At 38.3% G+C, this 72089-nt stretch overlaps 4 protein-coding genes across 7 annotated transcripts in view; 2 read left to right on the forward strand and 2 right to left on the reverse strand.

Annotated features, from left to right (window-relative positions):
• The first annotated feature begins 11622 nt into the window (after positions 1-11622).
• Positions 11623-12483, forward strand: LOC134846836 (uncharacterized). The gene has a single exon (XM_063864232.1). It carries the CDS (start codon positions 11623-11625, stop codon positions 12481-12483), a length of 861 nt encoding a protein of 286 aa, XP_063720302.1.
• Positions 12484-13539: 1056 nt separating this feature from the next.
• On the forward strand, positions 13540-14652 carry LOC134846837 (uncharacterized). The gene has a single exon (XM_063864233.1). The coding sequence runs from the start codon at positions 13540-13542 to the stop codon at positions 14650-14652; it is 1113 nt and encodes a 370-aa protein (XP_063720303.1).
• Positions 14653-21894: 7242 nt separating this feature from the next.
• On the reverse strand, positions 21895-24348 carry LOC134846484 (uncharacterized). The gene is made up of 3 exons (XM_063863861.1): positions 23461-24348; positions 23182-23373; positions 21895-22947 (listed from the first exon to the last, which is right to left on the reverse strand). Exons 1-2 carry the CDS (start codon positions 23980-23982, stop codon positions 23356-23358), a joined length of 540 nt encoding a protein of 179 aa, XP_063719931.1. The 5' UTR covers positions 23983-24348; the 3' UTR covers positions 21895-22947; positions 23182-23355.
• A 24140-nt stretch (positions 24349-48488) lies between these two features.
• LOC134846528 (jouberin-like) overlaps positions 48489-72089 on the reverse strand; it is a 439624-nt gene continuing 416023 nt past the window's right edge. For 3 of the 4 annotated variants that reach the window (XM_063863907.1, XM_063863905.1, XM_063863906.1), the window contains exons 7-20: positions 71046-71322; positions 70447-70675; positions 64821-65060; positions 62315-62475; positions 61466-61811; positions 59829-60071; positions 58637-58865; positions 56758-56898; positions 55649-55968; positions 54631-54853; positions 50508-50620; positions 49790-49955; positions 49117-49190; positions 48489-48866 (exon numbers count right to left, since the gene is read on the reverse strand). In XM_063863907.1, coding sequence (XP_063719977.1) covers positions 48588-48866; positions 49117-49190; positions 49790-49955; positions 50508-50620; positions 54631-54853; positions 55649-55968; positions 56758-56898; positions 58637-58865; positions 59829-60071; positions 61466-61811; positions 62315-62475; positions 64821-65060; positions 70447-70675; positions 71046-71322 — 3041 coding nt within the window. In that variant the 3' untranslated portion in view covers positions 48489-48587. Of the gene's footprint in view, positions 48867-49116; positions 49191-49229; positions 49445-49789; positions 49956-50507; positions 50621-54630; positions 54854-55648; positions 55969-56757; positions 56899-58636; positions 58866-59828; positions 60072-61465; positions 61812-62314; positions 62476-64820; positions 65061-70446; positions 70676-71045; positions 71323-72089 lie in introns of those variants that run through there. The other variant, XM_063863908.1, reaches the window with a different exon arrangement.

Consider the following 72089-nt stretch of genomic DNA (forward strand, 5'->3'; position numbering starts at 1 on the left):
TATTTTCTTTGTCCCTTTGGTAGGTATAACATTCTGGAAGACCCAGACGTATTTGCCCACTGCATATGGTTTCGCTTCCAGTATTTTTCTCATCGTATTTCTTCCGCTGTCTCATTTGTGCTTGCGCTGTGTTCCTCCTGCAGAGCTCGTTTAGTTCCCGTTGTCTCTTAACCGCTTCTTTCACATAAGCTTGAGGCGATTTTTCTTCCCTTAATCTGGGTAAAAGGATGTTAGAGGCATTGCTCTTTCCCTGTCCGTCAAAATCATGAAGGGACTGATTCCTGTTGTTGAGTGTTGCGTACTGTTGTATGCCCCTACCACTTGCGGCAGATATTTATCCCACTCTGTCATGTATCTTGAGCAGTATACCCTTAGCATGTTCACCAACGTTCTATTTTGTCTCTCCACTAACCCGTTGGTCTGGGGATGGTAGGTCGTTGAGTGCGCTTGAGCAATGTGTGACATCTTCATCAACTCTTTCGTCAGGTCCCCCACGAAGGCTTTTCCGTTGTCCGACTGAAATGTCGTGGGACAACCATACCGTGATATCCACTCTGTTATCAAGTGGTCACACGTCTCCTCTGCCGAGGCTGTCTGAGACGGTACCGCTTCTGCAAACTTTGTGAAATGATCTATTATGACCAGTATCTGGTTATATCCCGACTCTGTCATGCAGATCTTTTGATAGTCTATCTGCACAACCTCGTTAAATTCCAAGCTTTCAATGGAGGACTTAAGAGGGAAATTCATCTTCCTTGGGTCTTTCACCTGTAGACATGCTAGGCATGCATTCACCCATCTTTCGCAAGCTTTCCTTAATCCTGGCCAATCAAACTTATGTAATATTCTTTGTTGCACCTTGTCTATCCCCTGGTGCCCTATTTGATCATGCGATCTGAATAACACTTCCGTTTGGTACAACTGTGACAATATGATGAGGTTATGCTTGCGTAATAACTTCTACTGGTCTTTTCTCTTGCATGCTACCACTGCATCAGCTGTATGATAAAGTAAATATTTTCTCTCTTTGTAGAACTGGCTCAAAATCTTGTAGCTGTCTTCTTCCACGTCCCCCCTCTCTTTGGTCCCCGTCCGGATCCACTTGGAGAGGTTACTTGTCAACTTGTCATTCTTTAGGTCCGTATTAGGTCCGACAGCCTATATCTCGCCTTGACGTGTTCTTTTAGTGCCATTATCTGACCATTCATTTCTCCAGGACTGTGGATGTCATCTTTCAGCTTTACGCAAACTATACTTCTCAAGATTTTTCTGTCATCTTCTGGCACCAGGTTTGTTCTGACATTTGCGTTGCACGATAGCTCATTGAATGGTTTCCTCGATACTGCAATTTTCTCAAGTTCTTCAACCCCTCGCTTTTCCTGCTGATCCAAGTTGTACGTTCCTGAAGAAGGATCCGTCTGTAGTTCTCTGTCGCGGTGTTTCATCTTCTCTTCCGCCAGTATCATGCATAGACTACTTTGGTCATCGCTGCTCTTCTCTGAGTCTTCATCCCATTCTTCACTCGCCCCGGACAATTTTTCTTCTTCAGCATCTTCCTCCGCTGTTGGCCACTCCCCGTACTCTTGACCTAGTCCAAAGTGTTCAGCCTCATCCTTGAAGGCCACCTTTTTCCTCCTAACCCGAGTCCGCTCAAGTATGTCCTCAGGAATTTTATCAACCAATGACTGCACGACTTCTCTCTCACCAGATTTATTTTCTTTCCAGGAGTCCTCGCCACTATCCGCTTCCCTCCTTCTCAGTATCGTGACTTCTGGTTCCTCTTTGCCCTTCTCTTTGATCACGGGCTTATCGTCCGCCAGTTTCTCGAGTTATCTCCTCAAGTCTTCATCTATCACTGCTCTTCCCGTCGCTACTTGGTTCAGGTCATAGCCTCTCGCCTTGAGTATCTCCCTCACAATTTTCGACTTGAGTATTATCTCCATTGGCACCCCTTGGGTTCTTTTCAAGATTGTTTTCTCTGGAGGCTCCTTTGGTAATTCGTGGTGATCTTCTATCAACTTGCCTGACTTGTCGAGCCATCTCGTGAGTGGAAGACTATCATAAGTTTCCTTATCCATGAAGGAAAACCATCTTTGATTTCGGGCCTATCTGCCTCTCTTTGTTCTTGCCTCGCGTAGAACTCCGTCTTCTTACTCAAGCTAACGGCATTTTGATGTTTGTCTCTTGTCCTATGCTCAATTATCATGTTGTATCCGTCCAGGCGAACTATCCACCTTCCAATGTAGCTCTGGTCCATTGAGTAGGTTTTCAGCCAGCTGAGTGCCCTGTTGTTGACTCGCAGCTTGATTGGCTCGCTGCCTAGGTATGCTCTATATTTTTCGACAAAGGTAACCACCGCAAACATCTCTGCTTTTGGCGCCCCGTTTTTCATTTCCGTATCACTCAAGACTTTACTCCCATGCGCTATTGGGCTTAAGACTGTCTTCCCGTTCCATTCCTGTTCATGATGGAGAATGCCAGAAATAGCGACTATCGACGCATCCGTGTCCAGCACGTACATTCCTTTTTCCGTTGGAATCCCTAGCACCGGTGCCTCGTACAACTCCTTCTTTGTCCTCTGGAATGATTCTTCCGCTGCGTTGTTCCGCGTGAACTTCTTGCCTTTGTGCCTCATTAGTTGTTGCATCGGGTATATTTTGTCCGCGTAGCCCTTGATGAACTCCCTGTAACAGTTCGCAATACCCAGGAAGGTCATCAATTGATGTTCCGTCTTTGGCGATTTCCAAGTCAGAACCGCTTCTACTGCATCTGGGTCTGGTCTGATGCCATGCCTGTCCACCATCCTCCCCAAGTATTTGATCGAGTCCTTGAGTATCTCGCACTTCGACGGTTTGCACTTTAGTCCTGACCTCTTCATGCATGCAAACACCTCGTCTAGTCGCTCGATGTGGTCCTCCAGTGTAGGCGTCACAATTACCACGTCATCCACGTAGCACCTTACCAGATTGCCGTATTTCTTTGTCACGCCTATCAATGCGTGTGCCATCAACCGTTGAAATGTAACCGTGGCCTTGCAAAGACCAAACGGCATCCGTTTCCATTGAAAAAGCCCCAGCTCGCTGGCGAACCCCGTTTTGTCCCTGTACTGCTTCCTCAGTGGGACCTGCCAGAAAGCCGATCCTAAATCAAGAGTCATAAAAAATTTTGCATCACCTAACTTCGAGAGGCTCTCATCAATTCTAGGTATGGGATAGGCATCTTTCACCGTGAGTGACGGAGTTCAGATACCGAAAGTCACAACAAAACCTCAATTGGTCGCCTTTCTTTTTGGCCATCACTACTTCACACGCCCACAGTGAATTGGATGGTTCTATCATATCATACTCTAGTAAGGTATCTATTTCTTTTCTACATGCATCCGATTTGTGCGGGGTCATGCGCCTCGCCCCCTCCCTGTGCGGTACCGCAGACTCCTCAAGCTCTATTTCATGTTCAACGAAATTACAACATCCAATGTCTGCCTTATGTTTCGAAAAAATATCCTCATTCCGCTCCAGTACATCCTTGATGGCTTCGAGCTGTTCGTCCGTTATCTTACCCCTTAAATGCTCTATCTCCGGTAGAACCGACTAAATCGAACAGCTCGAAAGTCCATTGTCTCTGACCTAAGTGATTTTACAAGACCTGACGAACTGCAGACTTAGCTGCTTGTAAAGGGGAAGGAAGCTGGGATATGCTTTACGCGTGAAAATTCGGTATGAAATTACTGAAAATCCAAAACAGAATGAAGTTAACGATTTTCCCAATCAAATGGACAAAATTTGTATCTTGAGACGATTGAAGAAAATAAAATTAATTATTTTCTTCAATCGTCTCAAGATACAAATTTTGTCCCTATGATTGGGACAATCAATAATTTTATTCTGTTTTGGATTTTCAGTAATTTCAAACCGATTTTTCACGCGTAAAGCATATCCCAGCTTCCTTCCCCTTTGTATCGTCATAATTATATCAAGAGTATTCAACAAGACACTGACGCAGAGGCCGCTCTTGGTTATCGAGAAGGATCTTCCTAAAACAGCAGCACTTTGACTATTAGGATTTGAGACTATGCATACTTGCTTGTTATCACTTAGTTCATTATGGGTTTTCATTCGCAGGTTACAATTGGCAATTCGTTGGCTTTCAGCCTCACCCTCCTAAACAAATAAACCGGTGCTTTATTTTCATTCGCCATTATTAAATTTACCGGTTTAATTGCGTATTTCCTATCCGGGTTCCGTATCCTGAACAAAGCATTGTTTAAATCAATCGTTACGTCGAAAATCCTGATGAAGTCTCTGCCTAAAATGAATTGTTCAGACTCATCTAGGTTTTCTATTACGAGAAAGCTCATCCGCAGGTTGCGTTCCCCCAGGTTTAGGGCTATAATTGGTGTTCTGCCTAGTACCCGCAGCGCCCCTTTGTTTGCAGCTGACAGCCGTTTTCTCGAGTCTATCAAATCATCCTTGTTGAAACCCATTCGCTCCCAAGTTTCGATTGGTATAACACTCAAGACTGCTCCCGTATCAAGTAACCCACGTAACTGAGTCTTCTTGCCACTTATGTCAAGCACGTGTGCTGATACATCTGCCTCCGTCCCGATGTGCATTGCATCTTCCTCAAGCATGGCGCAGTGTCCAATCGATCTCACTTTCAAATCTTCTTTTCCCACCTAGATCTGTCCGGTTAGGTCTTCGTCGCATGTTATCATGGTTTTCGTGTAGATATTTATCCCTTCTATGTTTAACATCACCTCATGCGGACCATAAGACTCCGTATATCTGTTCGCGGCGCGGACTGACTCGCTGCCACCTCTTTTTAGTAGTACCCTCAGGGCTCTAGAAGTTGTCTGCGGACTTATTGCACTTAAGTAGTCTGCGTATACATCAATGTGCAATATTGTCTGATCGCTGGGTTTGCTTAGATTCCTCGTTACTTCGTGACCGCCCACTGTGATTATTGACATTATCCCGGCTCCAATCTTCGTTATGCCGAATGGATTTCCCGTCACCATTTTCAGAGTGTTGCAATTTCCACTCTTTCTCGCTCCCACTTCGGCTTCTGGCTTTGGCACTAACCCACTTAACTTCTCGTTCAACTTCTGCCTTTCGATCTCCTGTTTCAATCGTTGCTCGATTTCCTTCGTGGCTAGGTCTTGTTTCACTTTGTTGATGGCCTCTTCAGCTGCTCTTTCATAATTTATCTCCAAAAAATTCATGGCCTTGGCCTCCATGGCACTGCTGACTTGCGTTACAGCCTTCACCGTCTCGGTCGGTAAATCCGCACTCCGTGCCTCCGAATTTTTGGTTTCAAACTCAGTTTGTCTGTTTCTCTGGTTCTGCACCGCCGCCAACACCAACTTGAGCTTGGGGTGACTCTGGTTGTTGACTGCTTCTCAAAAAAAACAATGGACAGTCTATCCTGAAGTGCCCCTCTTGGTTGCAGAAAAAGCATCTCGCACCTATTTTGATGATCAAGCCACTATAGAACTCGTGTTCTTCCATCTGGCTCATGTGATCATAATCCGGTGCATATCCTAGACTCTTCATGCTCTGCTTGTACGTCGTGCAATCCGCCACGTGATGATCCGCTGACCCGCAATTTGCACATGATCTACGTTTGTCCATGTCATCTCTAGGCTTGTACTAATGACGACCTTTGTGGTTGACTCCCCCCTTGAATATTCCTGTTCTCTGAGTACGAGTACTTCTTCGGCTTCATCAGCATGTACTCCCTTGACTTTTGTCTCCTCTCTTCTGTAGTCGGTGCATTATCTTTCGACAGTGTATAGTACGTTGCCAACATTATTCTCAAGTCGTCACTTTTTACCCCATCGATGAACTTCGAGGCGATGCTAAAGTTCCTTCTGTTTGTTGACTCTTCAGGATCACTCCTTCGTCTCAAGCTCTCAAGATCATCCAGGAACCGATCAATTGATTCATCGTCTCTTTGCCTTCTCTTTTCAAATCTCATCATTGCTTGGTGACCCTTCATGCCTGACCCGAATCGATTCAACAAAATCTCGAAGATCTTGTCCGCAGTGTGGCGTTCCTCCTCCTCCTTCGCAACTACACATTTTAACGCTGTGCCTTCTAGGTTGCTCAGTATCGCCGTTTAGGCCTGTCTCTCGTCATTCAAGTTGTCTTGTTCCAGCTGTAGTCTCATGACTTCTACCCATGTGTCGAGGCACCCTTCTGAGTCATCTTTAAATTCTTTCGGCTTCGTGATGGTTTTCCTGGGTTTGCCACCTCCTCTTTCACTCGAGTCGGTGTTCCTCGTGGCGAAGGCCTCCAGTGTCCTGTTCATCATTTCCCAGGTGCTCGCCCACGTCATGGCATCCGGTCCCACGTTATTGTTTGTCGTGGAATCCCCTGGACCACTCGTCGTATTTGCGGTTCCACTCTTCATAATTGTCTTGCCCCCGCCGGTGCTAAGCTTGCTGCATCCCGGGTTAACGGTAACGGTGTTGACTCCCGTTTGTTCCGTTGTGGTTCCATGAACTCGACTCTGTTGCCTTGTGTTCGATTTGTTACCAGATTGTCTTGTGTTATAGAGTTTCTCAAGATGGCATCCAGTTTCGACTTATGGCTCACGAACTCTCCGCCTGGTCTCTGCTCAAAGTGTCCATCCTCGTCTCCAGATTCCCTAGCTTACTGTTCACGGTGTCATACCATTGCTTCATTACTTGCATGTCTTTTTTCATGTTCTTCTCTCGGTCTTTGTCAGTGGCCTCTACCTTGTCTGACATCTGCTGAAGATTTTCCTCCGTCGCCATTGCCAGGGTAAAATAGTTGTCCAGGTACTCGTTTTTGTTGTATCTTTTTTCCTTCTTTATCACTTCCCGATCCTCCTCGCTGGACTTAAGTTTTTTGTCGATCTGATCTAACTTCGCCGTTAAATCGCCCAGCTCAAGAGGAGTTGTTGCTTCATGGTCAGCTGTTGCCCCATGACTAGCTGTTGCCCCATGTTTGACCTGATCATCATCTTGGTTGGCCTCTGTTGTTATCGTGGAAACTGTTCCAAACGTTTTGCCTTTCTCGGCCTTCGGTTCTTCCTCCACTATGTCTCTTGATTTCATTACGACCATCATTGCGAACCTCTCTGTGAATGACGTTCTTTTCGTTTGAGAATCGTCCTTTATGGTTTCTGGCGTGTTGCCCATCGTGTCCTCCACAGTGTCTATCGGCGAGAATTCCATCGTCTTTTGCTTTTGTTCTTCTGCATTCGGCATCGGTGTCGACTCCGTTGTCTTCTTCTCCACCTCATCAACACTCTGATCTGGTGTCTCAAGATCAATTTCTATAGCAGGTTCCGTTTGTCCCTCTTCAGCGCTCACTTTCGTCTTGTTCTCTTTTGCGCTTCGTGTGTTGACCATGCTCACTGAAAAAATCTTTCTTGTTAATCTTGGGTCAAACGGTGTTACCTTTCGTTGCGACGAGTTATGATTTGTCTTTGACTCTATAACTCTTCTTTCTGCTATCGGTACTCTACTCCGCCTCATGATTTTTATTTACAATTGCCTCTATTTACAATATGATTATTTACAAAATTCTTTTACAAGGATAAAAATTCTTTAAAAAACATTCTTATTTCGCTTACAGAAAAAAAAACTTTCAATTCTTGATCTTAATAGAACGGATCTTTCGCGATTTAATCGTTCGGACCGGTTGTTTTGCTTTTAATTGAGCGTTGAGCTATTTCGCACTGTCCCAAGACCTTTAAGTACCGTCACACATTTTTTTTGTACCATCCCAAGACTTCTTGTACTGTCCCAAGATTTCTATGTACTGTCCCAAGGCTCTCTCGTGCTGTCGCAAGACTTCTCTGAACTGTCCCAAGACTTTCTCATGCTGTCCCAAGACTGTTAGGTACTGTTCCAAGAATTCTCTTAACTGTCCCAAGACTACTGTCCCCAGACTACACTGTCCCAAGACTCTCCGGTACTGTCCCAGGTCTTCTTGGTACTGTCCCAAGACTACTCGGTACTGTCCCAGGACTTCTTAGTACTGTCCCAAGACTACTGTCCCAAGACCGTACTGTCCCAAGACTACTGTCCTAAGACTGCACCGTCCCAAGACCACCGTCCCAAGACTGCACTGTCCCAAGACTACTACCCTCAAGTCTGTACTGTCCCAAGACTGCAATGTCCCAAGACCACTGTTCCAAGACTTCACTGTCCCAAGACTACTGTCCAAAGACTGTACTGTCCCAAGACCACCGTCCCAAGACTGCACTGACCCAAGACTACTGTCCCAAGACTGCACTGTCGCAAGACCACTGTCCCAAGACTGCACTGTCCCAAGACTGCACTGTCCCAAGACTGCTGTCCCAAGACTACTGTCCCAAGACTGTACTGTCCCAGGACGACTGTCCCAAGACTACTGTCCCAAGACTGTACTGTCCCAAGACTCTGTACTGTCCCAAGGAAGGCTTCCTGGTACTGTCCCAAGACCACTTTCCCAAGACTGTACTGTCCCAAGACTGTACTGTCCCAAGACTCTTCGGTACTGTCCCAGGACTTCTCTACCAAGTGTTGGGATAGTGGGAGCTATTCTTTTTCGTTGTCGGGACTCTTGAACCACTGTACCTGGTACCACCACTTGAGCTCTAGTAAAAAAAATTCCCAAAAAAAAACCCAACCTTAGTGGCCAAAAGTTTGAATTACTAACCCCCCTGTATTTATTTTCCTTTTACTTTTTTGATGCAAGTTGGAACCCAAATTGTTCGGGGGTGTCTTGTGATCACCTGTTTGTTCAAAACCGATTAAAATTTGGGTTTTATTTAAATAAAACGTGAAAATTTAAACAGGGAAAAAATAATCAAAACAGAGAGATAAACCCACCTAAAATTCAAAGGTGACTTGTGTCAACTTTTTATTAGAAAAAACGTCTGGTACCTAATTGCGACGCGTCCCCCCCCCCTTGCTACCAATTTTATGGGGCATCACAAAAACTGTCTACTTCCGTTCCCCCCACCCTATCCGACCAGAGTACTTACCTTAATTCGAAATTAAATTTGGATATCCGCTTCTTATAATCAACGCGTGTAAGATTCTAATGTAACTAAATCGACGATGTCGATCAATTAGTTACTCGAATATGTTCCCCCTTTTTCCAATTTACAACCGCCAACCTCTAACCTAACCAGCCCCCATTCTAACCTCCCCCTCTTGAGCCCTCCTCTTAAGCCGAAAATTACCTTAAGCGCCGGGTGATAATTCTCTTGAGAGAAAACCTTAGAATCTGTTTCCAGCCTCTGCTTGAGTAAAAATGTTCCTCAAAATATTGGGGTTCCTCTTATCCAATTTTTTATTTATCTCCTATAATGTAATGTGGATTTTAACGATACCTGCTTGACCAACTTGAGAACACCCCCGTCCTCTCTTGTTGTTCTGATTCCGTGCTGGTTGTCTCCTTGATGTGTCCTGCACCTGATCATCAGCACCACTTTCCCACTTGGCTGATCACCTGTTCCAGTCAAGTCTCCTAATGGTCCAGCTAAGTCCTTGTGAACAACTTTCCTACCGAATGGTCACCTCTTCCAGTTAAATCTCCTATTGGTCCAGCTAAGTTGCAAGCTATCTGAAAACCCTTAACAACGCCCCACACTCGGGCACCTTATTAAATTGCTGAATTGATCGAAACAATCGGTCTTATAAAAACAGTATGGATATACTATTTAAATAATATAAAGGTTTGATTCAACTAATCTGGTGTCAAAGTCACTGTCATTTTTTTGTTTTATGGTTTTTGTTCCTTTTTCTATTTTTTTCGGTTTTTGTGATGCTTTTTGTCTTTTGCTCGTTTTTTTGTCCCCCTAGTTACCCCCCTTACTGGGTTCGCTAAGCCTCGTTCGGAGAGCGTACCAGGAACTTTTCTCGAATTTTCTTAAAAAGCTATCACGGTACAACCGGAAAGTTTACACGTTCCCGCTGGATACCACCGGTACTCTAGAATGGGCATGTAGCCCGGAGCTGTGTCAAGTGGGTTCGACTCCGTAGTCATGATGTCGTAAGAACACCCAGGAGTGCCATAAAAACACTATGTAACAGTCGCCTACTTGAGTAACATATGAGGTTAAAGAAAAACAGGCCCTATAACCATTGGCTCAAGAGTCAGGGACACTATCTCTTGTGTTTTTCTACCTCGAACGGTCGGAGCCAATTCGGTTCACTTGCGACATGAGACTAAAAACCCGTTATAGCTTAAAGGCCACTACCAAAATACCCCCCACTCTAGAAAATAAGAACGTCCCCATACTTAGCTCTCAAAATACCCAAAATACGCGAACGCCGTTAAAAACAGGGTCGGAACAGTCCGTACAGTTACTTTTTATTAGACAGTGGAACTTTCAGATGGATCAACCTACAGCTCTCATTATCTCAACATAACAATCATAAAACACACTCAAGAAAATAAAATGGAGTACTTACATACCAGCACACTCGAGAATTGAGGTAACTAAATTAATAAGCAACTTGAGAATAAATGGCGAATTAAGTTTGACTCAATAAGTTCTAATCGAACAAGTTTTAGCTTGAGAATTGTGTTTTTTGTCTGGACCATTGGGAGACTTCGGTTGTCTACATTTCCACCGAAGGTTCCTTTTGATCCAACTGAATTGCGATGTTCTTTTACTCTCGATTATTTTCTGTCTCCTGTCACGAATAAGACAGCTCTACTCTCGTTCGATTAATTGTCGAAACTGCTGTCGCGAGAAACTTGAGCATGACATGTCCAATTCGAATTTTTGAAAAATTCCTTTTGACCCCAAAATCATGTTATTCGCATTACTCGAGGTCAAACTTCCAAATATGACCGACTGGCACATACTCCCCGGACTCAAGATCGATGTCCTCATCGCGTGTTGCCGTCTGCCAGTGAATCCGCAGAATTCTGAGTGTAGCTCAAGATACAGTGCCAGTGGTCATTTACAAAGGTTTGCAGTAGAATTAAGTTTAACTACACCCCAAAATTCACAACCATGTAAAATTTTCACACTATCGCTAAACAGCAATCAAAATCTGCGCACACCTGCACCTTTAATTCATGCTTTGCAAGCTAATGATTTAAAACTTCTTTTGTCCCATTCGATCAGGAGATTGACATGCAACATTTTGACTCATATAATAGATATAGCATATTAATAACAATGTCTCGTTCGTTATAATTTCTTTTCGTGAACTCAGATTTCATCCGAGTTCACCCTCGAGCCCCTTTCCTCCCCTCTCAAGACTCAAGACTCTAGAATTTCCCACTGAGCCGCCTCCTCATCTCGCGTTCTTCGCCTTCGAGGTGCTAGGCCCAACACACTTGACACCGCAATCTGTCTTAACAGTGCCTCCTCATCATCGGAGCTAATTACGATCTCTTCCCAAGCCTTCAGTTTTTCATAAGACCGCATCCATTCCCTCTGTTCTTGCAGCCTCTTTGCTTGGTTGGGCAAACCCTTCACCTTCGACTCCCTATTCAAGCAAAAGGAGTTGTGCAGACTCAGACTCACGTTATCCGCCAATTCGGTCGTTGTTACACCTATGCCATCTCCGTTACGGTTATTTTGGAAGATCGTTCCTACAAATTGATATCTGCGTATTGCCCACAGAGCCATTTAGCAGATGATATGAAAGATCAATTCTACGATGCCCTTGAACGTGAGTTGCTGACGACCGATAACTCGCTGGTTGGTGGTGATTTCAACGGACACATTGGCGAGGACAACTCAAGTTGCGAAAGTGTACATGGTGGTTTTGGTTATGGAAGCCAGAACAGTGACGGCGTCCGACTACTAGACTGTGCCATGTCTGCACGACTGTTTTTTGCCATCACTGCGCTCAAGAAACTACACACTCAGTTTGTGACATTTATGTCGGGCCGTATTGCAACCCAGATAGATTATATTTTTTACAGAAAAGGCTCAATCTCATCTTTAAAGAATGCAAAGACTATTCCAGTTGGCATCCAGCATAAACTTGTTGTAGCTCACTTTACCATGAAGAAAGTCCACAAACAAAGAAAAGTCAAGCGACAACCAAGGATAAAGACTTGGAAACTACGTGATCCAGAGACAAAGAAACTTTTCACTACTGAGTTTGCTGCGACACCTGAGACTACTACATGGGAGGAGCTTAAGAACAACCTGTTCGAGGTAGCACAAAATGTTTACGGTGTTTCTCGAGGACATGCAGCTTCACGTGAAACTTGGTGGTGGAACCAAGAAGTAGAAGAAGCTGTGAGAATGAAGAAACAACTGTTCAAACAGTGGCGCAGAAACAAAAACGATGCAAATCGGACAGAGTATGCGAATGTTAAACGTGCTGCAAAGCATACGATTTGTGATGCTATCAACAGTCAAGTAGAGCAAGCTATTGCAGAAGCTGACTCTATGAAGATCTTCAATATAGCAAAGCAAAGGGTCAAGCAAAGACAAGACGTTGTCCGGCACGAATTGCTTGAAGGATGCAGAAGAGAAACTTCAAACTAACATTGCTGCTCGTAAGAAAATATGGAAAGACCATATGTATGATATCATGAATGTTGAACATTCTTACACGAGTAGTGACAAACCGGCTGTAGAAGGACCTTCTGAGGAAGTTACAGTGGCAGAGCTTAAGAGTGCCTTGCGAGCGTTAGCGAACAAGAAGGCTCCAGGGCCCAGTGGTATCACTGCAAAGGTGCTCAAAGCTGCTGGTGACCCCTTCATTGATGTACTGACAACTATTTGCAGCCAGATCTAATTCAGTGGTAAGATGCACGATGACTGGAAACTGAGCTCTCTGATTCCACTGTACAAAGGTAAAGGTGACCCTCTCAGTACCTAATGAAAATGTAAGAAGGCTGTAGCAACGGAGTATGATGCCCTTATTAGCACGTAGTGAGTCAATATGATGGGGAAAAAAATCCCTTTCATGCATTTTGTAAGTTCTGTTGGATGACACTGTACCATCCTGATGAGTTACTCGGAGTTCAAGGAGGACATTTACCGGGCTGTCCTTGGATTATGTGACCAGAATGGTCTGAAGTGCATGTCAGCAACGGATTTTATTGGGAGCAGATTAGCCAGAAAATGGCTGTTTTGAATAAGTATTGGTGTTAATTGTTCAATTGAACGAATTAGGAAGGATCAAAATAGAGACACGGCACGACCTTGAAAAATTGCGAACACTTAAACCAGCGAAAATCTAAAACCGTTACCGAGCAATCCCCGAGAGTTCGGAGCGTTATTGGGAAGATCTGCTACCCTTCCTGGTTGCCAAAAAGAGAGCTCTTTGGCTGAATTCGGAAATCCGTAAAAATCTTGGGAAAGACAGTAGACATTGATTTTAACAGCTTTTAGCTTCCCGGAAGTTCTTGAACTGAACATAAATAACATCAAATTCGTCTCCCTATTCAAGCAAAAGGAGTTGTGCAGACTCAGACTCACGTTATCCGCCAATTCGGTCGTTGTTACACCTATGCCATCTCCGTTACGGTTATTTTGGAAGATCGTTCCTACAAATTGATATCTGCGTATTGCCCACAGAGCCATTTAGCAGATGATATGAAAGATCAATTCTACGATGCCCTTGAACGTGAGTTGCTGACGACCGATAACTCGCTGGTTGGTGGTGATTTCAACGGACACATTGGCGAGGACAACTCAAGTTGCGAAAGTGTACATGGTGGTTTTGGTTATGGAAGCCAGAGCAGTGACGGCGTCCGACTACTAGACTGTGCCATGTCTGCACGACTGTTTTTTGCCATCACTGCGCTCAAGAAACTACACACTCAGTTTGTGACATTTATGTCGGGCCGTATTGCAACCCAGATAGATTATATTTTTTACAGAAAAGGCTCAATCTCATCTTTAAAGAATGCAAAGACTATTCCAGTTGGCATCCAGCATAAACTTGTTGTAGCTCACTTTACCATGAAGAAAGTCCACAAACAAAGAAAAGTCAAGCGACAACCAAGGATAAAGACTTGGAAACTACGTGATCCAGAGACAAAGAAACTTTTCACTACTGAGTTTGCTGCGACACCTGAGACTACTACATGGGAGGAGCTTAAGAACAACCTGTTCGAGGTAGCACAAAATGTTTACGGTGTTTCTCGAGGACATGCAGCTTCACGTGAAACTTGGTGGTGGAACCAAGAAGTAGAAGAAGCTGTGAGAATGAAGAAACAACTGTTCAAACAGTGGCGCAGAAACAAAAACGATGCAAATCGGACAGAGTATGCGAATGTTAAACGTGCTGCAAAGCATACGATTTGTGATGCTATCAACAGTCAAGTAGAGCAAGCTATTGCAGAAGCTGACTCTATGAAGATCTTCAATATATCAAAGCAAAGGGTCAAGCAAAGACAAGACGTTGTCGGCACGAATTGCTTGAAGGATGCAGAAGAGAAACTTCAAACTAACATTGCTGCTCGTAAGAAAATATGGAAAGACCATATGTATGATATCATGAATGTTGAACATTCTTACACGAGTAGTGACAAACCGGCTGTAGAAGGACCTTCTGAGGAAGTTACAGTGGCAGAGCTTAAGAGTGCCTTGCGAGCGTTAGCGAACAAGAAGGCTCCAGGGCCCAGTGGTATCACTGCAAAGGTGCTCAAAGCTGCTGGTGACCCCTTCATTGATGTACTGACAACTATTTGCAGCCAGATCTAATTCAGTGGTAAGATGCACGATGACTGGAAACTGAGCTCTCTGATTCCACTGTACAAAGGTAAAGGTGACCCTCTCAGTACCTAATGAAAATGTAAGAAGGCTGTAGCAACGGAGTATGATGCCCTTATTAGCACGTAGTGAGTCAATATGATGGGGAAAAAAATCCCTTTCATGCATTTTGTAAGTTCTGTTGGATGACACTGTACCATCCTGATGAGTTACTCGGAGTTCAAGGAGGACATTTACCGGGCTGTCCTTGGATTATGTGACCAGAATGGTCTGAAGTGCATGTCAGCAACGGATTTTATTGGGAGCAGATTAGCCAGAAAATGGCTGTTTTGAATAAGTATTGGTGTTAATTGTTCAATTGAACGAATTAGGAAGGATCAAAATAGAGACACGGCACGACCTTGAAAAATTGCGAACACTTAAACCAGCGAAAATCTAAAACCGTTACCGAGCAATCCCCGAGAGTTCGGAGCGTTATTGGGAAGATCTGCTACCCTTCCTGGTTGCCAAAAAGAGAGCTCTTTGGCTGAATTCGGAAATCCGTAAAAATCTTGGGAAAGACAGTAGACATTGATTTTAACAGCTTTTAGCTTCCCGGAAGTTCTTGAACTGAACATAAATAACATCAAATTCGTTTTTCAGAATTTGAAAAGCTAGGAGTTGAGTGAAAAAGGATATCCGTCTCCGATGGATATCTTGATTTTTATCACCTGAACAAAAACAATATAAAATAATAGCTATTTTTTGAAGTGACCGCGTTGTCTGGTGACATACTGAGACCCAGCCATGAGCTCACTATTTCTGCATGTAACTAAGTTAATTTGCGCGGTTTGATCGATAGGCTTAAATTGTTATGACTTTGTCGACCTGATGTTAAGAGACCACACACTGAACTGGGTTTGGTAGAGACGGTTTAAAGCACTTAAAGCATGTGAAGCTGTCTTTAGATGCTAGCCAGTCGTTTTTAAGACCTAGCTTTAATTTTCTGTCGCTTTGTACTTCCGGGGGAATGTTTCATCCATCGGAAATGGATCGAAAGCTTCATTTCAATTTTATCTCTTCATATGCAGAAATTGAAATTCTGATGTTAATAAATTGATTTCAGGACTTTGTCCAAGAGCCAAAAGTGGATTAAAATATCTGGATCCCGTCTCTGGACCCCTCCAAGTTCTCAAAGTTCGCGAAGTTCGATACCAGGACTTTCGCAATTTCCCATGTGTGAAACAGGACCTGTAACGGTTGAAACAGTACAATGGTTACTCACCGGGTAGCTTCATTTCTTCCATAATCAATTGAATGTAACCTACGATTTCCGTCTTCTTATTCCACTTTGTCATCTTGTTCTAAGTTTCTAATTTTCGCGGTTTCAATTGTCGCAAAGACTCAGACTGTTACGTTTCTTACATGTTCAATTGGAAAATTCGACATTAATTTTGTAGATTTTTTATTACCCACCATTTTTGGTTGAAATTGTAAATCACATCCCTAATAGTGGATTTTGAGGTGTCTTACGTCTCTTTTTGTTCTAATAAAAACAGACAGCTTTTTATTCGAAGAAAACATATTCACCGGATAGTCTCTCAATGTCCTCAATGACTCACCATCCAATTATACATCATCAAAGTGGTACAAAACTATAAGACATAATCTAAAATAAGTTCACAAAAGGCCATCTCACTTGCATCAAGTTAACTCACTGTAAGCTATAAAAAGCATCATACGGTATCGCTGTAGCTTTTCCATTAGAATAAAAAAGTTATCTTCTAGTGTCAGTTCCCATCTTTTTTCAATGAGTAAAAGGGCTGGACGCAGGACAACCCTGCCAACTAACAAGCTAATTTTAACCTAGGTTACCTTATTCTCTCTGGAATCAATTTAGTTCTTATTTGTCTTGAATAATAAAAATAAAGAAACTATATGATTAGAAGGAACAATGGGTTAGTCGCCTTCCTCGCGAGAACAATTCAAAACTTCAATGATTAATGTTCCGACTTTCGAAGAAAGTGAGAAATATACTTGCTCGGGGTAGTTTTTTATTCAGACAATTTTACGAAACTCTGGTCTCTCGGCGGAGGGATCTCTTGATCTGCATGGACCCATCAAGGTGTGCACACTACTATAGCAACCTTCCACGAATCTGACTAAACTGCTGTTTTTGTAATTTTACTCGGGGCGAAATATCCTGCACTAATATTATTCAAACTTTATTTGTTTTATTAATTCCATACACGACTCAAATTTAAACGCCTAACTTTTGATATTATCAGATTTTAATTCTTAGTTTTGTCAATATTTAGTTTACCAAAATTTATTTGAGACCAATTAAAGGCAGTCGCAACATTCAATGCTCTGCACTGATACGAGCAGTCGTTTTTTGGAGATTATTGGAACATTTTTTCTTCAATCAGAGAACTTTCAAAATATTTTATTCTGGCATCTTACACGACACGTTATCTTGAGGTTTTATTCGTGTGGTAAAGGTTTTGTCTTATTTGTGCTTTTGTTTTTTTTCTTTTCATGAAAGGTATACCTATGTCGGTCGTTTGAGAGTTCATGCACATAGACAGCACCAAGGCTGGAAGTCATTTGCAAATAAAACATTTAGCAACCATAATAATTGAAATGGGGTTGGGAGGGGGTTTGCTTAACTAAAACACGTTCTTGGTAACAAAAAAATGACTAATTATGGAAGCAGCGAACCCGGGTCGAGGTACTAGATTTATGTTTTGACTTTGGAAGTCGAGCAAGTGCAGTTTTGCTACTAAAATTCCGCGGCCGAAGAGCAATATTAAGTCGAGCACAAAGTCGAAACATACCCAATTTTGGTCGAGAAGTCAAAACATAGGTCGAGAATGTCGAGCACAGTCGAAACATCCCTCAATTTGGTCGAGCACAGTCGAAACATAGGTCGAGCACAACCGATTTTGTTAATCAAATTTTTAATTTCATTAAAGGTTTTAATTAAATTTAAATTGGAATTTAGGCAAAAAAAGACAAGCGTCAGAAAGTTTGAACCCTCAACAATCAATTGAGGAGATTTTCTTACCGCAAAACTAAAAGTCTCAGAGGAAACCCTTTTGGTTTTTGAAATCTATGGATTCCGCAGCAAGAAAAAATTAAATCTACCCAAAATTCCTCAAATATCAATTTTCAAATCAACAGTTTTAGACCAGACTTGTAAACAAATAAAAGCAAAAAGGAGAAATTTAATAGTTTTTGATGGAGGAACTTTGCATTTTACAGGTTTTTATAGTTTATTTTCAAATCAAGCAACATCACAAAAAATTAACTGAAAATCCCACATTAAATTTATTTTTCGTCAATTTACTCAGGTTATTTGATTGTCGAGAAGGTCGAGAAAGTAGCAACACTTGTCCAGCACAGTCGAAGCATACCTATTTTTGGTCGAGAAAGTCGAAACATAAGTCGAGAAAGTCGAAACATAAGTCGAGAAAGTCGAAACACAGGTCGGTCAAAGTCGAAATATAGGTCAAGCACAGTTGAAATATGAGTCAAAAAGAGTCGCAAGATAACAAATTTCGATCGAGAAAGTCGAAACAAATTTTGAGGCAACGACAAAACCGTCGAACACAGTCGAAATGTTTTTTTTTGATCAAAAGTCTTCTCGATCGAAAAAACTCCTCGGTCGAGTTCAGTCGAAACGTTTGTCTTCAGTAGAATTTGGTCGAAATGTCTTTCCTCGGTCGATTATAGTCGAAACATAGACAACTTGGGTCGAGTCGTTCAAAACATACAAAGTATACCAAGTTGAAACATACCAAAAACATACCAAACGTACCAAACATACCAACTTTTTGTACCGGTTGAAACATAATGTACCGGTTGAAACATACCAAATTGTACCGGTTGAAACAAAATACACCAGTTGACACATACCAAGTTTTTTTCGAGTCGATCAATACATAAATTGCAAACGTTGACCCAGATAGCGGGATGTGTTCAAAAACGTAATTTTCTTGTTTTTTTTTTGAAATTATCCACATTTCTCCGAAGCAAAAAATAGTTGGGAGTCTTTAAGGGTCTTTCCTTTGATGGGTTTCCTCGAGCAGAGCTTTCTCCTGATAGTTTCAAGGCTTCCTACTGATACGAAGAACCTTGATGTTCTGGTTTTCGAAAAAATTTGATTTTTTTTTGGTGTCGAACTTTGGTCGAGAAAGTTGAAACCTATCTGAACTGGGTCGAGCACTTTTTTTGCTGGGTCGAGAAAGTTGAAACACACCAAAATTTGGTCGAGAAAGTTGACACATACCAAAATTTGGTCGAGAAAGTTGACACATACCAAAATTTGGTCGAGAAAGTTGAAACATACCAAAATTTGGTCGAGAAAGTCGAAACATATGGAAATTTGGTCGAACGGTCGAAACATAAATCGAGCACCTCGACCCGGGAAGATATAAACGAATTTTTTGCTTGGAAATTACAAATCAAGTAAGTGCATGTATGAGAATGACTACTACTTCGTTGCTTGAAAACTCAAAATTTTTTGGGATTCAAGCAGACCTATAAAAGAGAACTAAATTGCTCGTAATTACACATTGCACTACACTTTACAACCCATTCTTAACTCTAAATTTCCATATTTGCTCCATTGCGATTGGCTCGTAAACTGTCGAGTGACTTTAATGACTCCCTGGCAGGTGACTTTTCAAATATATCCCAGGAATTCAAGGATAGATTTGCTCATCGCATTATCTAGATTAAGTCATGGACTTCGTCTTTATTGATTGAGACTTTCAGGTGCTTTATGCAAATGCAATGGGCTTAAGAGGAGACTGAATGGGAATTATTGAGGAAACAGAAGCTTCCTCTAATGCCCCGCTTCCATTATTAAAATTGGGGTACTGCTATTAGCATTTGGGGAAACAGGAAACGAATTTATTCCATTAGCGAAATTGGAAACCGCGGTTTTTTTCTTTTCTCATTTGAACATTTTTCTCTGTTTCATCAATTACTTTTTTTATCACAAATGCGCTTTAATAGGAAGTTTTAAAGCATCAAATACACCACTTTTTGCGTGGAAAAAATATTTCGTCAGCATTTTAGATTCGGTACTCTTTTTTAAACAGTTTAATTGTGTTTCTTATCTTTGCTAAGCTTGCATGTATTTATCGACTTTAAACCCAAGGGCTTTGCACTAATGGATACAAGCCGTAAATTTTCAGAAAAAAATCCATTGAAATTTCGATGAAAAAAAATCCCCTCGGGCTTTTTACAGGAAATGTCTCTATAATTTAATACCCCCAAACAAGCAAAAAGTGAGATTTTACGGCGTGCGAAGCAAATGTAAATGTATTGAGCAGTCATGCCTTAAATTGCATTTCGTGCAAGAGGGCTCTTGTTATTCGCAATGGATAAAATTTGATTACATTTCTTCTTTTCTGCAGTGGGCCATTATTGCATTTCCCTGTTCTGAAATAAGAAATCAGAGGCACAGTAATCCTGGGGATTGCAGGGGGGAGACGGATCTTTTGATCAAATTTAATTGGAACAGGCAGCTTGCCTCGCTCTTTTGTTGCTACATTTCCCGGCTAATAATCAATTTTGCTTCTTTTCAATACTCTTTTCCCTCTAATTGGGTCGCAGTGCTACGCAAAAGTGGGCTTGGAAATGGAAAAGTATTCAAATTAGCCAAACTTTTCCTGAATTGAGACGTCTGATCTAACATTTTTTGACAAAAAGCAGTCAAGCTGCGTTATTTTTTTAAAAATGCTTTTCTGTGTTAAAAAGCTCATTGTTTTTTTAAAGATATGAAAGTGAAATTGTAATTTGAAAACAGCTGGCTTGTTTTGATTATGGCTTTTTGATGACAATAATTTCCCAAATTTTTTCAGCCTGATTTGTTTTTGTGGCTTTTTCGAGACTCGGCATTGGGGTTTTCTCGCACATAAGTTGCCACATCTGACGATCAATTTCTCCATTTACAACAGTGGCACCACAAGTTAACTAGTTTGCAGAATGTCATTTTTATGATGGAAGAGGAAAACTCCTGCACGGCATATGCTCCCAAGTTGCCACAGACAAAGAGAGATATATTGGGAGAATATTAATGGAAAAGTGGAAAAGATGAGTTGTTAAAGGGGTTCTGATCGGTCTATTTGGAATCGCCATTTTTATAACACGTTTTGTTGAACTTCAGAGGTACGATCAAAAGTTATGATATAAAGCGATCAATCGTATAGCAAACTTTTTTAAGGATTTGACAAATTGTACAAAGCATCCGTCATCTTGTTTTTCCAACCACTGAAAGGTCTTCGGGTGTTTTAGTTTTTTTTACAGCAAATCATCAATGATTTGAGCCATATACCATATTAAAACATTTTCGAGTGAAATTGAAAAGTTTTTGAAATTTTTTTCCGTTTCGAGAAAAACCGGTATGACGTTTTTTCTTTTAGTTTAATTTCGAGAGAAAACTTTTTTTTAATAACAAAAACTTTTTGAACTACACTTTGGCAAACACATTGAAAAAAAAGTATTTTGTTTATTATTCAGTTTAAGAGGGCAACTATAGCTGTTTATGCCTAATTAACTTAATTAGAAGAAAAAGAGTCGTTTTCGTATATTTTGTTTTGTAATTCAATTTTCGAAAACAACTGTAGTTGTTTATGCCTAATTTAGTAACATTATAAGCTTTGTTCTTGTTCCCCTCATCGCACCAGAAACACAAAAAAACGGCTCAAGTTTGAAAAAAAAACCGCCTGAGGCGCAGAACAGCTGGCAAAATAGGTGTTTTGGGGGACTTGAAAAATTTACCATAAAAACTATTTTTGAAGCACTCTTCCCTTGATATAGATTTAAATGTCTCTGTTAAATTGAGTATACTTTTAAGTTTTCTGAAAAAAAAGAAGTTGAAAAAAAAACTAAGATGAATGGATGCCACACGCTGGTATCACTGATTAACTACACCTGTTGTTCTTGAAGGGTTACTTGAAAACCAGTTACATGCAAACCAGTTACATTTTGGTCAGTTTGATACCAGCTTGAGAGATATTAATTGAGAAATGGAACTAGGCACAGTTCTAAGAAAAAAATCATCGCCAATAACGGTGATTTTCCGAAGTCGTTTCTCGTGGTTTCCCGAGCTGTCTTGATTTCCAAACAGGTTATAACTACTGCAGATGGGGGTTCCAGGACATTAGGGAGTCCAGAATCTAGTCGTCTTTTTCCAAAATGTCGTGTTCCGTTTTTATTTCGAGGCTTTGAAAAGGAAACCAATTCATAGTAACATTTGAATTCAAATTATGAATGTGAACTATGAAGATAATCACTTGAGCTAGATTTTGCCAGAAAACAGGCTTCTGATATCAAAGAGTTTCACTCAACTTGTTATGGAAACAGTAATTATAAACAAAATCAGTGACCTGAGTCAAAAATTTGTTAACATTATTTCAAGTTTACATAATTTATAACACTGGCAAAGTAAGTTGAATGGTTAACAAAAATAAATGAAGGTTGACAGGAAAAACATGAGGCAGCTATTAATTCATGATGAAAAAGAAGCCGAGTAAGTGTGGTTTTAATGATGACATTTATGTGTGAGAGAAGAAGTAGTGTATGTAGACCCAACACCATAGGTAATGCCAGAAGAAACAGGTCAGTCTTATGTCAAGGTCAACCGGAGAGAGTGAAGTGAGAGTTGACCCTGAACTTGACCCGGGTTAGTTGTTGGCAGTATAGTAATTAGTTAGCTTAGCTCTGTTTTGACAGCCGGTCAAGGCGAACAGTGATGCTTGGCGGGGCAGCTAATAATGAATGGTTATAACATCACACCACAGATGTCGATAACTCATCATACGTTATAGCATCCACCTCTTGGACCAAGGTACGACATCACTTTTACAATTATATTAATAATCATCTAACCTAATCTAAACTGCATGTAATTTACATGTTATTTATCCAAAACGCATCATAACTGAAAATCCGTAGGAAAGTTTTTCAACTCCGCTAATTTTGCAAATGAGAATAAGAAATGAAATCTGGTATGAAATGAGAGAAAGAAAATGTCACTAATTAGAAAGTAGCACCAAGTGTGAAATCATTTCACTAGGGAACAGCATCACAGGTGAACATAATTTGATCAGTTGTTGTTATTGTTTTTTGGGCCAAATTACTCATGTGGGGAAGAGGCTCAGCCTCCCAGCATGTTTCCAGCTCTAATCAATATTTCGAATCAACTGCTATTGTTGTGGTTTGTATGTTTGTTTGCTTTTTTAATCCATGATTTTCCTCTTTCCACAACTGGGACTTCATATCTCGGCGTGAAAACTAAAACAAAAGGGAACCGATAATATATGATTATCAACATGAACAGCAGAGTAATAATTCAAAGTAATCTCAAAAACCATCGGAAAAACTTTCAGCACAGCCATCGGCTGCAATTTATTAAATTTCTCAATCCCAAATTTTAAGGCAAAATTTGAAAACAGTTCTTTGAAATACATGTTTACAGGATGTATTTATTAAGGTACAATAAATAATAAATAATATAGATGTACTTACAATCATGGCTCGGAGATCTGAGCCAGTTGTCTCAAGAGAAAAATCTAGACAACGAGGGGGAGAGTATGTACGTGGCCTGTCCTCATAGCAAACAGATAGAGTTAAAAAGAGATAATGGCATGTTCGAAACTCTCCCGGTCCCGAGATCCTCCGTTTTCTTTCTTGGAGGAAATGTCATAGGCTGAAGGGATTCTGAAACAGACAGCAATTAATCTAGTTAAAATTTCTCACAGATTTTGATTTAAATTAAAGCTTCAAAACTTGGAATTTAACAATTACCTGTTCTGATTTGTCGACAAAAACTGCCAAATTATCATCTAGGTTCTTCAATGGTGTTCGGGCAGCGCCGATTAAATCTGATGAAATTGTTGTTGCCGTGGTCGGAATTAGCATTGAAGTTTCGTCCCGCTGAACACTTTCAACCATTGATCCCGAGCCGCATACGACTTCGTCTTCTTCGTCCGAGCTCGTATCCGAGTCATCCTCCAATCGCAGATCAGTTCCGAAGTCCATTCGGCGAAGAAGTTCGTCCTCAAGTTCCGATATGTAGTCAATCACACATCCGATTAAGTCGTCCTGCCCCATTTTGCTCTCAGCTTTGGGTACTATTTGGACTAACTTTTCGTAGCAGTCTTCGATGGTCTTCAATGAGTCCAAATCTACTGCTGGAATCAAGTTCGGCTTTCTGGACGGGGACTTTTTCTTCATTATATTCGGATGGATTTGTTGAGAGTTCAGACGGTGCAAAATAATGTCAGATCGTTTTTGTGTCGGTGGAAAATTTGTTTCACAAGTTTTCATTTTTTAACTTAATTCAAATCTTTAACTTAACTCTAGTAAAATCTTTAAGTTTTTCAAAATGTAAGATTTTGTGGGCTTCTTGGATAGTTTGATGGAAATGGCTCGACTTGTTTTCAAGGGAGCCGAGAGATGATCTTCTATATGTATTGCATGCAGGTAGCAATTGGTAACAAAACGAAGATATGTTTCTCTCCTTCGTGTTTGAGAGAATGTACCTTTGGAACAAGACAATACAGTTCCCAAAAGGCAGAACAACGATCGGGTAAATTTATATATACTAAGGGAAAAGAATCGCCTGACTAGGCCGTGTAGTGTAAGAGCAAGCAACTGAGGGGAATATTCAGCACGTAGGGGACTATCGAAGGGTAAAAATCTCAACCAATGAGAATTGAGCAGGAAATGCGTGTTTAGATTTGACAAGAAAAAGGTTGTCACATATGTGCTAATCTGACAAATAAAAAGATAATGAGTTGGCGCTTATGAGGATTCGCGTCGGCGCTTGTTCAAGATAAGCCACAACATGATTACTTAAACAAACTCGGAGCATAAATCCGGATTCTTAAGTGACCAGAATTGCAAATATGCGCCGGATTCAAGTGAATTTTGTTAATTTAATTAGGATTTGATAGTTTTAATTTAGCACTAAATAGACACAATTATACCAAAACTTATTTTTATGGCAATCAACATGGAATGAAACTAGGTGGTAAGAGCTTTCAGGCTCTGAGTCATCCAATCAGCTTCGGTTCTTAAAAACAATTTTGGCGTACATGATGTTATGTAATTTTGGCGTAGTGAACAAATTACTATTGTGAACATATTTTTTCTTCATATTTTACATGGTAGCATCACCAGACATCTAGCCCTAATATCATATAAAACAAGAAAAAAGAAATTTTAAAATGTGATGGAAAGTAGAAAAGAGCCTCGAACTAATCAAGGAGGTTTGGATGCGCGTGACTTAAATCTCAGCACGTGCTGCGATAGAAAGTATCCGAATATTCAGATACCAAAGAATATAATCAAGACAAAGCAACCAAGAGATTAATCTTAGAAAAATCTTAATAAATCCAGTAAAAAATAAAGATCATCAATCTCTAGAGCCAAAAACAAGGGCATCTTATACGTATTTATACAGATCACAAAAACTAGTTTTGGCCAGCAATAAATAAATGAATAAGGAATAGTAAGTAAAACAGTTATAACTAAGGTAGAGTAAAAGTATGGACATGGTGGAGGACGTGTTCTTTCCCCTGTACATAGCGAGGATGGGGGCCACGAATGAGGAGGAGATAGAGGCCGACCAGCAGAGTCAGGAGAGACAGCAGGAGCTGCAGGAGCAGGAGCAGCAGAGGTTCATCATGGAGATAGAGAACGAGGAAATGTCCAGCATACTACTCGGTATAGATTTGTAGCCACACGCACACTTCGGCTGTTTCATGAAAACCATGGCAGCTTTTGTAGAAATAAATTGTGAAAAAATAGGAGCTTCGAGGACTGTTCAAATATCGCATGCTTATGCGTTTTAGAAAATTAGAGACATTTAGAGACAAAAACAATACATTTTTTGAGAGCCATGATGCGACCCTGATTATTAGACAAGCATTAATAATTATTGGCTCTTTTCCAGTTCCCCGCCTTTTGATTTTTTCTGAAATTCATTAAAGGAAAGTCTATTTTAAATTACTTTTCATGTTAAAAACTGCTTTGAAACGTGTCAGCGTGAACAGGTGAACAAATTTTTACATTTTTTACATGCAAACTGCCGCGTGAACAATTTTGGAGCAGCTTTATTTAACTTTTTTACGAGGGGGTGGGAAACTGGAAAAGAGCCCAATTAATTTTGCTCTACCAAATAATTGTACTAATGGTGAGGTGACGAAAAGCCCATTTAATAATTTCTTCAGTTTCAGTTGAAAGCTCGAATTGCAACTTAAAAAACGAGAACTTTTTTGTACAGTTAGTTGCATGTGAAAAACAATACTTTCAAAACCTTCTACGATTTTAAAAGTATAAAAAACTGTATGTGAGAATTTAAGGTTACATTCTGACTACACTATCGCAAAGGATGTTCTTCCACATGCTACTCGCTTCTATTGACCCGAACAATGAAAAGTACAGACATTCATCTGACAAGTTAACTATCTATGTAGCAGTTATCATCCTAATAGTGGCAGTGTACCCTTCCTTTATGGCACACTTCTCACGAAGAGCGAGGAGGAATACAAGGAGCCACAGTTCGAATCCTGTGAGTGATGCTGTGGTTTTGCACTCGGAGGGTTCTCATAGTGGTATCATTCAGTCTAGTACACAACAGGAAGCGAACGAACACAGGACGTTAACACCAGTAACAAACAGTTAATTAAGTTGAAAAAATTGTATATTTTCACAGTATTTCCACCTATAGGCTCTTTGCTCTTCCCCCACCTGCGAGTTTAATAAACGATTTGGCTCTTTTCCAGTCCCCCCTTCAAAATACCGAGTTTTATGTTTGCTTTACGCGTTATTACGGCTAAATGCGTGATTTTACGATGTGAAGTATGAAGAACAAATCTGTTCACAGTTGTCGATTTGTTCACCACACCAAATTTCATTGCATGCTGAGACTAAGTGAGCCAGAGATAGGTGTAGGTTTTAAATGAATGACAATTATCAGAGTATTAGAGATGTACCGGAATCCGGAGTTTCGCTCATTTTCACAGCTATTCCAATTCGGGAATCCGATGAAAAGACCGGATAATTCCTTCAAAATCAATTCCGGTTAGATCTCCAATTAGCATCCCAACAACTTATTCTTAGTAGCATCCTAGACTTTGACAGTTAATCTGCTCTTGCTTTCTAAAATTGCCAGAATACAGATTTAATTATCTCTTGTTCAGGTAATCACTACAACGCAAGGACATGTGAAGGATGCAAAGGATTCTTAAAGCGCTCAGTTCAATTGAAAATGACATACAAATGTAAAGATCTTAACAACCAAGATGCGCTCGACTCTGCTGAAAAACAAGAAATTAAATTCAAAATAAACCGAATTACAAGGAAAAATTGTGAAAAGTGTCGCTTTGACCTATTCATTGGGAGTGGTATGTCCGAGTCCTTTATAAGGACTAAAAGTGTTACATCAAATACGCCAACCGCCATCTTAGCTGAAGACACTGACTTAAACAAGTCTATCTACACTCTCGAGAATGATAATAGGATACTGTTAGACCAACTAACGTCAATTGGGGCACAAACAATTCCATCGGATACAAATGAGCTGCCAATTGAAGATCCTTACCAAAATTTTAACTTAGAAATGGCTGGTCTGGCATTGTCAGCTTACGAAGAACTCTATGAAATTGTGCAGTGGTCACATTTCACAAAATTGCATCAGCGAGATCAACTGAAAATTCTCACATTCCCGGATGTAATGACGTTCCGATTAGCTTGGAGGTCAAAGCAATACGAAAAAAAAACTAAACTTTTCACAAAGAAAAACTCTTTCGAAAGCTGATTGCGTTAGAATAGGCTTTGGCGAAGATGTTGTTTGCCCTTTGTTTTCTTCCGTAAAAATGTGAAGGAGTTGAACATAGACATGCACGAGTTCGCGATTATCTGAGGCATTTTGCTGGCTTTTGCAAGATGTACAAATGTGCAATTTAGCGCCCAACAGGAAGCCATTGAAGTTCAGAATCGAATGATGCAGTGCTTCAGAAGACACGTTAAGACTGTTTATGCTTCAGAGGTTGTTCGATACTGTAAAACTATTCAGATTTTATCAGAAGTCAAAGGCTTCAGCTTGAGAATATTGGATTGCTTCCTTTCAGTTGCGGTCAATGACTGTATAAAACAAACTGATTTTTACCATTTTGTTCATGAACCAAAAATTTTAACAACTCTAAAAAGTTAGCTAAAACTAAAAAAAAATCAGAAGGTGAGTATTTTTTTTCAGAAAACTGTTTTTTTCCCGATCAAATTAGACACTTATCCAGCTGATTAAAAGCTTTTTGTCAATCGACGATTCTCTTTATTTTTCCATTAGTGTGCAAATGTTTCCTTTACTATGCGAATTGATCTTAATTCATGCCGGGGCTGCATGGATACTTTCGCTATGAGTAGCGTAGTTTGCTGAGATGATCAGCCAGATCGCCTTTTAGGTTTAGGAAATTTTTTGTTGTAGTTTGTAATATCTTTTGCAACCTGAAATTTTGAGGCTGAAAATAAAGAACAAATCTGAAGGTGAGTTCTTTTTTTTCAAAAACTGGCGATTTGGCTTTTTATTAGTGTTTTGTCGACCGACAATTTTCTTCGTTTTTCCATCAGTGTACAAATATTTCCTTTACTCAACGATTTATTCTTAGTTCATGCCGAGGCTGCATGGTTACTTCTTCTGCTATAAGCAGCGTAGTTTGCCGAGAAGATCAGCCAGAGAGTTTAAGAACGTTTCATTGGTGATTTTTTCATCTCCAGTAAAAAAATACAATCGTTACTGTGCAAAATTTTAGTTGTGCAAATTTAATCAACTTTTAAGATGACTCACAGCAAATTTTTTTGTTTAATTTTCTGTAGAATTGACTTGGCGATTCGGTTTTTGCTTTTGAATCACAGCTCCAAATTGCAACCTTAAACTCTAGAAATAATTCTGTAAAACATTAAAATCTAGGCTCTAAGCATGTTTAACTCCAAGCTTAAATATTTGTTAAATAATTTATAACTTACATTTCCAGGAATTGTTTCAACTAAGCTTTAAGCAATGAGAACAAATGAATTCTCTTAAATGTTAATGGAATCGTTTTGACACTGATTAGTTTAAAATTTGTCATTTTTTATGTTCTCGTTCAATGTAAATCATAGAAAGCAAAAAAAAATGAAAACAATCGTATCGAACCAACAAAACTCCAAACGCTTTTTTTTTTACTTCGAGTAACATGTTGACGTTCTCTGAATGTTACTTGATAAGTTCCATCTGTTGCTTTCCCTTTTACAAGTGTGCTACTACTTTTTCAATTAAACGGTAGCTAATGCATGTTTTACCTACCTTGACTTTTCGTTTGGTACAGTCAAATCATTCTTTGAATCGGTCTGATATTGACTGAAAAAGAAGACTAGGAAGGCAAATACTTTTCACTGAAGTTTTAATAAGTTTCCTTGTTTAGACAAAAGAAAAGAAGAAATAAACAAATTTGGTTGCCAGTAATTTTTATTTTTGTCCCAGAAAACATCAAACGCACAAAAAAATGTTCCCTTGAAAATTTGATGGACGTGCATTATGAGCATTATCTTTTATGAGTTTTCAAGTCTCTTCTGGGGCTTATTTCTCGGCGCAAAGAAATGAATGCAAAAAATCTCAATCAATCAATGCTTCTTGAACAGTTCACAACTGACTGCTTGTAGAGGTTTTTCCTTCGAATTTATTTATCATGAATTCTTGGTGGTTGACGAGATTTTTTGCGCATTGAGTCCTTCGCGCATGAGTTCTTGCTTCTCTTGTTTAGTCCGTCTATCTCAGAGCTTGAATTACAGTTTGTTAATGCTTTTCAAAGTGACTTCTGCTGGTTTAAGTTTTGATTATTGTTTTTTTACCCCATTCCCCCACACCTGTGAATTTATCCAGGAAAAACTTTAAATCACGAAGTTCGATTATCATAAAAACATTTTTAGTAACATCACACTGATGCCTGTGAGTGAGTGATAAGACTCTAATTATAAAAGGCGTTTAGTTATAAAGGGTAAATTTGAAATTTTTTCTCAAATGTTTCAAACGTAATTTTTCTGAAATTGAACAAAGCTGGAAAAAGGTAGGAAATTTCGAAAACAAAAATCGCGTATAATGTTACCAAAGCATTAATGGTGTCATTAGTAGCGTAAGCAAAATAAACAAAAATCTCGATGTTTCCAATTCACAACAAGTTTCATCCGCAAGCGCCCTCTGCCGATGAAAGTAACGTGCTCTACCAACGTGCTTTAAGGCCTACCATTCTGACTTTTGATGCCAAATATGGACAAAGCGCGCATCGAACTTAAGTACAATCTCTAGACCCATTATCTTGATCAAATCAATGCCACTAAAAGTTTTTTCGTTGACCCATGCAATCATCGACAGTTGCAACTTTCGTCCAACTGAACATCGAATTTCTGAAATTATTGCATGATGATTAATGAACTTAGTCCAAAAGCATTTTGTCGCTCGAAAAACAAAGGCATTTATTTGATTTTTGCCGAAGTTTTAAAAAGTTTTGCCAAAGTTTTAAAAAGCAAACAGCCTATTTTAAAGACAACAAGAGTGCTCTGCTCGAACAACAGGGCAAAGCCCTGAATGTTTCCGCAGCACTTTAAGGCCTATCACTTTTTTAATAGAAATCAACTAATAAATTAAAGAAATTTTTTTCTCCTATTTGTTATTTGTTGGATCAAAAACTTTTTATTGATTGAAAAGTTTTTGATGAAAAAATTGCAAAATAACCCAAAAAAAGGAAAAAAAAACCCCGCGCGGTGAAAAGTAAAAAGGTACAAATTTAACGTTTTGTATCTTAAAAATACGCGCGTTAACTATCCCAAATTGGCTAAATTAGCACTTTTCAAACCCCGATAACTTCACAAAACATGATCAGTTTTTAACTTCACAAAACAATTTTTTTATTTCAGCTCCTGACAATAATATCATTCAGATGATAGAAAAAATCCGTCAAATAATTTCAGTTAAGAAGCCGAAAAATGACTGAATAAAAAACGACCCGAAGCATAAATATTTCTCTTTATCAAATGGCACATAAGCGGATAACATTAAAAATGGCTGCAAAACTTGAGCCCCTATACTTTATCCAAAAGCAAAACAAAAGCTGCTTTTAAAAAATCTATGTGGCCCGGGTTTAAATTATCTAGATATGGAGGGAAGTTATTTTAGTGACATTTATTGCTCACTAAGCGGTGTAAGTTAGATAGTTTGAGACATTTAAACAGGACAATACTGAACATAACTTTAAACCCAATGGAGGGTGTTTTAATTATATGGACGGCGGGGGGGGGGAGAGTACTTGACAAATGTTGAAAAATAATATAAGAAAGGTCGAAAAAATGATGCTTTGACATGAAACAGTTTGCAACTACGAATCCCAAATCCTCCTTTCTTCGTGATGAACTAGACAAAAGTTGACTAAATATAAATGCTGTTTATCAATATCTCTATTGACTTGAAGTTATCTTCTTGAAAATTTCATTTCATCGGCTTTAAAAGTGAAACAACTGATAAGGGCCATGGGGATTTTTCAAATCGACCCAGTGTAACATTTGCTATCAAAAATCAATATTTTTAAATACTCTAAGTGATCTCCGCTTAAGGAACTTTATCAATTAGGCGTAGCATTCCTCTCTATGTTGTTGGCTCTAGGGATAGAATTTATAGATAGATACGCCACTTTTTTACAACATAATGCGGCTACTAAAAATTGTTTAATCACTCGTTCGTTATCCAGGTATTTTCTTTGCTTAGAGGCCAAAAGTAATTGTATTATTGTATGCCACAAGCGCAAAATGGTTTTTAAATATTTAAAGCTATTAAATTTCATCGATTCTTCAATTTGTGTCCGCACTTTTAAAACCACAACTTTCCACAAGAGCAAATTATAATCCTCCACGCTCCTAGCACTGATTAAAAGAGTGTAAAAAGATGGAATTACACCACAATTTGTTCTCAAATGCTTATTGCTAGATTGAAAATATGAATACCGACTGTGCAGCAAAATAGGGAACTCGAGAACATTTTTAGGAAAACGTGGAGAAATCGGTTTTTTGAGATGTCACTTCATGAAAAAAAATACGTGCAAAACTATCAAAATGTAATTTAGTTTTATCTCTGGTTAATCACAAACGTGAAAATACGTGAAAATAGGCTTTGATTCTTTCATTTAACCAACTGCATGGAATTCAATTGCAAACAAGACACCAGGCCTTTGAAAGTCTGTTGAAAAACTGCACCTGAAACCACAACATGTACAAACACAAACATAGAAAACAAAGAGACTAGCCTGGCTACCGCAAATATTTGCTCACAATCTGACACACTCCTAAAAGCCCCCCCCCCCCCCCCCCTCACTCTCTGGAGTCCAGGAGTCTCTTGACTGTCTTGATCAAACATTCCCCTCTTAACTTGTTTCAAACATGAAACATGAAACAACCCCCACCAGTTTAATTAGCAAACATGACATGTTTTATGGCCTGATCAAGTGAGTAAAGTGAAAACAATAACAACATAACAGTGAAACTTATTCGAGCCGCACTTTCTGTCTGCCTGCCAATTATAGCTGAGATTTAACTGAATTCCTGGTCTCTAGATCCTGCATTCCAAAAACAGCCGTCATCAAAAATAATTTATCTGAATTGGAGCTGAATTAACACAAAGAAAACAACATTTTCGAATCGAGGCGAGGTTCTGAATAATCCGACTGCTTTTTAAGATCAATGGCATAGTGTTAGTTTTTAGAAAATGGGCGACATTTAACAAAAAAAATGAATAAAAATTACTATTGTTTTTTTTTGAAAGATAAAGTAGATCCGTTTCGCTCACAGCGAAGTATTAGATTGACCAAATACCTCGCTTTGGAAATAGCGGTAATACCACGAAATATATCGTGCGTTAATTGTCCCAGATCGGCCTGATTGCCAATCTTTAAACACCCATAATTTCTTGGACTTTACGAAAAATGATCACAGGTGAAATATATATTTTTTAATATTGAGCACAGAATAACATTACTTTTCGAATGATATATAAAAGTTGCGAGAAAAATTGCTAGTTAAAAAGTCGAAATTTGTCTGAAGAAAAAAACACCCCGAGCAGATATATGTCGTCATTTTCTTCGAGAATAGTCAAAACCATAACTCTACTAAAAACTCAAGAAGAAAATCTATTTTATGCCTTTTCATATCCAGCAGCGCGAAAAAGCACAGTTAGTGACTTTGGCTTTGCTTGGCCAAAGTATCCAGGTGTTGTTGCAGATATGAGTAAGAGCGGACAGTGGTGGTGGGGTAAATTAGAGCAGTTGGCACCAGTGGCAAGAAGCAAGTGGAAGGAAAACAAACAATTAGCAATTGTGCCACTCTAAAGGGATTAGAGGACAGCTGGCTATTATTGTAAGTGGCTGACGCCTGTCTGCCTGTTGGTAAGGCCTGCCAGGAACGGCACTAATTTCCAAGTTAGTGGAACAACCTAAACTAGATCTGCAGGACATACACACTAGGCACAGCACAAGTTATAACTGGTTATAACCACTGTGACACAGACAAGCACAATTAATTAGCGAGAAGGTTAAACAAAATGCAGTCCAATTCTGCTCCGAGACTCACTGTCTGAGCCTTGCTTGCTACACACGTGTGCACTCACTATCTCTATAATGCATTAATAAACTCTGTCTGTAGTGCACTAAAGGACTCAAGCTTTACTTGCCCTTTTCTATAAAAGAGGCCCCATGCCACAGCCCACGTGCAGCCGGAATGCCACTCAGATGGCTTGAGCTTCTGTTGCGCCGGACGCCGCCAAACTTGGACAGCACATTTCGCTAATTGCTACACAGATTGAACTGATTGGGCCAAAAGAGCAGCGACCGCCATCTTTTCTGCCGACCAGACATAGTTGTGCCATAGTTGCACCATAAGGGTATGGGCTTCAGCTGGCTGACATACAGCAGAAGTGGGCCGCATACAGCACTGGTTATCATTAACAAGCAGAAACAGATTCGCCTCGCAATTGGAAGCGTAAGCTGAACTGCATGCAATGCTTCAAACAGATGATGACCAAGTTTTCCGAAACAATAAACCTATGTCAAAATTGGCTCACAGCATGAAACTTAAAGACAATAAGTTGAAATGAAAATAACTAATTTAAAAAATGAAATCTGAAAAGTAACACTAACTAAAATCCAAGTGATTCTATCATGATCGGGTTTTAGGCGATCGTGATTTGAGCGAATATAGTGCCACACAAAGCCTTTAATATTGCGTTTTCGAAAAAAATTCAATAAACTTTTTTACTGTCAGAGAAAAACTGGTTTTAACAATTTTGCCATGCAGACTAGCTTTGAATTTAACTTCAATAGAGTTGATAACGATTGAAAATTCACTGCTAATTTTGTTTAACATTTAAAATTCAGTTCATATAACTTGATTTTTTTTTCAGTTTAAAAAAGCACAAAAAACAATGATTGAGACAAGTTGTGCAACTTTTACAGCATCTGCAGCATCTTTTGTTGTTGCGGCAAAGTCATCAATTGGGAAGTAGCTGTCCAGGTTGACCAAAAATGGAAAAACGTTATTTATACTTTATACGTTATTTAATCTGTACTTCATGCAATTCGATAAGTACAGATTATTGCATGAAAGGTCTATGATTAGCTTTATACGAAAACTGTGTCTTTTTAATTTCTTCTCAAAATTTGAGGAGTGTGCTTGTGATCAAACACAAGTGACTAAGACACTGGTTTCTCAAATATTCCTTTTATTTATAATGAAACATCGACTTTTATGTCAAAACAACAAAAAACCTTTTAATATTCGATTAACTTTTAGCATAATTTTAGGAATTTTGTGTGTCTAGTATTTTTTCATTGACACAGTGTATGAAACTGTATGCAGGGCGGATTTATAGGAGGCGGAGGGCGTACGTTCTTCCCGAAATTTGAAATACTAACGGGTTTCCCTAAGGACATTTTACTTAAAATTTTCGAAAGGGCCATTTTACTTAAAATTTTTGAAAGGGCGTCTTCAGCACCGGTATTTTTGTTCTTTTACGAAAATTTTGAGGTGTGAAAATTTGAAATTGGAAAACGCGTCCCTGTTGTAAAGATGCAAAGGAGAACAACTGGTCCAGTTATAAAAAAGCGCGTTTTCCCTGTACACCGATTTGCTTTTCTCCAGAATGGTGCTGCACTCAAAAGACTGTATGCACTGCTGATCACTCTTTTTCGAGCATGAAATTACCAAAAAATTATCTCCGCTCCAATATGCATCAAGATTTTCTTTCGAATTTGATGTTGATATATATATGCAAAAAGTGAAAATCAAAATCGAAGATGACCATGACAAAATTGCCACCAAAATTAAAGACTTCAATTTATTCAACTTCGTTTAATTTTTTATTTTCTATAAATCAATGTTTTTGTCGAAATTTTTCTCAATCCGCACCCTCCAAGAAAAAATTAGATCCAACCTCGATTCTATTATTAACATTTTCATTCTATATATTAACATTTTCAACAAAATATAAACAACAAAGATTACAATCAAGTGCAGCCTTGTAAGCTAGCTAAAAAATGAGACGTAAAAAGGAAAATCTAATGAAACTCTTTTTTTTCGGAAGCAAAATAAAATAAATTCCGAATAACAGTTGAAAAAAAAACCACAAGTTTTAATTGAGCTTTTACTATTAACTGACACAATACTATTCTGACAACAAGTAAATAGACGCCAATTGAGCCAAAAACAAAACAATTTCATTAAAAAACATTGTTAGAACAATTTTTTTTTAAATTTTTGATCTCTTGCAGTACCATACACTTAAAGTTTCAAAATTATATACATATAATCAATTTTGGTTTTTGAAACAACTCTAAATAAAAAAACTAAGCCGATAAAACCAAAAACATGTAGGACAAATAAAGCTTTCAAGCAAAAAACAAAAGAAAATTGATTAAAGTGTACGCCAGGGCTATTGATTTTACAAATTACACAACTGTATCAAAAACATTTGCATCAACGATGAAAATTGCTGACAGCACAAGATACTTATTATTTAGCAGCTGAGCCGAGAAAAGTTAAACAGAAAAATAAAAATACATTAATTCAATTTTCTCGGAATTGTTTTGGTTCATTACATGCATATTAAAAAAATGCAATAAATAAGGTCAAAAAGGGTACAAAGTAACCTTGTTACCTCTAGGCCAAGTGACAAGTGTTCTCATAGGTGCTAAGTTTCACAATTGAAGCAGCTTCACAATTTCTTACTGTGTTACTTACTGTCTCACCTGTAGAAAAATTTTTTGGAAGAGTCTAGGTCACGATTTCAAGACACTTGCCTTTTCAAGTGTAAAAAGTCATTAAAATTTAGGAAATGCATTAAGGATAAAAAATAGTTTTTGCAATTGGTTAGAAGCTAGTCGAGCCAAATTTTATATTAAAAACTTTTGCTCGGCGAAATTAAAAGGAGAAGTTACACTGTCACTTTGAACTATTAATGTGCAACTGAAAAATCAATATGGCTCAGAAATTCTACTCCTAGTTTAAGGAAAGCCAGCTATTTAGTATTAATAATACCTTGCTAAATGGACACTAAACACGTCAATTTGTAATATTTATAACTTTAGAGAAGATTCAAAACTAAAATTTCATTTGAAAATTGAAAAATTGCAACAGTCATTTGGAAAAAATGTAACTTTTTTGGTTTAATACAAAAGATTAAGCATTTAATCAAAAAATCTTCAGAATTTTAAGCCAGCAGTTACTTCATAGATAATAAAAGGCAATCAAGACATTCAATGCTTCGCTCTGATTAAAATAGTCTTTTATATTGCATTCAATTCTTACAAAGGCGAAGCGGATCTTAGCATTACATGCGATAGAACGAAAACATAAAAACATTAGGAAAACAAAAAATTTGAAAAAAATTAGGTCTAGCAAGATTCAAGTTTTCGCAAGTCTCGGTAGAAGTTCATTTTAGGCAACCAATTGAAATTTAAATTGGCAACAGAAGATAACACTGCCGACGATTTTTGAATCTTTGAGCAGACACAAGTTTCAAATTGAGCGGAAAATAATTTGGAACTGAAAGGGTTATAAAAAAGATTGAGCGATTGTTTTTTGAATTTTAACTTTAATACTTCAGTTTGATTTTCACAAACTAAAAATAGTCAATTTGCCGTTAAGTCTATGCAAAAAAAGTTTTATTAAACCGTCAAAACAAAGACAAATCAATTAGTCCGAATGAAATTTCCAAGCGTAAAAAAAACTAAGAGTACACTATTCATGGTTCGCAAATTTACAAATCTGGAGTTTATCAACAACACTCGGGTTGAATAGTTTTTGGAATTTCGAAACTGATTTCCTATTCTGAATTCGGTGAAGCTTATGAGAAAATAACTAACTTCAACTGGTTAATTGTACATTCCAAGCGGCAGTTGTGTTGCATTAGTTTCAATCAAGCTATTATATTTCTGAATTTCAGAACACACTGCTCCATTTATTGTGGTTTGATGGCGTTATAAAAACAGGTTACAGTCAATGCATAAAAATTGAATTTAACAATTCTCACATGTCATTGAAGCACAGCCTGGAAAACTCATTTGCCGTGGAATTGAACGTCCAAAAGCATTCAATTCGTCCTCCGGACACCTCAGTTTGCGTCAACTGGGCAAGACAAGATGCTCACGTGTTGAAAGAATGAAATTTTTGAAGTTATTTTTTCTCCACAGACAATCTTAAAAGTCAGGCATCTCGAAGATTAGGAGGCAATTTAAAACAACTCGAGGGTCTTTGGTATGGTCAACATACGGGAGCGGTTTATGACAACCTTTCGATGCGGGAAGATTTTCAATTCAAAAGTGGGCAAAATTTTTTCAGATTGGATAGAAGATGACAAAAATGAGATGCGAACGAAAACAAAAGAACTTCTTGAAGCTATTGACAGCGAGAAATAATTCGTTTTTTTTTTCAAACTGTCGTGGGGCGACCTTCGGTACCTCGTTATTTACTTGTTCTTTTGCAGTCTCACCGCAGATTGATGTTAATTATACTAACCGAGGTCATTGTGCTAAACTATACTTATTACCACGCAGAGCGTGTTCATTCTCTTTTGATATCTATACTGTTTGCTAGATAATCTTGATTCAACTTAAACTCATGTTCATTCAGGATAAACTTCCTATTCCAAGTACTTATTCGAAACCAAGCAATAAAGTGATTCAAGCAACTAATTATACAACTCTAAAACAATTTACTTATTGTTCAAACAACCAAGTTTTCATTCTAAAACCTCGGCAAATCTCATGGCGCAGCCAGCAGTTCCTGTGAACGAAGACAGGACTGACCTGTTAGGCATTCCCCCTTTCTGGGCGAAAGCCTCCATTAACCCGCCATTCCTGTGGGAATCTTGGATTGGTAAAATTTTCTTGGCCGCTGGTCTGAAGGATAATATCAGTCCTCACGATCTGTTAACCGAACCCACTGAGGTTGTTGATGAACCTCCTCCAAGACCTGAGTCAATTGCTGATGACGAGGACGCTGGAGCGGCGGAAGCCCGAAGACAGCGGGATCAAGCAGCGATTCGACGAATTAACGAGTTAAACATCGAGAGGAGGAGAAAAGGCCCTCGGAACAGTCAGAATTGGTTTTATCATGAAGCTGAAGCCCGTATGAAGTCTCGTTTCTTCTTCGCTCTGGGAAACGAAGGGAGGAGACGATTCGCTGACTCATTTCCTCACACGGACATCAGTAATATTCCTTTTCGAGAATTTCATAATGGCTGTGAAACATTGTTCAAGGTTGAACGGGAATATACGGTGGAACGTATCAAACTGTATAACACGGTTTTCATGCTTGAAAATGACACTTTGTCGTCATTTTACGCTCGTCTGAGCGCCCAAGTTGCTCTGTGTAATTGGCCTCATGATCAAGAAAGAGAGACTTTGAAAGACCTCTTTATTGGACGAATTCGAGACATAGATGTTCAACAACAACTTATCAAGGCTAAGGCCGATCTAGATGGCACCTTCAAGCTCGCACTTGAGTGCGAAAAAGGGGCAAATACATCTGCTCAATTCCAAAAGCTACTTCCTCATAATCAACATTCAAACGGTATCAAGATTGAACAAGAACGTACGTTTCCCCTTCAGTCATCTAGAGGGAAACGGAATTATCCTAAAAACCAAAATAATCGACAAACGTCACAAAACAATCAAACAAATAAGTCATGTTACTTCTGTGGTAATCCTGTTAGTCCGGATCACCGAAAATCTTGTCCAGCTCGGGAAGTAACATGTAATCTTTGTCGGAGACGTGGTCACTTCGCGAAATGTTGCAACTCGTCGAAACAAAATGTAAATCTGGTTCAGGAAAATGAGGACGCTTCGGGCACATCTATGGATTGTATTTTTATAGATGTTGAACAGGACAGTGAGCCGGAATTTGGAGTGTTACAGTTGGAATCCGCTGTAATGATCAACAGTATAGAAACCCTCAAGTCAAGCGGAGGGAAATCTAGGAGCCTCAGCGTTCAGTTGTATTCAGGTCGTTTTTTATTCAACTGTAGACACAGGAAGCCCAGTATCGTTTCTGAATAAACGTACCTGTGATTTACTTTTGCAACGAAATCCATTAATTGAGTTTCGCAATATCACACTTTACCCTATTGATACCTTGTATGTGGACTATAATAAGCAGCCCATTCGTCTACTTGGGTCAATCCAAAACCCAATTTCTTCTAGTGGCTGGAGGGTGGATAACGCCCAGTTCCTCATTTCGGAGACCAGAGCTCGTAATCTCCTTGGTTTGGACTTGTAGAAGCAACTGGACAGTTGAAGGCTGAATCAGTTCAGTCGCTGGAGCATGGTTCTTAGGATCCGATATCAGAAATACGCCCATGTGTTCAGTCGTTTGGGCCGATCTAAACATCATAAAGTTTATACTAACTTCACGTTCCCATTGGTGCCACGTCAAATTAAAGGACGTAAAGTTCCGATTCAAATTCAGGATAGGGTCGCGAATGAAATAAAACTTCTGGTGGAGCAAGGGCATATTGAAAAGTTGAACAAGTGTACATCTGATTTCTTCATAGCACCGGTTGTGCTAACTGCAAAGAAGGATGGCTATATGAAACTGGCCCTTAATGCTAAGCCGATGAATGCTCAGATCTGGAAAAACAAGTACCAGATGCCGAACACTCATGAACTCATTAATTCCGCGGCACACATCATAACCAGAAACGTTCCTGGAAAGGTTTCGTTCACGTCCTTGGATTTGAAGTATGCATTTAGTCAGTTGCCATTGTCGTCGCTCACTAACAGTCACTGTAATTTCAGTATTCTGTGTGGCGAGGCGACGGGAACGTACCGATTCAAGACCGGATTTTATAGGTTGACTGATTTCGAGTTCCAGAAGGCAATGGATTGTACCTTACAAGGGCTAGAAGGTGTTATTTGTTACCTTGATGACACTCTGATAGTCAGTAAAGGAGATGTTTAAGACCATTACGAACTAGTCGAAAAGGTCATGTATAGACATGATGTGGAAGGATGGGCTATCAAACTGAGTAAGTGCGAATTCTCTGTTAACCAACTAACTTGGCTTGGGTATGACATTAACGAGGACGGTTAATCTCCTAAATTTTCAAAGATCGAAGCGATTCAATCACTCAAACCACCGAGAACATTAAAACAACTTCGTTCATTTATGGGCACGTTAAACCATTTGCAAAGGTTTATTCCTGATTTGCATACCCATACTGTTCATTTCCGGGCATCCTTAAAAGCCTGTAATAAACAGTCGTTCTTGTGGGGAGCGGAACAGTATAAGGCCTTTAATGACATAATTAATATGATTGCGAAAATCCCGAGTCTTTATCATTTCGATACATCAAAGGGTTCGAGGGTCAAATGCGACGCTAATCATATTGGTTTAGGAGCATGCCTCACACAGGAAGTTGAACCTGGAGTTTGGGCCCCAACTGCTTTTGCTTCGCGTTTCCTTGAGAATGCGGAGGTTAAATATAGTACTAACGAATTGGAGTTATTGGCAATTGTTTGGGCCAGTGAACATTTTCGTACTTATCTGTTAGGTACACGTTTTCAAGTGGTGACCGATTATAAAGCTATCATATCAGCATTAAATGAAAATTATAATAATAAATTGTATCAGTCTCGTCTTGCTCGTTGGGTTATCGCTTGTTACCTTTTGATTTTGAGGTTATTCACGTCCCAGGGGTCACGCTGAGGATAGTCGATTATTTATCACGTTATCCTACGTTTCCAGCTCCTGAGCCTTCTAAATATGATGATCTTTTCGTAGTTAAATCTATTGAGGCTTTCCATCAGGCCCTCTCTTTTATCAACTCTTATTTTGTATCTCCGGTGTGGGATCAAAATTGTTTGCCGCCGCAAAAGGGTGTTCAATTTGTGTCACGGTATGATGATACAAGTTATTTACGTCACTCGCCGGTTGGGGGCGACAATAGTGTTACTCAATGTTTCAACCACTCATATCGTAGTATGCAAATGGACTGTAAGCATTGTTTGCCAAAAGAGGGCGTCGATTTATGCTCTCACGAATTCAATCAATCAGAAACTGATATGCAAATTGATTATCGCAGACCAGTTGGTGTTTCAAAAATTCACTGTCTCCGAACTGAATCTTTACAAAACAGTCATCTAATCTGATCTCCTTTATTCTTATATCAAAATTTTTTCAAAATGACATAACCGCCTGGCGCTAAACAAACTACTACCGGACCCACTACTATCGACTTGAAAGCTACTATCACTCAACCTGACCTTCAGACTATACTTAACTCAACTGCCGAGCAGGCTGATTTACTGACATTCGTGGAGTCTTTTCCGATAAGTTCTCCGAATATTCGCCGACCCAGTCCAAGGCCACGAATACGACCTCGTCAACTGAATTGCATCTCTCGGTTGGATCAAATACGCCAACGAAACCAAACCCGTGAACGGGCCGCTAAAACCCGTTTTGTTGCCACCAGGACTACAATTAGAAAAGATGGTCACACGCAGCTATTGGAGGCGATGAGACGGTGCCGCCTATCAAAGCCAGGAGAAGTCAACACGGCCGCAAAGATTGGAGTTCTCGTTGTCAATGGGGGCAAACCTCTTCTTTCCTCGTCAAAGAAGGAAATCGTGGGACTACATGGCCTCTTCGATGCAGACCTTTTGGCGGAGTTGACAGAAGAGGATCGTTTTCTTGGCCATATGAAACGAGCTATCATAAATAAGGACATCACATCTTTCAACAAGCTTGGTTCGTATATGGCCCAATTCTGGCCTAAAGCAGCTGTGGTTAATAACTGTGTAGTTATCGATAATAAATTGGTCATACCCGAACCTCTTTGACAAGCAGTGCTCACTATTCTTCACCAATCTCACCCGGGACAAGAGGCCATGATGGCTGCTTCTGAATACCTCTGTTGGCCATTCATGAACCGTCAGATCATTGATACGTGCGAGAAAAGCCGTGAATGCGCTTTGTTTGGTAAAAATCTTAAACCTGCGTCAACTTTTAATACTGCGCAACCTTTACCTGTTTTGTCTGGACCTAATCACGAATTACAATTAGATTTTGCTGGTCCTATACTTGATGATAAAGGGTCTAAGATCTTTCTTTTAGTAGCATTCGATCGGTTCTCTAAGTTTCCCTCAGTTCTTATTTCTAAAACTACTGGGGCTAAAAAGGTTACTAAATTCCTTGATTCTTACATTCGTATCCATGGTCTACCTCACTCTATCAGAACGGATCACGGCTCAGGTTTTAAAAACAACTTGGTGCAAGAGTTTTGCTCTAGCAGAGGTATTAAACATGTCTTCTCGCCGGTCGGAGATCATAGAGGCAGTGGTTTAGTTGAACGAACGATTCAGACAATCAAGAGAAAACTGGGTGTTGCAAAACTCGATCCTAATTTCAAAAACTTTAAGGAAACGATCCAACAAATACTTGAGGACATTCGCAAGAGTAATCAATCGGTGCTTAAGAAATCACCTTTTGAGTTGCATTTTGGCCGTAAACCTAATACTGAATGGTCTCAGGCGCGTAATAATGTTCTTAAATCTGATACTTCAGCCCAAGGATTGGAGCGCAACCTCCTTACGCCAGACCAGATTGCCAGCCAGGATTACAGCAGGGACAGGGCAAAAATTGTTCCTCGCGGCAGCACTAGTCCAACAGTTCCTCCCCGCTTCGAACCTCCGTTCTCGCTGGACGGAAATGTGGCAGTTAGTGAACCCTACAAGGCGTTGGCAGAACTCACTCGGGCGGTAAAAAAATGGTCGCACTTCAAACGAAATCTTCCACCGGATGGGGGGAAAAAGGTCCTCAAGGAGTTAGCAACCCGGCATTCGGAACTCGCTCATTCCCTCAAGTCAGGACTCAATCACAACACTCTACGCTTCCCGGCAATAGTTACACCTCCGGGGCGCAAGTTAGCTCCAGGCGTGCACCAGCTGTGCAACCCCGTCACCTCTCGAAAACAAGTAAATTAGAAAACCTTCTAATGTCTGATCCTAGTCGAGTTAAAGTCTTTAGGAAAAGTGTCGATCGTCAATCGGGGAAACCTCTTTTTAAACTGACTAAATTTAAGATTGTTCGTGTTACGGATCATACTTATGTTACCGATACTGGGAAAGTTTACTGGAAAAATCACATCTGCCTCAAACCTAATTATTGGTCGACCGTTTCAGTTGCTCCCAACACTCTAGGTGATCGACTTCAAGCTTCGAATTCCACCTCTGCCTCTCGGGGTGCAGTTAAAAGGCCCGCTACACGGTCTCAGTCGGTGCTACTAGAACAACGGCCAAATAACCCCACCCTCTCTACTCCGATGGTGGACCTCACAGTTGACTCTTCCAGCGAAAGCTCAGTTGGATCTAACGGTGGTCTTCAAGTGGTTGATGATTCTTCTCCTATCGCAAAACGCCAGAGGCTTCAGTGTGACTCACCTCTGGCCAGTTTTGCTCCTCAGTCTAACTCAGCAGCCCCACACTTCAACGAGTGCTACTTGCTCGTTACCGACCGACTCTACGGCACGACTTGACAGTTCGTTAACTTCGCCTCAACCGCGGACTTCACATTGTGCTGCCTCTTCTTCGACTGCTCACCTTGCTGATTTTCCTGGAGTTAATCCTACTCGTTCTGGAATTATTATCTCTTCACCGGACATTGTGTTGCCACAGGGTCTGGTTCTTCCCTCTCATTCGGCGTCATCAGAGCTGCCCTCCTCCTACCCTTTGCTTTCTCTACCTGCTCAACCGGTGGTTGACGACGCCGAGTCAGTACGGACGTCACATCGTAGTAAGAAGCCCACTCAGTTTTTTGGCGGTCCGTTGTGGCATTCTGTTAAGTCAGTTGAGGAGGACCCAACTTTGCCCTCTGAAACGGTGACAGTATCTTCGTCCTCACCACGAAAACCCCTTATTCGGGATTGTTTTCCACCTGGACTTTCAACGACGACGTCTCCCCCTCTCGTTCATGCAAAAGATGCTACTGGAAAGGATAATGAACGCAAGTAATTTCTCAACTTTCGAAACTGAAAAAAAAAATAAATGCCCTTTCGAATTTCTGCAAGAATTTATGATTGGCGCTTTTTTGATACCATGAACCCTACTTTTCATGTCAGAAGAACCTTTAGAAGTGAAGATCCCCTGTGTTTTAAGTTATTCCTCAAATTTTTAAGCCAGCAATTATTTCATAGATATTAAAAAGCAGCCAAGACATTCATTGCTTCTCTCTGATTAAATTAGTCTTTTATATTGCTTTCAATTCTGACGACAGTCGAAAAACCATATCTACAAAAACTTCATAATTCTAACGCATGAGTTTCATAAGAAGACTTATGCTCGGTAAAGACTTATGCTCGGTAAGTAAAAATGGATTTTACTTACCGAGCAACAACAAAGGTGATAAACTTTGGGTCAAAACCTGTTGAGCTGAAAACGAAATTCTCAGCTTTAAAAATTTGAAAAAATTTAGGTTTTTACGATCCATCCAAATTGAGACACACAATCCGGAACGGATATACTTTGCCATCAAAGTTACGCAAAATAAGTTGACTAAGTCGACGATAAAACAATCTGAATTTGTTTCAATTTTTTGAAAACGACAAAAAAGTAATTGAAAAAAAAAAACTCGAAACCAAACATAGCAAACTTACGAAGTTTCCGGTATAGTAAGAAATCTTTAAAGTGGAACAAAAAACACGCTTCAAAAAAAAACAATTAAAATCTACCAAATAAAAATTTGACTTTGAAAAAAAAACTTAAATAAAAACAGACAAACTAGGACAAAAACTTTTTATTTGAATTTTCAAAAATTGATCAAGTCAGAAGAACCTCTAGAAGTGAAGATCCTCGGTGCCTCAAGTTATTTATGGGAAAAGATGGAGTACCCGATTGCATTGCCTTTACTCATTGCATGGGTAGCAAACAACCAATTATCGGCATCAAGCTGGGTTGCTGATAAATAAGACAATGGCCTGATAATATTGCAGTTTTCAAAATATTTTCTGATTTTTTAAATTGTTTGTATTAAAACCATAAAACTCAGTTAATGGCTGAAAAATTAAAGTCTAAAATGAGAAGGCTAAAAATGAGAATAAACAAGCGAAACACCTAATATCTACTGTAATGAAGTAGTATACATTTCAGAGGACTTTTTCCCATTACTTTCACGTGTACATTCAGTGTCTCGTCACAAGCCCTAATATATAAAAAAAAACACCATACCTCCTAAAAAAGCTCTCTAATAAAATCCAACCATAGCCAATCGATGATTGAAAAAGAGTACTCAACGCAAGTAAACACAAAAACACTCACTTTCTTGAAAAAATTTCAACTTTTGAAATTCAAAGGAAAAAATAGATGGCCTTTAAGATCTATGAATTTCTAGAAGAATATATTATTGGCGCTTTTTTGAAAACCTGAAGCCAATTTAAGAAAACTGATCAATGAGTAACGTTTTTATTCTGCTGAAATCTAAAAAGTCAAATTCCTTTTTTAAACCAGAGGTCTTTCAGGTTTTTTTTGCGATATTTCCAAATTCATATTTGTAGAGTGCTTTTTACGTCACTTTCAGCAGATGAACTTCAATTTAATTCAAAAAGTGCTGTATAGCTATTGGCATACCATAATCTGACAAGCTCGCAAGGCGTTGACGCGACTGCAGCAGTCCCTAAAAGGATGTTTATGTGCGACTTTTTTTAGTTTATTACAAAATATCAAGCATTTAGTCAAAAATTCCTCAAGATTTTAAGCCAGCAATTATTTCATGGAAATTAAAAAGCAGTCAAGACATTCATTGCTTCGCTTTGATGAAACTAGTTTTTTTTATATTGCTTTCAATTCTGACGACAGTCGAAAAACCATTACTACAAAAACTTCATAATTCTAACGTATGAATTTCATAAGCAGACTTTAAAAATGGATTTTATTTACCGAGCAACAACAAAGGTGATAAACTTTGCGTCAAAACCTGTCGCGCCGAAAACGAAACTCTCAGCACTAACACATTTAAAAAAATTTAGGTTTTTCGACCCATCCAAACTGAGACACATAATCCCGAACGGATAAACTTTGCAATCAAAATTACGCAAAATAAGTTGAATAAGTCGATAAAACATAATCTGAATTTGTTTCAACATTTTGAAAAACGAAAAAAAAAATTGAAAAAAAAAAATTTCTGGTGTAGTACGAAATCTTCAAAGTGGAACAAAAAGCAAGCTTCAAAAAGTAAAACATTAAAAATCTATCAAATAAAAATTTGACTTTGAAAAGAAAATTTTAAGTAAAAAAGACAAACTATTGACAGCGAGGAATAATTTTTTTTTCAAACAATATATATGGCATCAAAGTGGCGCCAAATTTAAATAAATAATTTTGGCTGTAATAAGTTGGAAACGTAGCCAACTGGCATTTGGAAAAAGTCATGAACGCAAGTAAACAAAAAAATTTTCTGATTTCAATCAGAAAAAAAAAAGATTTCCAGAAACTTCAAGAAATTCCAGAACAATTTATGATTGGCGCTTTTTGATAACATTAACCGAACTTGATAAGACTGGTCTACAAGGTGTTTTGATTCAGCTATAAATCTGAATGTTTAATGCACCTGAAATTAGAAAAGTTCGTTTTTCTGCGTCATTTTCGCGTTCAAAATCGGAGAGAGCTGTTTAGGTTACTTTCAGCAGATGAATTTTAATTGAACTGAAAAAGTGCTTTTCTACTTAAGTGCATTCATAAAGCCATTAATATGTATCAATGCACATCTGTAGTTATTCAAGCATTTTAAGACAAGACTTTATCCTGAAAAAAAAAAGAAAAACATAGCCAATCGAGTAATGAACGCAAGTTAATATAAAAAATAGACTTTAAAAATTTCAACTTTCGAATTTCAAAGGAAAAAATAGATGCACTTTAATTTCTTTAAGTTTCTAGAACAACTTAAGACTGGCATTTTTTTGATAACAATATTCTAATTTGAGAAAACAAGTAAAATTTTATTTCCGCTGGTAATCTAAAAATTAAATTCAATTTTCGAAACTAGAAATCATTCATAATGTTTTGCGCGATTTCCACGTTCTCATTTAGAGAGTGCTATTTACGTATGTCACTTTTAGCAGATAAATTATAATTTAACTCAAAAGTGTATATATACCTAAGTGCATAAATATTTTAGACTTTTCCTGAAAAAAAAATTAAAAAATCAGCACGACCTATTAAAAAGTCTTCACTACGTTCATTACTCTTAAAAGAACAAACTGAAGGCATACACGCGAATTTGCCATGTAATGAATTGGAAAGCATAAACCCAATTTATGTTCAAATGATGCATTACAAAAATATTGAAAACATTTAATTGGAAATTTGTTTATTGTACTGATATCTAAATAAGATAGCTTCTTTCCTTTCATTTGAACAATGAGCATTGCATCAACTGTGGAAATTTATTACCAACCGATTGTAACATGCTATCAAAAAAGACACCAGTATTTGAAACTTGGGTTGGAAAAGAAAGAATAGTCGTACTATTACATTAAGCTCGCAAGTGTAAATTTATGAAGTTATACAAAATTTGAAATATCGAAAAAAGTATTTTCACACAGATGCGAAGTTGCACTTCGCATACACAGGCGAAAATATTGATAACGCTACTGGGAAAAACTGAATGAGTGAAACTTTGAGTCCACAAAATTTCATAAGAGGCTCGTCAATTATGAGTCTACATAATTGCTAAATGACTCAAGCCAATGAAGACGCATCGTCGAAATAAGCTTCACGTATCGTCGATCCTTTTAAAAATATTTTTTTGCTTCTGAATTTTTTTGCATCTGAACTTTTTTGCTTCTGCATAAGACTTTTCACTCCACGAACTTCAACTCGGATTCATATTTTCTACTTCATAATTTTCACACAGAGAAGAAGCTGCGGTTCGCTACCTCTAGTGATAACATGACAAAAAAGCAGCTCTATAAAATGAAAAAAGCTAAAAAAAAGCCTTGAATCAGTAAAAACTCGGTAAAGTGTCGGATTCGATCTGCGACCTAGAGATTTTGAGTCTCTTGTATTAACCACTCAGCCACGGACGCTTAATAAATCACCAACACTAGCCACAAATAAAGCAGAGAACAGAGGCTATGAACATTCCAATGCTACAGATCGTGACCATAGCAAAATTGACACGAATAAGTGAACACTTTTATTTGTGAGTTAGGTTGGAAAAAACAAGAAGGTTCGTACTAACACACTTTGCTTTCAGGCTGGCTAGTGTAATTAGGGGAATATTTACAATTGAGCATCGATTTACATATCCACAATTTACTGACTATTTACATCACTTGAACTCGATAGATATCAAATTTTTATCAATTTTTAGAGCAGTTCCTCAGCAATTAGATCAGTGCTATCATCTTTGCTCTGCTGAGATAGTATCTCTTCAATTTTGTTCATCTCTAGCGCATCTTCACTGGCACCTTCGCCAATTGTATTTTCTGCAGTTTCTTTTTTCATTTTCCCTCTCCTTGTTCGTGCTTTGGCTATGGGAAGTGTCTGGAGTTCGTCGTCATCATCAGGGATCTTTGAACTCTCAGGCTGAGAGCTTGTTTCACTGAATGTGTCTGCTGGCTTGGAGCTCAAGTCTCCGGCGGATGACTAAAATTTGTAAATTAGGAAACAATTTAGATGCATTTATCAATATCCAACTCCGCCAAAACTCAGTTAACTGCCAAAAAATGGTAGCGTTCTGCGCTCAACAGACTACAGAATTGCTCTTGTTTTCACTCAGTCATACCATAAGTTATTGAAAATTGCTACATTTTTCATATAAGACCAACTTATAGTGAGAGAAATATTTCATTCCTGCTAATTAATACTATAAAATTATCTCTTGAGAATATCTCACCGGTGGTGCAGTTGCTTGACTGATCTTTCGGCGCGGTTCGTTCTCTAGCATAGAAATTGCTTGTGCATCCGATTCTAAATTGAAGACGCATTATTACTATTATCTAATCAACATTAAAACATGCGTACAATTTAACTACGACTTCATTTCTGGTGTGTACAGCTATAGTTATTACTAATTGGTGATAAGAATATCTAATTTTTTGAAGGGGGGTTTGCGGCAATATGTTACATTAGGTGGCATATTTTAGAAGTGGGATGCCATAATTTTCACGTTTCGGTGAAAAAGCCATCGTCGTCCAAACATTGAAGAACTAGTTCATTTGATGCTAAAAGACAAAATTCAGTTTTCCTAAGTGTTCCCATATTTAAACCACTTTTCACCCAATTAAATTTTACATCCAATTTTGCATAATAGCACTATGATGAAATATGATGAAATGAAACAAAATATCACTTTTGTCACTTTCGTTGACGCCTGAAAAAAATTAAAGGAAATGCATCTCAAAACACATGTCATTTTGGTTAAAGAACAAAATACACTCAATAAATCCAGATGAGGAAACACATAGTGAGTTTTAGTCTGTGTTTGAAAATCTCTAACTGTTAAGCTTAATATTAACTTTGCATAGCTAATCTTTACCACAAAATAGAATAATAACTGTGAATCTAACCAGTGATTAGTTCCAGACAACTGGAAGGCAGGTATCCCTGTGCGGCATTGTGCAATTGAGCCAGCCACCACCTATCATTGTCCTTCAAGACCACTTTGACGAGGACTCCTTTGGACACGCTCAACTCATCACTCCTCTCAGCACTGTAGTCTCCAATCGCTCTCGCCTAAAACATCCAATTACAGTCAACTCACTCTTGCGACCGAAGGAGTTCAATTCAAACAGGCTAAAACAATCTTTTCGTAGTCTTTTCACCACAACACTACTCCCTCCACCCCGCGATTGAACTTCAACTTCAAGCTAAGTTAAGGTAATAATGTTAGGAAAATTAGCATGATGAACAATTTATTTATAGCATAAAATCACGCATTTAGCCACAATTGCTGATATATTACGTTAAAAACGGAATTTTTCAAGTTGGGGATAGGAAAAGAGGCCCTCTTTGCACACCTGAGAAGAAAAATAAGGAAGCGTCAACTCATGGATTTGAAAATGGTTTCGAACGATTGATACAAAGTTACCGACACCACGCGCACTCCTTCTATAAAACTATTGGTTCCAAATTTCGCAGATTACTCTCTCTACCCGAGGAAACATATGAGCTGAGATGAAAAACAAACCTACTACAACAAAAGCTTGATTACCACCAGTGTCATCAGCAAAGTTTCTTATTAACCAGGTTCACCAAGCTTGGCTAAATTAAGTTTATCATACCCACCCATTGTGAGATGCCAGTCTTGGCGGATAGCATGAATTTGGGCTTCTCGCTTTGTATGAGCATGGTCATGCGTGCTCCTGGCATTTCTCTGTCCAGCTGTTTCACCATGTCACCTGTGATAGAAACAGTTTTTTCAACTAGTAGAATAAACCAATTGACCCATATATCTCAAATACATTGAGTGATGAGTACTGCATTAACATTCATTCTCTTCTCCGTTTTTTTTTGCACCACTTCCATATTTGAAGTTGGAGAGCGGAATTTGCCTCCTTTTGCGGATGAATTTGCAATTTAATTTCAGTTGAACTCAAAAACTGCATATATACACAAGTTCATTAAAATGTAGCAATGCACATCTGTAATTACAGAGCATTTTGAGTCTTTTTCGTAAAAATGTTTGCTCCACCATTCTATTTAAAAAATAATCCTGGAGCTCTTTAAATTGAAGACCTTTCTGCAATCAAAACAAGTGTGCCCATCCAAAAACAATAAAAAGACGGAATGATAAACCTAGATTGAATTTTGAGAACGATCACTTTATATCAAGGCTGTTGTCATTACAGATACGGAACATCAAAAATGGAACATCAATGACAAAAATGGAACATCAATGACAAAAATGGAACATCAAAAATGGAACAAATGACAAATTAAAGAAAATTAGCCACTACCATTTCTCTCCCAAAACAACCTCGTTCCAGGAAATAATAGCGAATACTTTCAAAATAGCAAATCTCCTAGGCTAAAGTTTTTTCACACTTGCTAGTTTGTTTGGAAAAAAATATGGTCCGTACTACCATACGGAATGAGACAACTTCTGTGGAAATTAATGGAAATTTTCATTCGGGTTCAAGAAATAAAAATGATTTTGAAAAAATGGTGAGCTGAATAAAAATATCGATCAATCAAAAATCACCCCCAACTGAAACAAAAACATTGCTAATGAAAGCGCATTTCTACAAATTTAGATAATGCTTGCAAAACAATTTCTTTGGAATTGGCGAAATTTTACTCATCAACCGACATGAAACTGAAAAAATAATCTTTTACCAGTCTCCATGTTTCTTGACTGGAAGCCGGGTTGTCAACCAGCTATGGCCGGAATCAAATACGAAATTGGTCAATTAAAAAAACCAAGAACCAAAAGCAATTCGGATTAACATTCATCACAATATATTCTCAAATGACGTCCTGAAAAATTGGAAAATGAAAAATAACGCCGAATTAATTTATATCAATTTTAATCATAGAGGAGAAGCGGAGCTTCGCAACACTTGCGATACAATTAAAACATTGCATTACAAAATATTGAAAAACAATCTACAGAAATTTCATACCTCTGTCTCGGAAGATGTTCATAGACAGCCTTAACAACCCTTGACAATCAAAAACCGAGCGGCAACTAAGGACCTCATTAAGCCGAAACGAAACCAAAATTTGGATATAAAAATATATTAGCTATAAAAATTTTGAAGAAAAAATTTCAAGACCCATCCCTCCTGAAACAGGCAAAAAAACTTAAGCTGAAAAATTAACATGAAAAAATCCCAAAAAATCTATCTACAAAAACTTCAAACCTTTGTTTCTAACGATGTTCAAAAAACAGCCTTAAGAAGCGCTGGGAATTAATGACCGAGCGGCAATCAAGACGAGAAACTTGGGTCTACCCTCAAGCCGAAAACGAAACTGTGGACATAAAAAATATTCAAGTTGTAAAATTTTTTGAAGTAAAACTCTCATCACCATTCCTCGAAAACGGCTAAAGCATTAAAAATATTTCGCCCTTGAAGCTGCGCAACGTAAAATGACTCGAGTAACAATTGAAACAAGGCATTACAATCTCCTAAAAAGAAAAAAGACCTTTTGTTTCAGGAAAAAGCTGAAAATGTCGCAAAAACTATCGACTAAAACTTCGTGACTTTGTCTCGGTCGATGTTCAGAAACAAGCCAAACACGAACTGAGAACCAACGACCGAGCAGTAACTAAGACGAAAGAAATTGGGTTAAACCTAGTTAGATGAAAACAAACTTAAAGTCAAATTTTTCAGACCCATCTCTCCTGAAACAGGCAAAAACATTTGAAACAAATCGCCTTTGAAAGTGTGCAACCTTAATTGACAGACCTGATATAACCTAGGCCAAACTCGTTTAACAAAAAAAAAACATTAAAATTCACATTATTAAAAATCAGAGTTAGTAAATTTTAAACAGCAACTTTCAATTATAGTAAAAACTGTTTGAACCAAAACTTTAAAAACTCCAGATTTAAAAGACAGGCACTCAAAAAGCTTACCAGTTAATTTACATTAAATTTGAAAATCGACCGACAGGAATTAGGACGAAAACCACAATTTCAAAAAATCAATACTTTTTAGTAATAATTTTTAAAAAAAATTATGTAACAACCACACAGAAACTAAAACGTAATTTTATTTCAATTTTAAAAAATTGAGCATGTCAGATTTCAGCATGTCGCAAGAAAGCGTAAATTACTGGCAAAGTTTGAGATCTCAAGTCAAACAGTAATCTCCCCATTGTAGATCCGGGGGAACCTATACGTCACTGAATGGCCAAAATTTAGGACCGAAATCCGTATCCGCTAACGACTGTGCTTGCAGAAAAAAGCGCTTATGATGCTCGACGTAAAAGCGCTTTCACAGCTCTTTTTGATCTGCCTGGTACGTCACAGATTGTAGATCTCCGAATCCCTTGTACTAAGCTGGCGAGACCAGCAAAGGGGGGCCTATGTTCTATAGTGTCTCCTTACTGAAGGTAAAACTGAAGTTGGCATGCGCGGTGACGTCACATTGCGTCAGCCCTGTGGGTACCATGATGTCTAAAGCGGTTTCGTGAGAAGTTGCGTAGTCCTTGACTAATGATTTGATTGGAACGAAAGTATGGATTTCAAGGACATGCTACCTTTTAAAATCATACTGCTGGTTAGCCAGCACCTCAGCAAAGGCCATTTACGACTGGTTTCCTATTACAAGTCACTTACTATGGCAAATGAAAAAAGCTTACATTGTGACAACCTATAGTAAGCTTTCATGAAAAACTGTAAAATTATTTCGCTTTTTAATCGACTTCTTGTAGCAGGGCATATTACCTTTTTCCATTTTATCCTTTGTCAAACTTTGCAATGCAATTTTCCCTTATGTTCCAACTTGCTAAATACCATTTTACATTAGTATCCCAGTGGTATCGCAATGAAATGTATTATTTAATAGAATAATTGAATGCCAAATTATACATTACAATCATGCACGTGTTATTTCATTCGATGCCAGAAAAAGAACTCACTAGTCGCAACTTCAACATAAAAGTTATTGAAGCGCAATCCAGCGATATCTAAAAGTTATTACAGCTAACTAAGTTTAATCTAAAAATAGTCACCTATGGCAATCAACTAAGGTTGAATTTTGTCTATTTCAGTTTTCACAGCTTCAACGAAAAATGAGTCAAATTTTTTTGGTTGTTTTTGCAACTAAATCTTGTTGCTTTTACTATTGATGGCGACAAATATACCGAAAATTGGAAAAAAAAACACCAGAAATGCAAGGCAACAGCTACCACACTTTGCGGTGCTCTGATTTCGGGACAAACTAAACAGATTCAAATTCGAGCGTCCATACTTTCAAGACTTTTTCCTAGAAAAAAAAAAAACAAAAGAATCTTAGCAAATCCTAGAAAACGACAAAAAAGCAGCTCTATAAAGTGAAATAAAAAAAGTAAAAATAAGCCTCGAAATAGCAAAAAAAATTCGACTAGGTATCTGATTCGATCCTGAGACCCAAATATTATGATTCTCATGCACTAACCACTAAGCCACGGACACTTATAACTTCACAAACACTAGCCACAAATAAAGCAGAGAACAGATTGTATGAAACTTCCAATTCTACAGATCGTGGAAACTTCCAATTCTACAAATGAGCACTTATTTTTGTGAGTTAGATTGGGAAAAAATAAAGCTAGTACTAATACAGTACACTCGCAAGCTCATTAGTGTGGATACAAGAACGAAACAAGTGTCTTCACTTCGGTGATTGACCCTGGATCCGATCAGATCGGAATTCGGTAAAAGTGCTAATGATAGTCCTCGAGAAATACAGATGGCACATACTTGTTCTGAGGGTAGGCCTTGGACTGGTGTTAACATTGAGCGTAGACCCGCCTGGACTGTTACTCATTGGGTCCTGTTCCTGAGCAGCAGCAGTTGCTGATAGAAGAGAGGACCTGTTGGTCAGGTCACCTGCTAAGCTGCCTGCATCAGACATTCTGGCCTGCTTCATTCGTCTTCTGTTAGCTCGCGCTCTGCTCTGGCTCATGTTCAGGTCATTCCCATCCTGAAAAACATACAAAAATCACTGTTCCATGTCTCACTGATAGTAAAAAAATATATAGTTCGCGGTACTCGTTTAGAAACACAGTCCCGCCATTTTGAATGAGGCCTACTCCAAACGCTCGTGTAGAATTTGGTCCCACCAGAGCATTTGAAATCTACTTGACTGACTTCAAGTGGAGGAAAACAAGTGAAAACGTGCAAACGTTTCTTAATCAGCTCTAGTATTACGATTTATGATGAACAGGAATTACTATTCCGACTTTCGAAGAAACTGATGGAATTTTTGTTGTCGGGGTTTTTCTATACTTCGGGCTGTAGTTTTTCTCCAGACAAGTTTCGACTTATCTAGCAAAATTTGAGTGTTTTCTACTGCATGAAAGATTTTGATGCCGAACCCAGAATGAAAAAATTTTCACCGGACTATTTTTCTCCAACTTATAAAATCTAATAGTCATCAATTTACGTTGATTTTATTGTTAATCTGTTTGACCCTTATATGAGACCACAAGGTTTTTGGGACCAAACTTCTATCTGAGGTTTTTAATGAAATTATACATCTAAAAGAGTGTTTGGTTTGGTAGTTGGTTTTCTCACCAGGATATTTCAAAAACTTTTGCAAGGGAACAAAATTTTGAATCATCAAATGCCGATATTGGTAGTCCCATATATGAGCTATAAGAAAATTACAAACTGAAAAGTTTGGAAGATCAACCATTTAAAGCAAAAAGAATCTTCATCAACCATTTAAAGCAAAAAGAATCTTCAAGAGACTCCGGAAAACTGATTCAATACTCACAGACACAATGGATGCATTGATAGTGCGGCTAACATGGTCCATTTTCACACTGTGGATAATTTCAGATGCCAATTCTCGGCTCGATTTCACCATCAGGTCTGCCTTGGTACTAGCTGTGAGCCCTATTGACCCCTCACTAGATGGGTACTTTCCAGGGCCATAAAAGGCGTGTGAGCTCAATAAAGGCGACTTGGCTCGGAAGGATCTGTTCCTTGGAGTGTTCGGGGCACTTGGAGCCGGAGTCACTGCCCTTAACTCGAAGTCTGTTGTTCCCCCGAAGGCACCAGGTGCATTGGCATCGTAGAAGGTTCTATCCGGCCCTTAAAAAGCACATTTCAAACATAGCCAACTAACAGTTGGAAAACTTGCAATTAGCTCAAGTTAAACCCATGTTTACTTATAAAGAACAGATTGTATTGGTTACAATTTTGAAAACATTAAAACACTGGAATGCTATAAAAAAGCATAGCCAACTGAAAGTTGGAAAACTGTCAACGAAATCAAAGAAACCGACAGAAACAATTGAATGTTTTGAAAATGCCAACTTTCGAATTTTGAAAAAAATACATCACATTGAAGCTCTGTAAAAGTAAATAATAATTTATGACCTACAGTTTTTTCATTAAACTAGCCCAATTAGAGAAAATTGGATCATTATGTCTTTTTTCAATTCCTCAGGAAAAATTAAAAACAAATAATTAATCGACCGAACTAAAATTCATTCAAGATTTAAGGCGCCATGCCATATTCGCTTTCTTAATTGGAGCATAAAATGCTTCCTTTTAAGATAACGTTCCCTCCTTAAGATTTGAATTGAACGCAAGAGAAAGCCAAATCGCAAAAAGTCAAATTTGAAAGAAATCAAATTTTAAGATTATCCTGAACGAACTGAACGACCTAAGGAGTGTACTGACTTTTCATAAAAATTAAAGTATAGAAACCCATGATCAACCGTAGTACCCTCAGAAGCAAAGTTTCACAGAAATTACTCACGCCGGAACAGTGCTCGCTTAAAACCTGCACAATGAATTACAACTTTTTAAACGGCATGCTTCATCTATCTTCAATTAGACCAATTATGGAGCAGAACGTAACTGTTTGGTACTTACTGTTGCAGTCGTATGAGAAGAGGACTATGGGCTGATTGGGTCCTATGGCACAGAAAGCCACCAGGTTTTCGAAGGGATGGTAGCAGATGTCCGATATTGAAGCAGTGAAGCCCAGGTCACGATAGTGACACACGGTTTCGCCTACAATTTCAAGATATAGCCAACAGACAGTTGGAAAAGGGTCATTGAATCCAGTAAACAGAAAAAATTACTGACTTATTTTTGAAAAAATCTCAGACTTCCAAGAAAATATAAACTTCCCTTAAAGCTCTTAGACTTTCTAGAACAAGTTATGATTGGCACTTTTTCGCTAAAAATAACCCATTTTAAAAAAAAAAAAAAACTAGATCAAAAAGTAAAATTTTATTTTCGCTGAAAAATCTGAAAATTAATTCCACTTTCGAGACTAGTAGTCGATTGTGTTGTTCGTGACCTTTAATCTTTTGCTTTTCGATTGTAGAGTTTGCCTTCTTTTAAATCAAAAGTCAACACGCGCAAAGTAAATTTGAGCCTGAGGAAATTTTAAAACTTTTCCTTGAAGAAGTCATCACGACCTACATAGAGTCAGTTTCAATTTCAATAAAAAATCACTTACTGCACAATCCGCGATGTGGCAACTTGACCGAGACAAAACATAATGAGCAGACAAACAATAGGCCGAAAAGTTTTTCAAGACTGAAAATTAACCCGTTTGAAAAAATGGCCCTAGACATATCAGAACCTAAAACCTTTGCCGCCCAGGCGTAGTCATTAGTTCCAACCGGAGAAACTAAGAAATTGACTCTAATATGAGCCAAGCTAACAAATGATTCCATTTAACAAGTTGGTAACTTGAAAAAAGTCTGTAGCCCACCTTGATAAAGTTCTCAAATCGCAAGCGTAATAAACGCTTGTAAACCCAAAATTGAGTCTTCTTTCAAAAGAGCACAATTTGAGTTTCACTTAAAACTGAACTTAAAATACGTGCTTTGAAAGCAACGAAAAATGAAACCTTAAAAAAGACGGCTTTAATCCTTATTGAAAACTGAATCGATAAAAAAAATTTACTTCGCTGCGAAATCCAAAAATTTAACTCCACTTTCGAAACTAGAAGTCGATCACGTTTTTCTTGACCTTTACCTTTTGCTATTCGATAGTACAGTTTTTCTTCCTTTCAAATAATGAACTGAAACGAACTTTAAAAAAGTCAAAAGTCAAGAAAAAGTAAATAATGGCCTGACAAACTTTAAGACTTTTCCTGAAATAAAAAACGAAAACCAAAATCATCGCAACCAAAATAAAAACAGAACATTATTGACTCTTAAACATGCAGCGACCAACAGATTATGAGTCTCACGCTTAATAAACTGCAACCACTAGCCACAAATGAAGCAGAGAAGAGCTATGGTTTTCCAATGCTACAGATCGTGATTATAGCAAAAGTGCCACCAAATAATAATCAGAATAAAATATTTCCAAGTGAAGTCATTACACATACAGAATTACAAATGAAGAATTCGTTTTATAAAAACATCACTTGAGAGAGCGCCGTAGGACTAAATTAAGCCTGTTTTTAGGCGTCTCAGAGCGAGAATCAAATTTGTTTTTTTTTTCTTGGTACACTTGAAAATAGGGGGAAAAGAACTGATCACTTTTAATGAACACTTTTATTTGCGAGTTAGGGTAGAAAAAAGAAGGTTAATTCTAATACACTATGCTGCTCGTTAGTGCAAACAAGGATTGGAGCAAAAAAAAGAGCGACCGTTGAATCCTAATCTCTCAACTAAAATTCCCAGGCACATCAACTTATTTTTCTGGGTTGCGGAAAGCTGCTTCAACCTCGATCAACTTTGAGCAGAGATGCTTCATCCCAGTAGTTGTTTGGCATTCCTCTACTCACAGGTGTCTGTGTTCCATACTACGGCAGTACAGTCCTCTGAGCTGGCGTAGATGTAGGTGCCACAGGGGGAGAATGTACTGCGGATGTGGTCTTTGAAGTTGATCGCACCCGCATACCTCGCCATGATTATATTCAGTCTTAGGTCCAAAACTCGCACTGTGTTGTCCTTGCATTGCAACAACAGTCGCTTTCCACTCCCATGCAGCTGCACCACACTTAAGGGCACGCCCTACAACATCACAACACGTAAGACCACACTTTTACATCCCACAAATATTTAAGCCATAGAAAACTTCATTTTACATACAGTGCTGCTCTAAATTATCCGGACAAAACGAAACAAACTTGAAATTTAAAACGCATTTTTCTACAGAAATTCAACAGAATTAGTATGTAGCATTTTATTTTGCGAAATAGGGCCCATACCTTTACCCCAAAAATGATCATTTTCGGCTTTTTATAGTCAACCCAATAATTTGAGAAAAACGAGTTTTAAATTTTATGTTTTATTCGCTTTGTCCGGATAATCTAAATCAGCACTGTATATGAACGGAATTATTTCATGCGCTGCAAAAAACTCTCAAACAAAAACTTGAACCTAATAAAGGAAATTGTATTTAAAAGCATAAATCATTTTTTCTACTTCTACTTAGCTCTCACGTCAATTTCCGATCTAAAATTACAACAGCCAATCGAAGATTGGAAAAGAGAGATGAACGCAAGCAAACATGAAAAAATCACTGAATTTGTTAAAAAATCTCAATTTTCGAATTTCAAAGAAAAAAATAGATGCCCTTTAAGCTCTTTGATATTTAGAACAATTTATGATGGGCGCTTTTTTGATAACATGAACTCAAGTTGAGAAATCTGGGTCAACAGGTAAATTTTTTATTCCGCTGGAAATCTAAAAATTAAATTCCACTTTCGAAACTAGAAACCGTTCACGTTTTTTGCGCCATTTTCACGTTCGTATTTGGAGAGTGCAATTTACGTCACTTTCAGCATATGATTTTCAATTAAACTGAAAAAAGTGCCTACATACTTAAGTGCATTCATAAATGCATCAATATGAATGAATGCACATCTGAAGTTATTAGAGTATTTTGACTTTCCTGAAAAAAAAACAAAAAAAATCAACAAGACCTAAATAAGAATTTTCACTACGTTCATGACTCTTAACAACCAAACTCACGTTTATCTCTGGGTCTGTGAATATTCTCTCCGGCAGGAACTGCAAGCCCCCTCCACTGCTACTGTTCTGGTAGTCCTGTTCTCCTGCTGCCCCTGTGTGCGCGATGAGGTTCATACTGGAAGGAAGGGTCACTCTCCAGGTGATGACTGTGCCGACACTGTCACAAGAGTACATGGTGGTGCCTGAAGAGTCGAAGCAGAGACAGTTGACGAAACCATTGTGCGAGTGGAGCTCCTTCAGCAACTGAAAAAAATTACAAGTCACACTAAATTATAAGCTAAAGAATACTACTTTATGTCTACAAGGGAAACAACCATCACTGGAATTTTTAGCACACTGAAAAAACTAAAATCATAAAAACGCTTTCGAAGCAAATTTTGCACAGAGGCGAAGCTTTCCTTCGCTAACACTTGCCAGAACGCGACAAAAAGGAGCTCTATAAAGTGCAATAAAAAATTAGAAATCAGACTCGAATTAGCAAAAAATCGGCTACGTTAGACCTTCGAACCTGTGACCTAGAGATGAAGAGTCTCACACACTAACCACTCAGCCACGGAAACTTATTAGGTACCAAACACTAGCCACAAATAAAGCAAAGAACAGATGCTTTGCAATTTCCAATGCTACAACAAAATTTTCAAATAAGTGAACATTTTCAATGAACACTTTTATTAGCGAATTAGATTTGAAAAAAAGAAGGTTCGTAATAATACACTTAGCTTATCGTTATGTAAAAACAATAGTGGCTCGTTTCCTTTCCCCACACATTTCGATTTTTCCATTTTCTCAGTTATCCTACGTGTTATTATGGCTGAATGCGTGATGTTACGAAGTAGGGTTTGATGAACACACTTGATCACAATAGTTCGGCTAGGTCTAGGATTCGATCTGCAACCTTATGCAATCAAGAGATTGGCTTTTTCCTTTTCCCCCACCTGTAAATTTTTAACAGTAATTTTTCTGTTCACATTGTCAGATTGTTATCAAATTTAGCATACGGACTATTTAGGCCCTGACAAACATATTTAGTCTTCATACTTAACCTTGTAAAACCATTCGTTACACCATAAAATCTATACTTATGTGAGGTGCGGGGAAAAGGAAAAAGAGCCAAGAAATTTTGTGTCTCACGCACTAAACACTCAGCCACGCACGCCTATCCACCGACAAACACTAGTCAAGAATTAAGCAGCTTCATAAATAGACACAAATTTGCAAGTCATAATTTGGAATATAACAAGCTGAAGGCATCCACGCTAACTTTGTATGTAACAAATAGCAAAGCATAAAGCCACATTATGTACAAACTATGCATTTCAAAAAATTGCGAGATATATTGACATTTCTAAAACCGAGTTTTTTATTGTTATGCTGTTAGAAACAAAAAGCTTTTTTCGATTCATTTGATGAATTAAAACTGCATCAACTGTGTTAACTTATTACCATTCGAATGTCAAAGCACATGCTGTCAAAAAGCTGAAAAAGTACCCGAAAAGTGGCAACAATATTTGCGACTTAGGTTAGAAAAAAGAAGGTTCTTATAATACACTAAACTTACGCAAAAGATAAAAACGATGCTCTCGATTAAAGACATGGAAAAAGAAAAACTTGTCTGTTGATTAAAACAACACACATACCACAGCGTTTTTATCATGCAATGCAGCATCTGTCCTCCAAACCCTGATCACATTGTCATAGCAGCCTGACACCACGACGTGAGACATGACCGGGTGATATTTGGCACAGTAGACATATCCGGGATGGTTCATCACACACACCGCTTCTCGCTTCATACTATCCACATTCCAGCACTGCACAGATCCGTCTTGGCTACTCGACACCAGTTCGTTGTCTGCTCTGGACCAGCACAAGTCGTAGATGAGGCTGAAGTGTCCAGAGAATTGTCCCAGACTCTTGCAGCTGGGAATGTCGTAGATCTGAATGCTGTATCCATTCTTGTCGCCACAAGCACATGCCAGCTTTCTATAAGAAGCCTTGATAATGACGTTCATAATTTGCTACAAATACAAAGCCAACAGAAAGTTGGAAACGAGTCAGTCATCTCAAAGAAACCGAAGAAAAAGAACAATTGATTTTCAGTTCTCGAATTACGAAAAATACATCACTTTAAGGCTCTTTCAAGCAAAAAAAAATTGCCGTTAATGAAGTATTTTTGAAATTCAACCTAACCCAATCAGAGAAAACTGGGTCAATATTATTTTTTTTCATCCATTGGGAAATCTTACTTTTGAAACTGAAAGCCAATCTCGTTTTTTTTTGCGCATTTACATTTTGGTAGATGTGAATTGGTAGATTTTGCGCAATTTACCAACTTTTTAGCAGCAGAACTTGAAATCAACTCTAAACAATGCCAAGCCGCAAAAATCAAATTTGAGCGGTTCACTTCGATTATTGACCCTAAAAAGGATTTAAAAAAGAATTGCTTTATGGAACAAAAGTAGTAGTAACCAAGTTTGATGACAAACCTGCCCTCATTAGAGAAGCGCACGATAGAGCAGCCGGTCTTTCCTGCCTTGAGGGACTTGAGCTGTTTATTGGGCACTTTGCAGATCTGACCCGGCAGCCGACTCCACTCGGGAGGATCCGAAGACAGTTTGTCGTCCTCATCGTGGACATCCGACTCCGCCTGAGGAAGATCAGTTAACAAATTCAGAAGTGACTTTATTTGGAAGCTAATACAGTAAAGAGTGATTGATCATTCAGTTTTCTCTGTCCACTTTTTAAAAAGATAGCCGCCTACTGAACAAGTAGAAGAGAAAGTTCCAAACACAGGAAAATGAGTTCAAAAATTGAAATACAGAGGCGAAGCTGCACATCGCATGTAAAAATAAGATATGAAAAAGAAAAAAAAAACCCTCAACGCGATTCAAGCACACGATTTCTAGAGGTAGAGGCTAATATATTCACAACTGCGCATAGCCTCTAAAACACAATTAATCAACAAACCAAAATATAGCTAACAGAAAGTTGAGAAGGGTTACGTATTCAGACGAAGCAGTATTTAGACAACCGCGTATTCCTGCTCGTCAGTAAGCAGACAAATACTATATTAACCAATCAAATCGAGACAAAGAAGAAGAAAAACATTATTATTATTTGTTTCGAAAGTTTGCTTTCTCATCTCGATTCTGATTGGTTAATACAGTATTTGTCTGCTTACTGACGAGAAGGAATACGCGGTTGTCTAAATAGAGACCGCACTCCGTTGAGAAGACAGTTGACTGTCATGAACGCAAGGAAACAGAAGAAACTGATATCTTCAACTTTCACGTGACATTTACATTTTTGCTGTTTGTTAGTGGAGTTTGCCTTCCTTTCAACCAGGGGCGGATCTAGGATTTTCTCGAGGGGGGGCTGATTTTCAAAAAATTTGTCGACCATTTTTTTTAGGTCGACCGAATTGATTTTTCGAGCTCTACCTAAGCAGGTTTAGTCCCTGTTTTGGCCAAATTTTCTGCGTCGCAGGCAAAATTTTGAAAAACAGTCAAAAAAGGCGTTTTTAGGCACTTTTTGGAAAATTTTGACCAAAAAATTGCGTTTTTTCGGTGCGCGCTTCCTCAAAATTAGTATATATTGGCACAGAAAAACTACTAACAAAATTGGTCCAGAACAGTAAACTCCTTACAAAAAAAACTCAGCCAAAATGCAATGGCAAGATAATTTGAATGCAAAAAAAAAACATTTCAAAGACTAAATCTTTTGAACGGATCGCATTTAAACTTCGCATAACTTTTTACTTCTGTACCCCACTCCCAACTTTTCTGTTCGTATTTCGGATGATCTAGAAGCAGCTCAGGGCGGATTTAGGGGGGGGGGGGGGAAGCATGGGGGGCCGAAACAACGCAATTTTTTGGTCAAACCTTTCCAAAAAAAGCCTGTTTTTTTCAAAACTTTGACGACAAAAATTTTCAACGACAAAAGTTTTGAATTTTTTTTTAAAATCCGCTCCCCCTCGAGAAAAACCTAGATCCACCCCTGAAGCAGTTAACCAAAAATATACGAGAAAACATCCTTCACCGACAACTAGTAAGCGGAACAAAATAAACTCGACAAAGGCAATTTTTCTAGACGAAAATCAGATTTTTTTGATAAAACTGTTCACATCTCCATCAAATCCACAGTTTAGACTTAAGCAGTCATAGACGTTGATAGGAAGCTGAAAAACCAACGACGAAATGCCACAATAGCGTGCTAAATGCAGAACATATCTACTCAATCTCAACAAAAATACAGAAAAAAAATTAAAATTTTCAAGACGTTTTGTTTTTTATGTTACAAGCAAAAAACTTTTTAAGCCCCCACAAAATTTTTCCGGTCCTTTTCTTCTGATCCGAAAAACAGAAGAAACATTACCAGAAATGCATATGAAAACATAAAACATCTCTTTGAAAATTTGAAAAAAAACTATCTTTTTTTGTGCTAAAATGAATTCTTTTCAAATCCTGCCTTCAATAGCAAATTTTTTATTTCAAAACCAATTCTGGTAGACAAGAAAAACATGACTTGTGAAGCAAGCTAATAGATTATTTCAAAACCAATTCTAGTAGACAAGAAAAACATCACTTGTGCATCCAAAGTTCATAAGTTGAACAGCAAAATCAAAATTGCGCCTACAAATTGTAAGACTTATCCTGAAAAAGCAACCATTACGACTATATAGGAGTATTCACTACGTTCATCGACTCTTAAATATTCTTTCGACTGCAGATTGGGTGCATCAATTGATCCAGTCTGAAAGCGGAAAATTGACATTTGTTTGAATCCGAATCACGACCAACAGGTCTTTAATATGATACAACATGTCTTTAATAATAAAAAGCTTTCCCTGAAGCACATCAAATCGGGTGCAAAAAACAACCGATAGGACAGTTCTTTCTAGTCACTTTTAGTGATGTGTTCGGATCAATTACAGATGCCTCATAAGCGATCAGGCGATCTTTTAAATAAGCATGTCGCTTAAAAATTGATTACCTCCGTTAGTCTTCCAATAGTCTTTGATGGCATCTGGGCAGCCTTCACATGTGTTCCCTTCACTGTGACATAGATGGTTCCAGGGTACTTAACATTCCTCATCCTGACCCAGTTGATCATCTCCCGTCCATCTGAAGTGTCCTGTTTTATCTCCTCACTACTGGTGAACTGCTTCTGAGGATGAAACAGCTGCAGACGCACTTTCTTCTCCACGTTCAATGCTCTGTTCCCGCCCACCAGCTGAAAGAGAAAGGGTTTGAAATGTGATCACAATCCTAACTCGGAGGCGAAGCGAGAACAAAACAAAAACACTTCGCGCATACGACAAAAAAGCAGCTCTGTAAAGTGAGATACGAAAAAGTCGAAATAAGCCTGGAGTTAATAAAAAATCTGTCACGCGAAGGATTACAACCTGAACCTAGGGAGTAAGAATCTCACGTCCTCACCTCTCAGCCACGTACGCTTAAACATCGGCAAACACAAGCCACAAATCAATCAGACAACAGATGCTATGAAATTTCTTAATGCTACAGATCGTGATTATAGCAAAATTGCCACCAAATAAGCCTTTTTATTTGGGAGTTAGCTTGGAAAAAGAAGGCTCAAAATAATACACTACGCTCGCAAGCTCGCTACAGTAAACATAGCTAACAGAACGTTGGAAAAGTGCCAATAAACTCCAGGAAACCGAAAGAAAATGATATTTTTTTGAACATTTTTCCAACTTTTCAGATTCGAAGAAAACTACAGCAGACTAGAGCTCTTTCGATTTCAAGACTGGGTCAAAAGCTAATTGTTTCATTCCGCTGGGAAATCTATAAAGTACACAGAAGTGAAGCAGAATTTCGCAACACTTGTGACGCAACACACAGAACACTACAAGCTAGCTGATAACAAAAAAAAACAAGGAAGCCACTAAGTCGAAAAAAATATACACCTATAACAACATTATACGAATGGAATTCGAGTAAAACATTATACGAATGAAATTCGAGTTTTGAGTAAAACATGTCGAGAAACCCAAGTTCCAGTGTTTAAAATTAACAAGTGAACTCAGAAAAAGCATCGAGCTGCAACTAAGCCAACAATACTTCGGTAGACGCCTTGAACAGACGCAAAAAGACTATCTAAGTGCAAAAAAGGAGAAAAAAAAAGAAACTATAGCAAACTAGTCGTAAATATACAAATCACAGAATGAACAATAAAAGTGAAGTTTTCTAAACCAGATGAAAAGTATATGCCACAAGTAGGGAGTCGATGTTTCTGCAGGAAAAATTCTCGCAACTAATTCCTTCGATTGAATTTTTCATCTCAAATTTGATACGATCATTTGAGAAAAATTTGGACGTAGCCACTTACGCAGGGGAGCTTTTCAAATCCGTTCCAACAATCGAAACCAAAATGCCAGATTTGTGAGGGTACTTTTTGAGAAACCGAAAAAAAAAAATCAAAACTACGGGTCAAATATTCCCCCAGAGACTGTGGACGGAGGGGTAAACTAAAAAAGATGTACACAGAGGTGTCAAGTAAAAAAAATACAAGAATATGCACGCACATATCGGTCTTTTCATTGATAATCCTTTCTTGAGAAACGATGGAATAGTTTGAGAAAAACTGAAAATTTTGCCGAGAAAGAAAAAATTCTAAAGCGTCTAAAAACATGTAAAACAGAGCCAACAGACCGTTGCAAAAGATTCAATGAAAGCAAGTAAACAAAAAAAGCTACGGAGTTTTGAAAGAAAAAAATATGGCCTTGAATATTAGAACAATTCATGATAGACGCTTTCTTGAAAATCAACCCAATTTGAGAAAAACGGACCAATCGGTAAAATTTTTTACTTTGCTGGGAAAATTGAAAATTAAATTCCATTTTTGAAATTAGAAGTCGAGCGCGTTTTTCGTAACCTTTAACTTTTTGCTGATCGATAATGGAGTTTGCTTTAAAAATCAAAAGTCAAATCGCGAAAAAGTTAATATTAGCCTGAAATGTTTAGAAATTTCCTGAAAAATTAAGTTTAAAATAATCGCGACCTATTTAAGAGTCTGAACTACGTTCATTGACTCTTAAAAACCTAATCCTATGCATTTTCATCATCACACGTGGTTTGATTAAACAGGAGTTCAAGGGAAACATGCCAAGCAAGACAATTGAAATCGCCAAAGAAACAAAACGTATTGAGCGGAAACAAAACAGACAATCTTTGAGCAGATACCAATTGAGTCGAAAAAATGATTCTTCAAAACAAAACAGACAATCTTTGAGCAGATACCAATTGAGTCGAAAAAAAACTTTTAAAAGCTTCAAGTCCTCCTGAAACTACAGTGAGCAACACTTGCATCTACCATGATACTTGCTTAAAGCACAAGAAAAATCAGTGCTATGGCAATTGAGCCGCCAAAACTTGAGCAGATAAACGAAAGTCAGGCAAATCAATTTTTACCGGAGAAAAGTTTAATTGAATACATACTGAAAAAAAACAAGGTCCAGCCAGGAGTCCATCCCGTGACTTTTGGGTGCAAAGGCGACGACGTAACCTCTGGGAAAAAGGCAAAGAACCCTGGAAAGCTGCAAAGATTCAATGATAAAGCATATTGAAAAATTTGTTTAAAAAAGATGTTTACGGGAAAAAAAAGTCTAGTTCCCGATTACAAGACCCTTATTGTGTTAAGAAACTAGAAGTCAAACCAAAAAATAAACTTCAAAAATGAACGCTATCAAAATGACTTTTTCACATGACTTACATAAGTGCGTTAGTTTCTTTTATTGACACTTAAAAATAGAGACACAGAAGCGAAGCTGCGCTTCGCAAACACTTGCGAAAGTACAACCAAAAAGCAGCTCTATCAATTGAAATAAGAAAAAGCATCCAGCTGCAACTAAGCCAACAATACTTGGGTAGACGCCTTGAACAGACGCAAGAAAGACTATCTAAGTGCAAAAAAGGAGAAAAAAAAATAAACTATAGCAAACTAGTCGTAAATATACAAATCACAGAATGAAAAATAAAAGTGAAGTTTTCTAAACCAGATGAAAAGTATATGCAACAAGTAGGGAGTCGATGTTTCTGCAGGAAAAATTCTCGCAACTAATTCCTTCGATTGAATTTTTCATCTCAAAATTTGATACGATAATTTGAGAAAAATTTGGACGTAGCCACTTACGCAGGGGAGCTTTTCAAATCCGTTCCAATAATCGAAACCAAAATGCCAGATTTGTGAGGGTACTTTTTGAGAAACCGAAAAAAAAAATCAAAACTACGGGTGAAATATTCCCCCAGAGACTGTGGACGGAGGGCTAAAGTAAAAAAGCTGTACACAGAGGTGTCAAGTAAAAAAAATACAAGAATATGCACGCACATATCGGTCTTTTCATTGATAATCCTTTCATGAGAAACGATGGAATAGTTTGAGAAAAACTGAAAATTTTGCCGAGAAAGAAAAAATTCTAAAGCGTCTAAAAACATGTAAAACAGAGCCAACAGACCGTTGCAAAAGATTCAATGAAAGCAAGTAAACAAAAAAAGCTACGGAGTTTTGAAAGAAAAAAATATGGCCTTGAATATTAGAACAATTCATGAGAGAAGCTTTCTTGAAAATCAACCCAATTTGAGAAAAACGGACCAATCGGTAAAATTTTTTACTTTGCTGGGAAATTTGAAAATTAAATTCCATTTTTGAAATTAGAAGTCGTGCGATTTTCGTAACCTTTAACTTTTTGCTGATCGATAGTGGAGTTTGCTTTAAAAATCAAAAGTCAAATCGCAAAAAAGTTAATATCAGCCTGAAATGTTTAGAAATTTCCTGAAAAATTAAGTTTAAAATAATCGCAACCTATTTAAGAGTCTGAACTACGTTCATTGACTCTTAAAAACCTAATCCTATGCATTTTCATCATCACACGTGGTTTGATTAAACAGGAGTTCAAGGGAAACATGCCAAGCAAGACAATTGAAATCGCCAAAGAAACAAAACGTATTGAGCGGAAACAAAACAGACAATCTTTGAGCAGATACCAATTGAGTCGAAAAAATGATTCTTCAAAACAAAACAGACAATCTTTGAGCAGATACCAATTGAGTCGAAAAAAAACTTTTAAAAGCTTCAAGTCCTCCTGAAACTACAGTGAGCAACACTTGCATCTACCATGATACTTGCTTAAAGCACAAGAAAAATCCGTGATATGGCAATTGAGCCGCCAAAACTTGAGCAGATAAACGAAAGTCAGGCAAATCAATTTTTACCGGAGAAAACTTCAATTGAATACATACTGAAAAAAAACAAGGTCCAGCCAGGAGTCCATCCCGTGACTTTTGGGTTCAAAGGCGACGACGTAACCTCTGGGAAAAAGGCAAAGAACCCTGGAAAGCTGCAAAGATTCAATGATAAAGCAAATTGAAAAATTTGTTTAAAAAAGATGTTTACGGGAAAAAAATTCTAGTTCCCGATTACAAGACCCTTATTGTGTTAAGAAACTAGAAGTCAAACCAAAAATCAAAATTCAAAAATGAACGCTATCAAAATGACTTTTTCACATGACTTACATAAGTGCGTTCGTTTCTTTTATTGACACTTAAAAATAGAGACACAGAAGCGAAGCTGCGCTTCGCAAACACTTGCGAAAGTACGACCAAAAAGCAGCTCTATCAATTGAAATAAGAAAAAGTAAAATAAGCCTCGAATTAGCAAAAACTAGGCTACGTGTCGGAATCTGCGACCTACCAAATTTGAGTCTCACGCACTAACCACTCAGTCACGGATGCTTACAATCTCCAAAAACTAGCCACCAATAACGCAGCTACATATAACAATAAATTGCCGATTCGATGCAGCATAATTAGCACCAAACTTCTGAAATCGAGCTTTTTATCATTGTACTGTTGTTTGAAACAAATAAAAAAAATTTTCGGTTCATTTGATGAATTAAAATGAATCAGCTGTGTTCTTTTTTTACTGATCAAATGTGAAAGCACATATGATATTATACTGCTACCGCCGCCTATCGATTCAAAAGTGCCACAAAAAAAAACACTTGCGACTTAGTTTGGACAAAAAAAAGAAATTTTATACTAATACACTTTGCTTCGCAAGTGTAATGACCGAAAACAGTTACCGAAATAAACAAAAACAAAGCCATTAGACAGTTGAAAAAAAGCCAAGAAACGCAATTAAACAGAAAAAAAACTGACCTAGAAAACTGGATCAATAGGTAAGTTTGTATTTCGCTGGGAAATCTGAAAATTAAATTCCATTTTCGAACCTAGGTTTATGTTTTCCTTGACCTTGTAACTTTCGCTGTTCGATAGTGGAGTTTGCCTTCCTTTTAACAAAGGAAATTAACTGAACTTTAAAAAGAAATCAAAAGTCAAACCGCGAAGTAAATTTGAGCCTGAATAAATTAAAAGTTTTGCTGAACCAAAAAGAAAAAAATGATCGCGACCTATATAACTACGTTCATCAACTCCTAATAACTAATCGGGTTTTTTGTCAGAGCAAGACTTATTCTAAAAACTAAATGATCACAAATGCTGCACATTTGCACCTCTCAGATGAGCTCTTCTAATAACAGCAAAAATTAAGCTCCATAACCAAGCAGTGCTATCTAAGTGGTGTGGTGTAGGCTGCTAACTTGGAGGAATGCCCATGCGATGCGCATCCAGTTGGAACTCCTGCCTTTAGGCACCTCCTTCATTCCAGTTGTGTCCACATAATTCAGCAGTTCAAACAGAACCACAGTGTTGGGGCTGGGAGAGTGGGGGGCTGCTGCTTCTCCTTGAGAGACATTTGTCTTGTTCTCTAGGAAGTAGAGATATCGCTCGTCAATGAACAACTGCTGCTCCCATCTCGGAATCAAACTCCTATAAAGCACAAAGATATAATACACAAACCCGATTAAATGGTAACTTTCATTGAGACTAAAAAGAAGCACCATTCACTATGCAATGATTCAGATAATACTAAATACTCATGGCACTTTACTTTTTAAGACAGCACAAAAAATAGAGTGGACTTTAATGAGCCCTCCCTCTCTCGCAAAAATTTTATGCGCATAATTAGTTGCTTGAGCTTGATTTGGTTAGAAAGTAAGTTACCAGATGAGTCAATGATTCTGCTGTTAAACAACTTCCAAAAAAGTCTTAGTTCCGATTTGATAAACACTGCTTAGTACAAACGTCAAGCAGTTATCAAGCGTGAATAAGTTAATTACAAGTGTGAATATGAACTTACTGTCTCTTCTTGAAGTCGAAGGCTCCCGTGCACAGTGGAGGGTGGAACTCCAACGCCTCATATCCCGGTTCATGTGGCAACCTTAATGTGCGTTTACTGTCTTCCTTTTTGACATAGTGACCAGTGTTCGCATCCATCACATGCACTCTCACTAGTGGACTGGTGACATACTTGTGCTGCTTCAGTCTGTCTGTCCTGTGGATCGTCACCCCCAACACTCGCTCGTCATCAAATGATGTCTGGATTCGGGGAACCACCGGGAGAGCTGTTTCTCCGCCTTGTAAATCAACTTTTTCTATATTCGTTACAATCATTTTGTTACCATCTAGTTACTACCAATCATTCGTTACAACCATGAAGTTGCCACCTAGTTCGCTTTAACTTTGGCGTATGTTCAATATAAAGTGTTTATTGCACATAAATGCTCACAATTCAAAATGCTCAAATTATTTCAATAGTTTAATTCCATTTGCACCACTTGCGATACAACAACTATAGGATGAACAGGTAGCAAAGAGGACTTGGAACGATGTTATCATTGACGAAAAAACTTGAAAAACCCTTGTGGGGTTGACTTCAAGTATTCGAAAATTTGGTGCCAGTCTTATCGGTCTCCAAAAATACCGAATACCAAATACAAAAGACAGAATTTTGCATGTAACAAACTGAAAAGCATAAAGCCAAATTATGTATAAATTATGCGTTTCAAAAAATGCGAGATACATCGAGTTTGAAAATTTCTGAAATCGCAAGTTTAAATAAAACTGAATGGGACCATATTAACACCCTCCGCCCAAAAAAAACGTAAAGGGAGGTTAACTTGGTTCTGAGTTCCAATTTTCCGCTAATCTTAATAAAACATTTTGCATGCAATGCTTTGTTGAGATAATTTCAATCGAACGCTGGGGAAGCGGATCTCAACTTGGTCTATTTGGCGGCGATGGAAGCATATTAAGTTGATGCACTAGATCAATAGATAATTTTTTATTCCTTTGGAAAATCTGAAACTTCAAATCTACTTCCGAAATTAGAAGTCAATTTCGT

The sequence above is a fragment of the Symsagittifera roscoffensis genome, chromosome 5 (assembly GCF_963678635.1).
Source record: "Symsagittifera roscoffensis chromosome 5, txSymRosc1.1, whole genome shotgun sequence".
NCBI lineage: Eukaryota > Metazoa > Xenacoelomorpha > Acoela > Convolutidae > Symsagittifera > Symsagittifera roscoffensis.

Coding starts and splice junctions, on each gene's coding strand:
- LOC134846484 (XM_063863861.1), bottom strand. CDS start 23,982: ATGAAAACTTGTGAAACAAATTTTCCACCGACACAAAAACGATCTGAC.
- LOC134846836 (XM_063864232.1), top strand. CDS start 11,623: ATGAAAGATCAATTCTACGATGCCCTTGAACGTGAGTTGCTGACGACC.
- LOC134846837 (XM_063864233.1), top strand. CDS start 13,540: ATGAAAGATCAATTCTACGATGCCCTTGAACGTGAGTTGCTGACGACC.